Genomic DNA, 53,963 nt, shown 5'->3' with positions numbered 1-53,963 from the left:
GTATGACTGTACTCGGGAGATGTTGCTGAACACATATTAGGTTGTTGTTTGAAAGTGATGTATACCAGGAGCTGTAAATCCATACCTGAAGAGCAATTTTAGCGATAAAAAACACAAAATAAATTACTACCACAAAGTTTGACAAAGACTGGTGGTAGAATTAGTGCATGGAAAGAGTTAAAATTCTAGCATTTGAAATACCTTGGGGTGTCTAGTTTTCAAAAATATATGGTTTGATGGGGTAAATTGCATTGGCCGGCTTCAAAGATACCAGAAATGGCACATGGGGGGAAGAATTACCAGATTTGGAAAAAATGGTTTTGAAATAGCAAAATGCTACTTGTACTTAATGCTCCATAACGTGCAGAAAAAAGCAAAAAAACATAAAAACATTGGGTATTTCTAAACTCAGGACAAATAGTAGAATCTATTTAGTAGGTTTTTTCATTAGCTTTTTTGGATGAGTAAAAGATTTTTGGGGTAAAAGTCAGAAAATGTGGGTTTTTTTTACATTTTTCATCATATTTTATTATTTTTTTATGGGAAATTAGATAATATGATTAAAACAATGGTATCTGAAGAAAGCCCTTTCTTGTCCTGAAAAAAAACCAACATATAATTTGTGTGGGTTCACCAAATGAGTGAAGAGAAAATTACATCTAAACACGAACACCGCAAAAGTGTTAAAACAGCCTCGGTCCCAATGGTACAAAAGGTAAAACACAGCCTGGTCCTTAAGGGGTTAAGGGTGGATATATTCTTATCACTATTTCCAGTCTAGGGCAGACAGTAAATTTAACCCTTTTACCACCACAGCCAAGCCACATGCGCGCTTGGAGTAGGGTGCGTTTGTGACACTCTCCACCTTTTTGTGTGGTATGCAGGGGCACATTCACGTACATGGGAGTTAGCACTAGAATCACTTTGCTTCTTTCTTTTGAGCCTTGCTAGTGGTGCGAAGAGAGAATCATTTTTATAACATTAGCCTTGGGCTGGGGCCATAAACGGCACCTTATCACCTCAAGCTTGGGGCATGTATGGGATATGATTTTAGTCACATTGAAAATGCCACAGTGGAGTCGGGATCCCAAAGACTTCTTTTTTGGGGGGCTTTAAGCTTTTTGGCCACCCCTCAACCCCCTTGAAGACTTCAATGCAAAAGAAGCACACAACATTGGAGAAGGGGGGGAGTCTCGCTGATATTTTAAGGCTCAAATATCTTATGGATATTAACACAGTGTTTAAGGATTATTATTATTAAGGCTTATATACTACTCAACCAGATGACCCACAACTGGGTCTCCCAACTCCCCCAGATAACAAATCTTCCAAACTCATGTATACAGACCTGTTTGACACTCTGAGCACACCCAGCCACAGCGATGCACACTCAAACAAACATACAGCTATCAGCCAGAAATGACACGCAGAACGCTCAGCCAGACAAAATAGCACTTAAACATACATTTCAGACATTTACAGCCTCCTGAGCCTGGAAGCGTCTTGACCTCCCATCCAGTTGCCAACATTTTATTGTCAGCGCAGAATTAACTTATTTTATCCGTGGCAAGTGGGAAGGATCAGCTCGCTAGTAAGTTAAAATTATCGTTGCGTGGCTGATACAGGTTCTCGATTTTACCTTACGCTGCAAGTAGTTACTGATCTGCTTGTTTCTGCCTGTGAGCCTTTGGCGCGATACACACCAGCTGCTGCAGTACATTTTCCTATCCTGATTTAAATAATAGACTTTGTCTTTTCCTATCATGTTATCTCTGTTGGCATTTTTACTTTTTATAACTAATGAAAGTGACTGTACATGGATGTAAAGTTTTCAGAAGATCTCCCTTTTTTCATTTGGATTTGTGTTTTTGTGTGTCTGAGTGCTGATTTGTTCTTGTGTCTGTGAGTTATGCCCATATGCGATTGCTGGGAGTTGTGTTCTTGTGAAAGCATCGAGTTGTCTGAGTGCTATGAGATTCACCGAGCACCCCCCCCCCCCATTTTTCAGGAGGTGGTTGATTGTAGTTCTTTCTTGCTTTACCCAATACCCATAACAGTGGTAACAATGATTTTGTCCCCCACCAAGACTATGACCCTTAGACATGTTAAAAAGACAATGGCAGGATTGAACCCCTACCGCCACCAGTTTAAACCAAAGGCACCTAAGGAAAAGGCTAATGTGCTATTTTAGTGGAAGGGGTGGATAGATTATTTCACTGAGAAATATGTAGTCTGTTGTCTTTAATAAAAGTAAAATGCAAGGAAACCGATCAAATCATATAAAGTGAAGCTGGCTGGATTATTTTGAATTCTAACTACCTTTGCCTATATTTAAAATCCTCATAATAAACTTGGTTTTTACACATTAAAGAACATTTTATATCAACAGCAAAGTAATGACAAAGGAAACAACAATAGTCCATGCCACACACAAAGTTCATTATGCTGAATGACACATACTGACAAAATTAATTACAAGACAAAAAATTTTACATTGTCAGTATATATGTACAGTTTATACAAAAACAGCAGATCCAAGTTATATATACACACAGGTATAAACATTCAAGTGACCGATTTCCTTTACATTTAGATTTCTTCATACTTTCTCCTTTTTGGACCCGTGTTCTCCTCCTCTTTCCTGTACTGATGTCTGTAAGAAAGACACAAAAATAGAACTTGCAGCTTATTCTGAAAGTGTGAATTTGTTTGGCAATGCATTATAATGCAAGACTTCCATTACGAATGGAACAGGATGCCCTATTCCTGTGTAGTGTGTGCTGCTGATCGATCAGAGACTGATCAAGAGCCTCAGAAAAGTAAAAAAAAAAACAAAAAAAACCACATAATTAAAGTGCTGTCATGCAGGTGATCCACCCCCACCCCCTAATAAAAGCAGTAAGATAAATCACAAAACACATAAGTACAATAAGAAAATACCATAGACCCACATTTTGTTTGTTTTTTTTTTTTTTTTTTTTTACATGGACTGATGACTCTTTGTGGATTACAACTCTCATCACCCATAGCCAAGCAGGTAAGAGTGATAGGAGTTGTGGCTCATAAAAGCAGGTGCACCAGAAGCAAAAGGTTGGCATGAAAATGCATCTTTTGTTTAATCAAAATTGTGTTTGTATGGTGTATTATTTAACACTATTTTCTGTGTGTCTACGTTACCTTATACTGTGTAATGTTGCACTGTAAAATAAGTGTCACGTAGTGTGACCCGGAGATTTCAACAAAATCCTACGCACGTGGGGTATTTGTTTACTTTTCCAATTGTCATAAATAAGTATTAAAATAAACATCTATAGTTACATATATCTGAAACAATGAGCAGAAGAAATTACAATACATGCATTAATCTGTGCCCTTTCATTCCTCCCCACTTACCGAGACTGCCACCGTCTTCCATTGTTCCACACTCTGCCAAAGGAAGGAAGCCAGGCTTCATTTGTTTGAGCATTGTGGTCAAAGTTTGCCCCCACTCGGTTTGGTGGCAGTTTCTTCAACTTCATTATCTCCTCTGTAATGAAAATTGAATCAAATGATGCATTTAGAAATAACATCCCTCATCCCTGGTCATTTGAAAAATATTTTGTCGTTTCCTTTTATTACAAAAACAAGGAGGTCCAACATTTTTTACTGTACTTATTTTCAAGTATCACAAAAACAAAAAAAAAAAGCACAATCTTCATAATTGACCTGAAATAAATATATTCCAAATGGAGTAAAATGTCACAAAAAGAAAATCAAGCTAGAAGAAACATTGTGGTCATAAAGCCAATGTATTTGAAAGCATAGTAAAGGAGCTTAGTGATTCCCCCGTATGTTCCCCGATCACTTACTATGCTTGAGAAAGCCTGCATGTGATGGTCCGATTTCCTCTTGTTCCTTTTCATCAGGTAACATCCAAGGCGGGATGGCACCTAACAAGGTGAAGCAGATATAAACAAGACAAAGCAACAAGGACTCCATAACTACTATGTGTAACAGTTAAAAATACATATAATAATAATAATAATATCGAGGGCATGCAACATACCGGCACAGTTTAAGCCGCTAAACATCTCAAAAGAGCTGGCTTATGCGAGAGACCTCCCTATGGGTGTGCGCATGCAGAAAGTAATTGATTTCAATGGAAGAACTTTATTTTTACCATCACTACTTCAATATAATGTCTTCTCCTCACCTGTATGTATATTTCCCTCTAGGGACATCACCTGTAGGACACAGAGAGCCAAATCAACTTAGCACCTGTCAATGGAGACTTTTATTCTGCCAAACATATTATAACATATTCAGATGCTTCACATATCGTAGCAGCAAACCGATTACAGACCGTTACAACAAGCTTTTTACAAATTGCCAATAAGAATAAGGTATGGAGAGGGGGGAGTAGAGAGAGATAGCTTTCCACGTCTAAATACAGAACTATTAATTACCTGCTGACCAATAAATGTCACATGTGGTTGTACAATTTCAGGCGATGTTAAATGTACACCGCTGGGTCCAGGCTCTTCCGAATCCAGATCTACCATTTCCCTAATAAAAGTGATTCGTTTATTGTGGAAAGGTCAAATAGTTTGTATAGTTTTTTGCTTAGCAGAATTTGTAAACCCTGGCATTTAAGCGAGCAGAATTGGGATCGACACTAATGCAAACATACAATCTGATGTAGTTTATTCATGTTTGCTTATTTTACAATCTGTTTACTTAAAACACGCTCTATCATTTTACTTGAATACGGATTGCTTTTCTATTGCTGATGTAATGAAGGGTACGCTTGCAGCTCTGCCAGCTAAATTGTGAGGTCACCTACAGATCAAATTAATGGGAAGAATCCAACGTTATATGATAAATGTAGGCCGATTTATCATTATAAATAATAAGTAAATGGAGAAACAACCCCCTTGAATTTATCTAGGATCTTATTGCAGACTTATGACTTTACACCGCAAAATCACTCTCTGAAATGTAGGCTAGACTTGGACTTAAATATTGTTACATAGAAACGCATACAACACAAGTTATATATCTTACCGGGACAGGACTTGCTCGCTGCTTCTCCTGGTCACCATCTCTTTTTCTTCAGTAGGATGTATTACAGGCTGGATGTGATTCAGGAAGTATTAACACTGTCTAGTTTTTTCCCTTTTCAAAAAGACAAAATCCCCCCTCCCCCCCTTAACAGGACAATATTCCTGCTCTTGCTCATTACGTTTATAGAGCACCACCAGATTCCTTAGCGCTACTGCTAAATGTGAGAATGAAAATGTAAATGTTAATAGTCAGCTGGATGTACAGATGCAAGACACACCGGTACACAGGGAGAGGGCTCGGTTCTTCTAATCTTATCTATTTGGGGTTTAAGCAGGATGAGATGGAGAGGGGGGCTGCTTGGGTAGGGAGGATGGGATTATAGTCAGGGTCACGCTATTAATTGTTTTATATAGCCCCATCATATATTTTTGAAACTAAGTAAGGCAGCCAGTGAACAGACTGACGGAGGGGCGAGGTGTAAAGGGATGGGAGGAAAGTAAGTCTGACAGCAGCGTTCATGGTGGATTGTAAAATGGGTGACGGTTAAGAGCGAGACCAGCAAAGACAGGGTTACAATAATCAAGGCGGGAGATAACGTGGGCATGGAGAAGATTCTTGGTGGCATCTCGTGTTAGCAAGTGACAAATACGGACAATGTTTTTAAGATGAGACAGCAGTTTATTTGAGAGAGTATCTGGAGGTAAGGGTCAAGAGTTTAAGTTTAATTCTGGAGGGCATGGGAGTCAATGGTGGGACTGGCACAACGGGGCAGCAGAGAAAAAGAAATGGTATAAGAAATCTAATCTGTCATGATATGTCAAGGATCTTAGAAGCAGTTAGCTTATGGGATGAGATGTGGTGGGAGCTCCCTAAAGCACTCAAATAACTGATTTGAATATAATTTCTTCTCTAATTTGAAAAGAAGACACTGAGAGTAACAGCTTATTGCCATGATATGATGTTCCTTCCGTGAGGTACTCACCAAAACAAAGTATGTCTGTGAAACGTTTAACTTTGTGCATTTCAGGGCAGATTGTAACCGCACCATGCGTATCAAGAAGTTGTGTAGTAGGTCTGATAGGATTTAATAAAGCGAGACACTTCCATCTACCGAAAATCTATCTATAATTTTGTATACGTCTAGAATTAGCTTTGAGTGGATACAGCTCAGAGGAGCTCAGAAAACAAACCTCTAAAACGCTCTGAAGCATTTCAAGTCGTCTCTGTTCAGTTTCTCGGATCTTCGTTGCAACCTGATTGAGAGAATGCAGACATAAGCTCGGTCATAAAGCACCTTTCTACCACAAAAAACTGCCAATAAAATAATTATTTTTACCTCTTTAATTAGCGTATCCTCTGTTTCCTCATAGTTTTCCAGAGCTTTCACCACAGATGACTTGAACCTATGACAGAGATTGTGGGCACTTTTATGTAGAGTTCCCTGAGAATTCTCCTGCTCATCAGAGTGTAAATACTTAAAGGGACACTTCAGTCAGTTTGTGTGCATGAACGTTCGGCGCTTTCACTGATTTTAATGCATTTCCTGTGCAAATCATCAGACCACAGATGAGACGAGGAGCTGCAGCTTCTACCTTTTGTAGTTTTCTTAGTTTTATATTTTTTTTTCTTTGTTGAGGCTGCCTGGGACATTAAACTGTCCCTTCAAAGAATACGGTGTTCTTGATTCCAATATTATTTGAGAAAATCTATCTAAACAAACCTTTTAATTAAAGCACAGTAACAACTCATCATGTAATAAAGATTATATATTTTATTCCTAGAACGGGATAGTGTCATTATTTATCATCTAAGAATAGAGATCCAAAGTTATCATTTTGTACCCAGTCTTATACGTTTCAAAGATGGAGGCTTCCCCATCATCTCAGGAGTATGATTCCTTGGTCTACATAGAATTAGCCACCTCTTGTTTCTTAAACTGTGCATCTGTTTCAATAGAGGAACCGTGTTTAACTATTATATACAGCTGAGAAACAAACTTGGCACAGAAAGTACTGTGATCAATGTAAAAACCAAGGAGTAGACCCAAAACAAGCCTGAAGCTCCAGTTGAGTGTAGCCTTAATTATAAAATCTACAATACCTCATAATAGAAGCTGCCTTCAATGGTATTTCTTCATTTTACATATATTTAATTACTTTTTTGTACTGAATTGCAGATTTGAAAATAGTTTATAATGCACCCTTGTTTAAATGAAATCCACCCTGCTCCTGGTGCAAATTGCTCATAGAATATTAACTAACCCAAGAGATTCCAGGGTTGAATAATTCAATTACCCCAATTATAAATCGGCTAAACCCAGCATGACAATTGATAAACCCCAGTGAGAATCTCCTGTAGGAAAGGATGAATTATGTCCCCAGAATGTGTAAGACACTTTCTGAATGTTATCATACAGATTTAACTATACATTCTGAGACAAAACAAAAAAAAATTATTTGTGTTTCTGGACAACAGTGACAGGATGACTTAACTACAACATTAACCGTTACCTTTCATAGTCTTCCGATGTAAGAATAAATCGCAATTTTAATTTTGCTTCTGCTTGGTGGATCCACCAGAACTTGTTCACCGCTTTTGCATGTTCTGAACTGTAAAATATTAATAAGAATGGGTTTGTAAAGCTACACAAAGATACACAGGTATGAACCAACCCATTTGTCCTCAGAGTCAACTGTAAAATATTTATCTATACACCCGTCTCACGAACCATATTACGTGTTCCTTTGGGGGGGGGGGGGACAAACGTTCCAATCTTAACCAACTATGGATTTTAAAATACACTGCAACACCATCAAACGGTTCCAGAGACATCCATCAAGACACATGTTGTAATTTATATGAAATTATGTAAAATACAGCATCATATTTACACGTCTACTGACAAATCTAAAATTAATTATGTGCAACATGTTTCCTTACAAGCAAGATTAAATAAAGTAGAAGTTGAATTTTAAGTAATTAGAGAGGATCTGGCAACATAACACATGTACTCAAAAGCTATGGAGTTGCACTATAGTCATTTGAAGTAGCTTTCACCAGGAATCACTGGAGATCTCGTGTTATGAGGTCATATGGTGACACCAGAATTCAGATCTTAAGCTGTAAGCACTTAGGGCAGGAGCTGCAAGATGACAGCAGCTGGTTGCTTGTTTAAGTTGTTTTACTTTATTTGAACCGCATATTGGTGTCCGTTTTGCATTACCCTTAAAAGTAGATAATGGTATTTATAGCATACAGAAAAAATAACAACCACAAAACATCCGGCACTTGGTGCAAACCCTTTGATACCTTTGAAAGTGCTCTAAGAAGCTCCCATACAGCACAGTCACATTCCCATCACTAGTGTGTTTGCCGACTTCCTTGCCGCAGCAGTGACACCAGAATTTCTTCTCATGTTCCTGAGGATTAAACTTTACAACTGAAGCGGCTTTAATCATCTTCCGTGCAGCATCCACCTGATCAATCACCACAAAGGAAAAAGAACATGTATATTTTTTTTTTATAAGCGTTATTAAACAAACCGGAGTCCAACTGCCACCTCTGCAGGAAACATAATGGGTACGATCACATGGATTCTACTCCTAAGATTCTGAAATGTAACAAATCTTACTTAATGTAGATGCCGACCCTTAACGTAGATGCCGACCCTTAACAAGTAAAGAATAAGCATGACAGATTTAGCTGTCTAAAAGCTCTACTTGCGATCCACTACAACATTTTACCCTGAATATATATAATATTTTTATTACTGCTTCTGCGCTTTAGGGCGTCACAATGTGAACACATACATACATACATACATACATACATACATACATACATACATACATACATATGCACACACACGTCTTCTGAGAGACCGTAAACAAACACCAGATAGCACACAGAGCAGGTGATGAGCACGATGGTTTATATCATAAATGACAACAGAATATCCACCTTGCTGCCAAACTCCTTGAGAACATCTGCGAGGCGTTTCTGGTGTCCCTTCTCATAAACATGTTTCCTTCTGCCAGAGAAGACAGTCCGCCGACACAGCGAGCACTGATACACCGACATGTTCATATAGAACCTGCGCCATCCGCTCCCGGAAGTGTAACTACAGCACGAATGACGTAATCACGCATGCGGACGTTACGCAGCCTGTCTCCTGTCATCTCCATTTTCGCGTCGCCAGCGTGCGGTGAGCGAATCGCGGTGTCAAGAGACCAAAGGACCCTGTAGGACGTAGTCTATGCTGGCTGCTCCGGTCAAGACAAACCACGGACAATAATAATGAATGACTCCGGTGCATCCGCCGTTTATGTAACGTGCTGCCGTAGTTCACGTTTGGGCCACTTGCTTAACTTGGCCTTCTTTCCTAGTGCTAATGACGGGAAAGCGTCAGGGTAAACCCTTCACATTCGGGTTTAATTGTCCCTCAGGGACCGTGCGGGGAATACCTGGGTTTGTAAACAGATAAGCGTTGGGTGGTGCTTTTAACGCTGAGGCGTTCGTTTTGCCCGCAGGGGAAAGGCGGCCCGACATCTTCGTATGATCTGCATTCATATTCTCTATTAAGCTGTGTCCAGTCATTAAGCTATGGATTGGATCAAAAAGCCTCTGTGGTTGTGAAGAAGGTAGAGACCTTCTAAACAGGAGGCTGATTAGATGATCATGCTGGCCCTGCCTGTCTGAGAGTTTCGTTTCAAATCGAATATCTCCAAAATAATTACAATTCTTGGCAAACAAAAAGCATAAGATACAGGTGGTTGTAATTAACAGAGGGCTGTAGCGTTGAGGGCTACAGCTCCCCTTGAAGTACTGTTGTATAGTACAATATTGCCCATTATTACCTGATTTCCCATGGAGATATTTTACTCGTTACAAAGAATGGAGCAAGTGATACAATTTCACCTCAATTTGTTTAAGCCAAGGTATCTCACCGCTTGTCTTCTGCCTAAAACATGTTGCTGTCTTTTAATGTTGGTTCGCAGCAAAGCCAATGAGTTCCTGGGAGTCAGATGGACCATCTGTGACCCTAACCCATAGTCCATGTCCAATAGCAACCATAGTGACTGGGTTTAGCCCCACATCAACAAGATCATTTTGCCATTCCTTTGGTTCTCATCAGGTGAAATATGGTTCTGGGAACAGTAAATGCTGCTTGGAAATGACCAAAAGTCTGGGGGATAGCTGCTATTAATTTAATTAGCATACACTGTCCTCATTTGGCCAAAAAGAAGGACTCTCCATTTAGTGGGTGTAATATTAATTCAATGGTCTTTGAACCACAATATACATTACTTAATTATGTTGCCTGTCCTTGTAGAGCAACATTTTTGCCTCCAGCTCATGTGGATGTTTGTGTTCTTTGTGTATAATGTAGACTTCTGGTTGAGCATCCAGGTCGAGCATGCAACTCCACATTATTACCTATAGTCCTTGACAGGGTTCTAGGCTACGGAACCATGATCTCTACTTGGGGATTGGGACAGTGGCTGAAAATGGGGATTCTCCTGCAAAAATAGTGGATGGTGGGGAGTTAACTGGGTTTTGATCTTTGTAGGGAAAGACAGAAGCTGTCCAGTATGTGTTATAGTATATAGCAGTTTATTCACTAAAGCGGGAGCTTAACTCGCCAACTTTATTATGATAAAGGGCCAACCACTGCAGAAGAAAAACCGAGTTGCTCCTGAATCATGTCATCATTCGTGTATTAGTAATCCCAAAAATTAGGAATAGTTCTTGAAAAATCCCCTTCACTATACATATTATACAATACCTTGAAAGTGCAAATCTCCTGAAAACATTTGCTTTAATGTGTAAATGAGGAAACATACTTTTTTAGCTGATAAAATTAAATATATACAGTTTCTGTCCATACCTCAAACCCTATTCATATTTGTGTATACATATTCCTCAGCTCCAGATATAAAAATAGACATAAGACCTCATGGGTGTATATGAGGTTTATTGATAATATCCTGTGGCCTAAAATTTCATTTTAACAAAAGCATTTAAGATATTGCTCCTATTAACAAAAACAACCTTATTCACAAAACACGTGTAAGACATGGATAGCTTCACATGGATTAAAAATAGAAATGTCTCTTAGCTTGTGTAAGTTTTGTTTTTTTAATGCTTTTTCTTTAGAATATTTATATATTCCGGGTGATGTTGTTTAGGAGTAATGGGCTGTTTCTATTAAGGAAGCTGAAAATTAATGATTAATTTATTATGATGATTATTAATGATTTTCATGTTCTGAAATCTTCTTTCTCTTCACCCACACCTTACAAATACTAGTAGGAATGGATCCGGGTGGGGAATTTAATAAAGATGGGGAGGTGAAAATTTACATAAATCCAGAGAACCATAAAACTAAAAAAAGATGGATCTGCATTTTATTGGTAATTATTTTCATTCGTGTGGAAGGTAATAGTTGTGAGATGACACAAAAATGAAAAACTCCTCTAGAGGTAATAGCAAGACCCATTTATTAAACATGGATGCAATTTTGGATGGAGGGTAAAAGTAATTAAACTGCTGAACAGGAGTATAAAGGTCAACCAAGTTCAGCACCACCTGAAAAAAGGTAAAAAGGGTACGTATAATAACCGGGTGGTCTCTTTGATCAACTTTACATGAAGATCATCCCAGCCAACCTTTTGTACCTTTGGCATAGTAAGTCTGACACATGCCAAATTTCTTACCAAATACATGTGGAAACAATAACGTAAACACAATTATAGAATAAGTAGAAAAAACACAATAAAACAATGCAACAGCATATGCAATACTGAAATTAAACAGCAAATCTTAATACACATTGATTAAAAAGGAGGGGAGAGCCTTCCAAACACATTTAGTGTTTCTCAACACAATATGTGGCGGCGATGATACCTTTAAAGCTTGTTCTGTGGTATAACATGAGGACTGGTGGTTACAAAAACATTAGTATGATAAACTGAAAGGGACTGGTAAATACACATATGAAAGTGTTAACCCAGCTACATACTTTCCGTTAACATATATCACTAAAGATCAATGTTTAGGGGGTAGTTTTCATAGTAATAGAACTTGACCCCCCCATAAATCAGCCAGATAAAATGCATATAAAATATGTATGTAATGTGGCTAATACAAGCAAACACAAAAATTACCAAACACAATACAATTTACATTATAAGACAATTTGTAGTCTCGTTTTGCTTTTACTTTCTGATGCCCCCACCTAGTATAAGAGTGACAACGAGTAGCAAAAGAAGCAGGAACATTGCAATAGATAACAAGACCGTTATAACAACCATTCCGCCGCTACGGGCAAAAACCACAGGAGGGTCACCAAAACCTGTGAAAAAGAAGAAAATTACAGAATTTATCCTTGGAACATGCGATCGTACATAGACTAGCCTACAAATATTTGTGGTGGTTGGCAAAAAAAAATGTTGGCCTTGTGTTCTGTTACAAACCATCTGTCTTTTCAGAAGGGCTTCCCGGCTTTAATTTGTGTTTAGAGCCAAGGTAGATGATGGATATTATAGGTCAGCATCGATGACACATCTAAGTGTGTGTCTGCAACTCAGGTGTCATGTAAGCCGTGTAATGTATGTGCTGAAGCATGTCTGGGAGTAATGGGACACAGGGCTTGAAGAAACAGGGCCAATTTTTACTCAATCCCATGTTGGTTTAAATATTCATAAATGCATATATATATATGTGTGTGTGTGTATCTCTCTCTCTATCTCTCTTTTTAGAAACATGCTGGTGTTTCGGCACACTAGTTGTCGCTGTGTATATGAGCTTTACAGACGTGCCACCTTTGTTGAAGCCGCATCTAAACATTCCTCATAGAGTTTACCAGGCATGAGAGGTGAACAGGTAGAACGTTTTCGGAGATATCTCTGATCTACTAGCTCCCGGTGCATTTTCATCTTGTGTCTGATTTCTGGATTAAAACCAATAAAATCTTCCCTCATCTGTTTCATCTGTTTGCATGTGGAAACATGTCTTGCTATTTATTTCAACAATGGACATCTGCTCACTCATATTACATGGATTGTGTTCTTGGGCGCTTGAATCTTTACTTACCTTTCAATGTAGTGAAGGACAGTTCTGAGTATTTACTAGAGTCAATGGTATAGTAGGCCCTATAACAGAGAACCATGAGTAAATTTTCTTAGATGCACTTTAAAATGATTCCTTTTACATTATACTGGATACAACATCCTGTTGATTGCTGTTATTTACGTATTTGATGCATATGGACACACAAACAGCAATTGCATGTATGTATAGGAACTATCATACATGTGATTTGCGGTTGTTACTCTCCATGATGACTACAGAGCATGTTCTGGAATTATACTTATGTATGCTGCCTGCTTACACTTTCCAGTTAGAGCAGAAAGCCAAACAGAAGAACAAAATTCTATCCTTATAAGAAAATAACAAAGAAAAGATCTACGCTTATTAGACAATAACGATTGAATCGTCCAAGTGATTTCATATAACGGCAAATTCTGCTCCTATTTTCAATACAAATGTTAAATAATTGGATATCACATGGTAATGTGCAAATACTACAAAAGAAAAAAGCTACTTACGTGTATTCGGTGTTAGGGTTCAAACCTATGACCTGGTAACCCACATTGATGGTTGGTATATTTCCAGAGGCTGTGTTATTTAGTACAATTAAGTCACGTTTCAGGCGACACTGTGGAACCGTTAAAGGAATAACTGCAAATAAAGATGGAGACTTTTGTGTGGTAGGCCCATAACTCATAATGTGTGTAACATTTATAAACATGAAATGTACTTCTAGAGAAAGTAGAATGTAAGAAGAAAAGGGGATGATAATGAGAAAGAGAGAAAAAGATATGGAAAAAAGGGAGAGATAAGATAAAGGTGAGAAAGAATGAGAGATCGGAAGAAAGGAGAGGGAAAGAGGAGAGGTAAGGAGAAAAGAGAGAAATGGGGAGATAAAAAGAGAGAAAGGGTGTGGAGATAAAAAGAACAAATAGATATAAAAAAAGGGGAGAGACAAAAGGGGGGATAATGGGGAAAGATGGAAAGAAGAACTGAATTGAACGTTTAGAGATAGGGGAAAAGGGATAGATAAATACAAAGAGTAGGAGAGAGATAAAGAGAAAGGGAGGGTAACGAGAAAGGGGAGAGATGGGCAGAAAGGGGACAGATAATGAGAAAGGGAAAGAGAGTGTGTGTTTGCGTTTTGAAAGTGTTTGTATGTTAGGGCAAGTATGTCTAAAGGCAAGCAAGTGTGTGGCTGCAAGAGCAACTGTAAGTGAGGATGTTTATGTGTAGGAGCAAGAGTGAACATACATGTGTTTATGGGCAGGCATTTGTAGGGGTGGTGTATTTGTGTATATTGTGACAGTCTATCTATTACTGTTCCTGGTTTGGGACTAAAGGGTATAGAATGAATAAAGGGTGCACGTGACTGAGAGGAGACCTTAGACTCGAGAGGAGACCACTGTGGGTACAGTCTGGGTATTGGGTAACTCCTGTGGATGCAATCTGGGCAAGTCCCGTGTGTGCGTGTAATCTGGTTTCTGGGGCAAGTCTTATTTGTGCAATCTGGGTGCCAGGGCTTTTCTCTGGGGTGTGTGGCCTGTGATTAATGTCTGCAGTTTAGGGCTTCAATGCATTATTTATTTGATCTATACCTTCAATAAAGAGTTTGCTTGTGTTTTTTTAGTTGATCTACAGGGGGGAGTGTAACACAGTGAAGGAAAGGACAAAGGGCGCTGTCGAAGCAGGGGGGCCATGTCATGTGTATTATCTGCTCACATGACCCTGCCCCTAAAGGCGGAGCACAAGGGGTGGAGCCAAAGGGCAGCAAAACAAGGTTTTGCCTAAGGTGGGAATAATCCTTGCATCAGCCCTGGGAGATGGCATAAACTCAATAATTAGGAGGGCGTCCACCTACTTTTGACCCACCAGCGCAGAGGATGGCAGGCATTTCATGGGTGGTACATGTAAAATAACAGCACAAACACGCAGACACGTGTGCAGGAAATGTACACCTTTCCTTCTGTGGGTATACTGTCATTCCCATGAATGACGATAGAAATCGTAGCTTTATCTCAAACCATATCTCAGTATTAAAAGTGCAACTGAAATCGTACCTTTAGGATTTGAACTGTTGGTTTTGCTGGTTACAGTTAAACTTGCTGGTTTCCCCGCATCTTTACATCCTGGAAGAGCAATTACTACCGACTTGGCAAATATTTGGTAAAGCACTTCAGTTGACAGCAGTGTGCTGTTTGTGTTCTCTACAAAAAATAAGGAAAAGTCTGATTAGTGTTTGGTTTTCTAGTTTTGGACACAACTTACTGTATTATTTTTACATCATATTACAGTATTACTGTTTTTTAGCATCATAATAGAAGACCCACCTTTGTTTTAATATAACCTTCATAATCTATAACATTGATTGACTTATTTCAGGTTCTCTGCCCATAGAATCAAGAATGGTTCTCCTCCATATATAAAACGCTGCACATCGCTTTAGTGTATATGAGCATTTACTCAGCACACCTTAGGGTTAGGGTGTGCCTGGCTTCCAGAGGCCGCTGCTAAATATGTCTATAGTTTTATGAATTTGCTACATATACGTTAGATTTAAAGGGACAGTTTCCTGTTACTGACAGACCCATTAGAAAAGAATGCTCACACCGTACTTCAATATGCATGCTTCAAAAACATTGATGCTTGCCGCTGATTGGCTGCTTGAAATGAATGATCTGAACAGACCCTCGACCCCAGGGTTTGCAGAGCCAGCACTGCTGGACTGCTGATAAGTATATCACATGCAAGGACATGTGTATAGCTGAACATATCTCATGCATGGAAAATAGCTTGGGGTGGGGAAAAGGCCAAAGGAAACACGGGACCACACAGCTATCATATGCATTAAAGTGCGTACAATGGGTCGTGTGTCCCTATAAGATCTAATGCAGATCTTTAAATTGTTTTAATGTCATTACAAATTCTGAAAAACCTGGATTTTGTTGCACAATAACTACTCTTGTATGATTGCTGGCGTCATCTAAGAGGAACTACGTACTCTGAATAATGTTGAATTTTACTACATTAAGTGCAGAACTGTGCTTATCATAACTAGAAAAATCAACAGATTTATTATGTTAAAAACTGCCTCCATGTATCTAATTTTTGAACAGCTGTAACTAGTACCTAATATTTTCTTCTATAAAATTAAGGCAAGTTTTTTCTCAGAGGTGGTATATGATATACTCTAATTCAGTTCCCTTCGAGTAAAATACCCGGTTCAATTAGACTGTCAATGTATTCCTGATGCTGGAACAGACAAACCAAACTGGAGCTTATCATTTGAAATGCAGAAAATATAACATCCATAACATTCTCAAGTTTGGTTAACCCTTTAATTTAATGTTACATCCTCTCATTAGTTAAATTATATTTATGAATACACTGCTTATCAACAAAAGCAGGAACCATAGACTGGGTTCATAAAAATCCTTAGACTTACGTGCTGTGGCACTTGAGATGATGAACAGTGCGGCTACTACTCCCAGGAGCTGCATGGTGACACCAATCTGTGTGCACTTATCTCCAGCCTGTACGGAAAATGCCTGATACTCACATACACCTGTCTAACAGGTGAGTTTCACTTACCAAAGCAAACCAATCACAGAGCAGGAAGGTAGAGGAGGAATGTGGACATGCTGGATATTCTCCTTACCCACCCTACCCTGCATAACCTGCCCCCTGAATCCATTATTCCCCCTCTAAACCTCACACAACAGTCAAGCTTCCCCTCAAACACTCCTAAAACATGCATTACAAACCCCTACACTCACTAAACTATAACATGATGGGCTCAACTGCTACTGATTCTGAATCCTAACTATGGTTACAGACTTAAGGAAGTAATGGGTTGAGTTTGATGCATTGGCCTTTTGCATTTTGTCCACCTGTTCGTAATCTAGCTCAAAATTTAAATGGACCCATTCTTTAAAAAAATATTTGAGAAAACAAGAATGTGCAACACACATACAGCAAAAGTAAATGCGGTGTCTGGTATTGTTATTGGGCAGGGTATAGATACCCATGTAAAACACCAGATGAAACAGTTATGGACAAAGGGCACAACACAGATAGCATATACTTCAATAGGGCAAATACATGGTAACGGTATTATTATTATTTATTGTTTTATATAGCGCCATCAAATTCCATAGCGCTGTACAATTGGTGGACAGGACATAACACGTAGTATGTAACATAACAATTTGACTTACAAAAACAACAAGTGAGGAGGGCCCTGCTCAAAGGAGCTTACAATTAACAAACAGCTTTATATTTTATTACTACATTTTATTTATTTATATATATATATTATATATATTTTATTTATATATATGTACTGTATATTATGGAAATAATGGTGTACTAAATGCAATAAGGCATGTGATCAGTTCACATCATTCTAACTTACCACCTTTCACCTTTATCTAGAACACGTATAGAACTACATTGAAATGTATTTTGCTCTGCCTACATGACGTATTTATTAAAAGGACACAAATCTTTTTACCCAGTCATTTTCATCTTGATGTGTTCTTAGATTTTAAGATTGCGGATGGTCTGGTGCCCTCCCCCATTACCCTTTGTTGATGGGAATGTCACTAAACTGGTTCCAACAGCCACATTCCCACACTGTGTGTAACAAGGGCATCCAAATTACACAAATAACTGACATATCTCAGATCAGGAAGATTGGTGCAACAAAAAGCCAAAAACGAAAATGTAACATTTAAAAAATAAATAAATAAATAAACAAAGCAGTATGGGTTGTGTACTGTATGAATCGGATGTACTGAAACACTTTTAGTACAATGGATTAAACATGTTCAATTTATGCTAAATGTATACATTCTACTCGTATGTCTGACTAAATATACTATCTTTCAATATACAGTATATAAATGATGAATTTACACTATTTGTCATGTAATGTGCATTCTTCCCCTATCCGTGGCATAGCTGAGCATCAGCCAAATAACAAACTTGGCCAAGCTCATCAAAAGCTGGGGCTAAGAGAGCAAACGTGCCTTAGCTCATCGGTCTACAAAAGCAGTTACTACTTAATGGAGGTGAACAAGCCCATGTCAGGTACCTGGAAACCCATCCTTTTTCTGCCTACTGGATTTTGATAATCAAAGAAGCAAGTGGGCTCCTGGAAATATCCATCAGTCTGTATAATGTACATATGTGTAGGTAGAGAATTTGGCCAATGATAAACCTGTGGTTAGTTTGCACAGACCTTATAGAAAACTTTAGCTGCTGTGAGCAAAAGTACTCAATAAGGTTCACAGTTTAATGGCCAAGTCCTAAATTCTGTTCATTGCAACAAATTCAGGGGCTTTGACTTTGCTGGAAACTGCACTGAAGAGCACAATCTGTGATAGTCGACATAAGTTTATTTGTGTTACTTTCACAAACAAGCAATGTGTTTCTGGTAATGTAAACCGGTTTGATGAAGGGCTGTGAGGTGCTAAGTTTCATCTTTAGATATTCTTGGCCAACTCACTCTTTAGACTCCTTTATGTTATTTATTCTGCTGCATGGATTCCAGGAGTTTTATACAGTTATAAAACAAACCAGAAAGCCTGGTGAAAGGGAGCACTATCATTTCAGAAATTATAACACACACACAAAGTATTTTATGTTATCTTCTATATAGTCTTTATTGCAGACAGTTATCTTCTATATGGTCTTTACTATTGGGGCTCTCCTTACTAATTGAAATTAGATATATTATATATACACTATTATGGATCAATAATCACCAGGCTGTGGACTCTGGGACTGACGTTTCTCATGGGTCCAGAAGTAAGAATACTTGCAATCAAAGAAGTCAACTATCTATTATATCTACTATGTTAAACACCCCTATAACATTTGGTGAGCAGCATTTTGCTGTATGGGAATCCCCAACCTCTTTGAGGCTATACAGGAGTCATCATACATTTAAAGAGCTTGGGAAACCCCTCTTTACCCACTGATTCACAGTATAACACAAAAGTTTTTTAATGACTTAGTCTGACTTGGGACTGATCTTAGCTGGTGGCATGCCTATTATATTTCACTACCATGTCTACGTAGTATTGATTAGTAATTTTTGTTCACTTGAGTGCTGATCTTTTTGTACACATTTATGGGCCACCTAAACATTGGTAGTTGGCACCTGGTATATTAGTTATCTGTTGTGTGGAACACGCACATTTATATTTATTAGTTTTTTATTTTAGTTTTTGTGAACTACAAGTGCCATGCACTCAATCAGTAAAATGATGAGGGATATGAGAGTTGTGGAGATGTATATCTCCCCATACTGTGTTTGTATAATTGATCATTACATCAATGGGATTTGTGGTTTCCTTTAAAACTAGCCAAATTGAATGTGTCCTGAAAAAATAATCATTTCCTTAGGTAACACTTAAATAGCTTGCTTATAACATTGTCAGCTAAATAGAACAACAGAAAAACTATGAATATTGTCCTGACTTCCCAAGGGGAAATATAAGTCCAGACCTCTGGCTTTCAGAGGGTTAAAGGGCTTTGTAGAGCCCAAGTCCATCTATGAACGTAGATTAGATCTTGTATTTTTGGGACCTGTTTCGCAGGTATTTAACAAGTAACTTTACTAACAATGCCTTTCCTGGTGGGGTCGCTGGTTTTCTTTCAGTCATTCTAATGAACGTTTGTTTTTTTTATAGGGTGTCTTTCTAAACTAATGCATCACGACTCAGGCCACCAAACATATATGTCTACTAAATAATCAATTAAAATTAGACTCAAACAGGGCTCTTGTACTCTGAGTCCAAGCTAACTTGTTTCCCAGGTTCTTTCTTGCCTTTGGCAGAAGAAGATTCTGTCATTAAAAAAACGAGGAACAAGGTGCTTGTAAAAGGAGAGGAACAATTCAATTTTGGTTTCAGGTGTTCTAATGGACAAAGAAAAACTGTTAGTTTATTTGAATAAGAAATGGATTTCCAGGGTAAGTGTCACGACTGGGAGTGTCCTACAGATTCATCCTCGGGAGTATAGTTCCCAGCTTCTTCCAGCTGCGGCACATTCAGAGTCCTCAACTGATTATAAAATGAAGAACAACTTGTTTTTATGGAATTCACCAGGGTGTAAGGTAGAGGAGGGCCATGGTGAATACCCTACACGAGTAGGTGCAATTTACATGGCAGTGAAACTGCCCCAGGTGAAAGGTTTGATACTGGTTTAAAACTTGCATGTTAGTGAGCAGACCCAAAAGAGTGTGTGATCTAAGAAACCTGTCAATCTACCTGTAGCCTTACTATAACACAGATAGGTCTCCCACGAGTCTTGGTTCTATTGTTGTTTTTTAAAGGAGTGAGCCTACCGCTGAGAGAGCACCATGTCAATTGTACTTCCGTAACTTCTGGATGGCTGCCTGTAGGCTTCCAGTCCCCAGACTGGCGGTTACACTGATTCACAGATCCAAATGTGCTAGGACTGTCATGTCTGTCTGTCTGTCTATCTATCATTTCTTATTTATCCAGTCTGTCTACCTGCAAGTCAATTCATGCCTTTTGGTAAAAAAACCTCCTAGTTTTTCACTGACCCCATATACAGTATATATCGTATACCATAGTTCAGGCCTGTTTATGTCTCTCTGTCTTCTGATTTGGAGTTTTTAGTCCAACCTCCTTAATTTAACATATCTGTCTAGCTCTCTTCTCTGTAGGTTTAGGTTTGGCGTTTCCCTGACTTCGGGTCTCTAGTTCTCTCTGTGTGCCTCTCTCTCCAACGCACTGATTTTTCTCTCTCTGGCCTGCTCGGTTTTTCCAGTTCCTATCTGGGAGGGAGGAGGTGGTTGTGTCACAATAAGAGTCCTTCTGTCTGTGTAACCTCCCCGTAAGTCGCATGCTTTTCCATAGAAGACAAGTGAGGTGCATAAAAGTAATGGAGAGAAGAAGAGTTGTTTACGTGAATATATTAATACAGATTTAAAAAAATGAATGAAGCAGATGCATGATACATGTGCAATGTATTAATATATGTCAGACTAACAATGAAACGTGCCAAAATAACAGTTTAACCACAAGGTCTGTCTGGAGCCAGTATATTTTTCAGGGCCATGCATATTCCATATACTCTTTCCCTAAATGAAGACTCATGTTGGTTGGGAACTTAAATCGGTACAGTCTGGTGTTATCTAGGCCTTGGTGAAATCTAAGCCTGGCTGTGATGTAGCACAATAATGCGAGAGTGGTATGTAATCTGAACTATTGTTTGAGATACATTCCTTTTATGTTCATAGATTTCTCCTGGAACAAGGTTTAGTATATTTCAAAATCCAGTATAATAAATCGTAATATATAATATGTGATATATAAGTAGGAGACAAATGTATAAAGTATTGAGCTAAGTTAGGTACCCCAGAGTAAGGTATTTAAAACAAGTTACAAGTAGAGAACCAAAACACTGAATGTAAAAATTAATGAAAAAGACATATAATTGTGCCACAAGTTAGCCCTGTAAATGGCATTTTGCACCACCTCTGCTAAAATAGTAAAGTGATGTAATTTTCAGTTAAGAATTCTGTTGCGTATTGTAAAGATTTTTTAGATCACTTTATTGCCCTACAAATCTCACATAAGCCTCCGGTTCCAATGAAATGTTCCCACTGATTGATAATTCCACTGATTATTACGCTGACAAGGCCAGCGTTCAAAATTGAATAATGTTTTATACACAACTTAATGTATACTTTGTCTACTTTTATGGTAAAATAAACCATTTGGATTCCTGAGCACTTGCCTCCATTTTTCATAGAAGTGAACCAAGGCAGCAGGAGGCCTCATATCAGGGATTTACAATGTGTCTGAAAATGGACGCCACTGTCCATGATACATTGTTTGGAAGTCCACAGTCCACAATGTGGGGCATTACACCGTATGTACAACATAGATTACCTGACTTTCAAAATGTACACGATAATGTCCATCCATGCCCCATGCTAGCTAAATTCTGTTGTCTCATGATATGGAGACTCCGGTGGACATATGTCACAGTTCGCCTGATTTATATTGTTAAAAATCTTAATACAACCAACCAACTAATACACCATAATACAGGGCACAAAATATCAGTGATCCCTACTGCTGCTGATCACTAAGCAGAGGTCCATTGTATTCCTGATTGCAGTACCTGAAATTTCAGGAGGGTCCGTTCGGGCATTTTCTGTTGCTTCTTGTGTAACCAGCGACCACGTTGTTTGTCCCACATGGGTTTCTGGCCCTGCTCTTGTTTGCATGTATTGTGCCCCATCCCTATGTCTTTCCCCTTCACTCAGTGGAGTATATTAACAAACTTTCCCAAGAATTAGGGGCTCATAAACTCTGTGTTCCCCTTGTGCTTGTTGGATTCCTTTTCCTCCCTGCTTGGTGCTTGACCGGGAGTTAGCTGCAAATCCTTGGAACTGTGGGGCGGCTAGGATTCGTGCAGTAATGACCCCTCACAAATGGTCAGTGGAAAAAAATGTTGTCACAGCTTACCGAGGCATGTGGGCTCTGAGAGAGATTTCCTGAGAGAATATAAACAATTTCTCACAGAAGTAATCAAATATAAACACAGATAGTGAATGAATAGCATCCTCCAGTTACGGAATGAACAAATAATCCTTTAAATGACTACAGTAGAGATACAAACAGCATGTAATTAGAACTTTTTAGGTGCAAGTATAAAAGCTCCAATACTCCTGACAGGAGTGTTAAACAGTAATGATAAAGCCTGCAACCATAAGGCAGGCTGGCATGAGGTTGTGGGGGCAAATAAAGGTCAGGTTGTTAGTGCTAGGGATAGGCTGTGGGGTCAGGGAAAGGTCAGAAGTTTATATAAAAAAAAAAAAAAAATTAGAAGGTTATGTAAGTAATTGCGCGTTTGCGCATGCGTTAGCGCCTTGCCGCGCTTTTAGTGGTCGCGTGCTGCCGCGTGCTTGCCTCGCGGGCGCCTCGCGCTGCGCAATGGGCGGGAAAACCGCCTATAAATAGTGCTGCTGTGAGGGTTTTGCGCACTTACCTGGCGAACCGCTGAGCCGATACTGCACTGACCTCTGAGTCTGGTGAGCAGTGGCGAGGCTGGTGAGCTGAAGACTCCATGGAGGAATTAATGAAGATGCTGCAGGAACGTGTTGCGGGAAGAGGAGGTGAAGACTGGCTTCGCGGTTGCCTGCAAGCTTCTTCGTGTCCGGACGAGCTGGTTGCTGTTACTCCGAGCGGTGCAGAAGACGAAGTGGCGGAAGAAGAGCCGGAGGAAGTTTTTATACCGGCGAAGAGTCCACCAGATGGCGCTCGACTGCGGGGTGACGGCGGTTCATCTGGATCATGTGATCGGGTCGCGGTTACGTCTGAGAGACGTAGCAGACCCGGAAGAAGTGTTCCTGACTCCGTACAGAAGAAGAAAAGGCCCGCTTCTCGGGTGAAGGAGGTGAGGAAGCGGTCCAAGACGCTGGAGGACCCGGGAGAAGGCTGCAGCACACAACTGAGCAGCCGGAGCAGGCGTCCGTCACAGGCTGTTCCAGCTGCTGCAGAACATCTTGATGCTGAACAGAGCGTGGTGAGACCTGAGGGCAGAGCTGGTGAAGATGGTGAGTCTGTTGGTTTATCTATTAACACTTTCAATGAAGCGGTTTCAGCATTGGTGAATGTTTTGAGAGGTTTTCAAAAACAAAGTCCAGCTCAGGCTTGGGTTCAAAGTGAAAATGTTGGTATGAGAAGCAGTGTAGTTAATGAAGCTTGCATGAAGGAAGTAATGTCATGTGAAGTTTCGCCTCTTGGCTTTCATTTAAGTAAATCTATCAAGGAAAAAATTTGGAATGACGAATATTTAGACATTTTGTCGTTATTGCCTGCTTCAAAAGAATTTTTGCTAAAGAATGATAAGGATGAAGAGAGGCGTAGGCCAGTAGTGAGATCTTTTAACAACTGGTTACAAGCGTTTTGTATATTTTCAAGCGTGTATTGTGAGAAACATAAAGAGAGTAGTGCGGGTCTTTTTCAACATCTTGATGCTGTGTTAGAAGCGTACAAGAACTTTGGAGGCTTAGCATGGTTTCACTATGACGAGACATTTAGACAAAAAATGTCGGTGCATAAAACTTTGAAATGGGGTATGAAGGATGTAGGCTCGTGGGTAAGCATTATGTTACCTCAGAGGAATGCTACTAGCCTCAGGTCAATGGGAAATGTTTCGCAACCTAATAGACAGAAAGGTTTGTGTTGGTCTTTTAATGAGCATCAATGTAAGTGGCCCAACACTTGCAAGTTTAAACATGAATGTTCAGTTTGCTCCGGAAATCATCCGGCTTTCCGTTGTTTTCGCAAGAATTTGCATGCAGGAAAGGACCTTCCCAAAAGCAGTGACACCGGTGAGAGTAGCAAGTCTGCTCCCCTTTTTAGGCAGGTATCCAAACCGTCCGATGGCTAAGTTAATTTATGATGGTTTTAATGAAGGTTTTAGGATACCTATCTATGAGCAGGAGGGTATGGTGTGGGTAGACAATTTAAAGTCGGTTAATGAGAATGAAGATGTGGTAAGAGCCAAAATAAGTAAGGAATTAAGTTTGGGAAGGATTGAAGGTCCATTCGCTAGCCCCCCCTTTTCTTGTTTTCGTTTATCCCCACTGGGTTTAGTACCTAAAAAAGAACCTGGTACTTTTCGGTTAATTCATCATTTGTCATTTCCGAAGGGTGGGTCTTTGAATGATGAGATAATAAGAGAGGATTTTTCGGTGCACTACTCTTCTTTTGATGATGCACTGAAGTGGGTTAGATTAATGGGAAAAATGCTTTGTTGGCTAAAGTTGATATCGAAGCGGCGTTTAGATTGCTTCCTATGCATCCGGATTGTTTTAGATCGCTGGGTTTTCAGTTTGATAATTTGTTCTATTTTGATAAATGTTTACCCATGGGTTGTGCAGTTTCTTGTTTTTATTTTGAGGCATTTTCGACGTTTTTGGAATGGGTTTTTAAGGATGTTTCAGGTTTTGAATCAGTAGTGCATTATTTGGACGATTTTTTATTTATAGGTAGAGCGAATTCGGATGATTGTTTGTCTATGTTGAATATGTTTTTACGGTTAGCTGATAGTTTTGGTGTTCCTTTAGCAGGTGATAAAACAGTTTTCCCGTCTACAGAGTTGCAGTTTTTAGGTATAGTCATAGATACGGAGAATATGTGTTTTAAACTTCCTTCGGATAAGATTGTTAAGTTGAGACGGTTTATTCATAAGGTTTTAATTAGCAATAAGTTGAAGGTTAAGGAATTTCAGTCATTATTAGGAATGTTTAATTTTGCATCAAGGGTGATGCCTATGGGTAGGGTTTTTTCTAGACATATAGCGAGGGCCATTTCGGGTAAAAAGATGCCTCACCATAGGGTTCGGATAACGAAACAAATTAAAGAGGATCTTAAAGTATGGGATTTGTTTTTGCGAGATTTTAACGGTTCAGCCATTTGGCAGGAAGAATTTGTAGAGAGTGCGGCAATGGAATTTTTTACCGACGCTGCTGGAGCAACGGGTTTTGGAATATTTTGGAGTGGGAAGTGGGCTGCAGCGGAATGGCCGGTTACGTGGATTGAAGCGGGTTGGGTTAGGAATATGGTTCTGTTAGAATTATTTCCAGTAGTTGTTGCTTTTGAGTTATGGTCTAGCCAATGGGTTAACAAAAGGATTTTGCTTCACTGTGACAATATGGGAGTGGTTTGGGTAGTCAATACCTTGTGGGCGAAATCCATTCCTGTGATTAATCTTTTGAGACGTTTAGTATTTTTGTGTTTGAAGCATAACATATGGCTTAAGGCCAAGCATATACCGGGCAATAGGAACGTTTTGGCTGATGCGCTATCTCGCTTTAATTTCAAGCTGTTCAGGACATTGGCACCGCAAGCAGACAAGGAGCCGATTGTAATTCCGGAGTCGGTGTGGGAGTTAACTTCGCCCAGTTAAGTGATCTATTGGTGCAATCTGTCTCAAAGAATACATGGGAGGGTTATTCCAAGGCTTGGAAGGCTTGGGCTGTTTTTGTGCATCAGAAAAAATTGGACATTTTTGAGGGAAGTTTAAATGGAGCTTTACCTTTTGTTTTTAGTCTAATTGATAAGGGTATGGCGAAGTCTAGTATAGAGAGATGTTTATTTGGTTTAGCTTTCTTTTTTGAATTAGCTGGTAAGCAGCATTCATTTCGGGATTTTTTGATTAAACAGGTGCTTAAAGGTTATGGTAATAGGTCTAGGTTGCCTGATGATAGGAGACCTCTGTCTTCAGAGGTATTAGAAAAATTAATAGGTGTTTTGCCTAGGATATGTTGGGATGATTTTGAATGCAGGTTATTTAAAGCTGCTTTTGTAACAGCTTTTTTCGGAGCTTTTAGGATTAGCGAATTAGTGGCTAATAATAAATATGGTGGGTCGGGTTTACAGGATAAAGATGTCATATGTGACAGTTCGTTGAAATTGTTTGTAAGAGCTTCTAAGACGGATAGGGAAGCTAAAGGTTGTTGGGTTGTCTTGAATAGTTTGGAGGGTTCAGATATTTGTCCGGTGGGAGCGGCTGAGGCGTTTAATGTAGTCAGGCCTAGGGTTGCTGGGAATTGGTTAGTGCATCAGTCAGGTTTTCCTTTAACAAGGTTTCAATTTAGAGGGGTTTTAAATTTGGGTTTAAAAGAGTTGGGTTTAGCGGATAAAAAATATACAACGCATTCCTTTAGAATTGGCGCTGCTACTGAGGCTGCCTTGTTGGGTTTAGACGAATCTGTGATTAGGAGATTGGGTAGGTGGCAGTCTAACCGTTTCAAAATATATGTTAGGCCAAATTTGTTATAATATTGTTGTTATGTTTTAGTAGTTGTAATTTTGCATTTTTTACAGGTCGTCCAACTTTCATAGTCTGGATTGTTGGGCATTCTTTCATATTTTGGGCACAAAGAAGAGCAGCAGCAAGAAGCTATGGAGAAAATTTAGGTTTTGCTAAAAATGATATTGCCATTTATTGGTTAGGGGTAAGAGGTTTAAGGGTTAATAATTTACAGGATTGCTTAGAGGAGGGTATAGATTATTTTCCATGGCCTAATGCAATTATAATACATTGTGGTGGAAATGATATGGGCAGTATGAAATCATTAGAGTTAATAATGTTTTGTAAAAGTTTAATTTTATGTTTTAAAGAATGTTTTCATGATGTGTTGTTGGTATGGTCAGAGGTTATTCCACGTCTTCTGTGGCTTCAGAGGCCAGAACTAAAGGCGTTGGAAAGAGTGCGTCGCAAGTTCAATAGAGCAATGGAAAAATTTATGTTATTGGTAGGAGGTTTTTCTTTCAGGCATACAGATTTGGAAGGTGGATGTATGGGTTTCTATAGACAGGATGGGGTCCATCTGTCTGATATTGGTAATGACATATTGAATGTAGATTTGCAATGTATGGTTGAACAGGCCGTGGTGTGGTGGGGTAGGGCCTCAAATGGTCATTTAGAGCCCATTTGAGGCGGTTGGGGAACTGTAAGTTTAAGTTATGCCGGCTGGCTTTTATGGCGGTTGGCAAGATTATGTGATTTTACGGATGCCCTGGGCTTGTGCCAAGGGCTTGTTATGTTTATGTTACAATGGTTGAAAGGTTATTTCGTTACATTGAAGTATGTATGTTTGATAAACTAAATAAAAGCCACGGCCTGTTTCATCCAAGCATGTGTTTGTTTTTATTTATCAGTGTGTGTAGTTATTTGGTTAAGTATTTATGTATATGAATTTATGCTCATGTCCCTTACAACCTCATGATAAAGCCTGCAACCATAAGGCAGGCTGGCATGAGGTTGTGGGGGCAAATAAAGGTCAGGTTGTTAGTGCTAGGGATAGGCTGTGGGGTCAGGGAAAGGTCAGAAGTTTATATAAAAAAAAAAAAAAAATTAGAAGGTTATGTAAGTAATTGCGCGTTTGCGCATGCGTTAGCGCCTTGCCGCGCTTTTAGTGGTCGCGTGCTGCCGCGTGCTTGCCTCGCGGGCGCCTCGCGCTGCGCAATGGGCGGGAAAACCGCCTATAAATAGTGCTGCTGTGAGGGTTTTGCGCACTTACCTGGCGAACCGCTGAGCCGATACTGCACTGACCTCTGAGTCTGGTGAGCAGTGGCGAGGCTGGTGAGCTGAAGACTCCATGGAGGAATTAATGAAGATGCGCCCTCCCACCCACCCTGTATTATATTATTGTTCTTTGTCGTGGCTTTTATCGGGGTATAGTTACCCTATATCTCTAGGGGGAACTGTAAGTTTAAGTTATGCCGGCTGGCTTTTATGGCGGTTGGCAAGATTATGTGATTTTACGGATGCCCTGGGCTTGTGCCAAGGGCTTGTTATGTTTATGTTACAATGGTTGAAAGGTTATTTCGTTACATTGAAGTATGTATGTTTGATAAACTAAATAAAAGCCACGGCCTGTTTCATCCAAGCATGTGTTTGTTTTTATTTATCAGTGTGTGTAGTTATTTGGTTAAGTATTTATGTATATGAATTTATGCTCATGTCCCTTACAACCTCATGGACACCCATAGACATACTTCAACTGGGCTCAATACAGAGCCAAATTTAAATGATATGGAACTGTATTAAGGGAAGATGAAAAGGCAAGATAAAATTCAAAATGGCAGACACAGAGCAGCAAACAATATCCAAGCATGGGGCTCTGCAGGATTTGTTGTACAGAGGGGGCATCTTGCCCAACCCTTGTCCTCTCTTAGCTCAATAACTCTTTACCACTTCCCATTGCCTACCTTTGTTGTCTCAGGAGAGGAGCTCCTGGTAGGAGGTGGGATTTTAGTTACCCATTAATAGGAAACATGATATGAGAACTTTAGTTTACAATATCTGAGGTGGTAAAGATAAGCCACAACTACTCCAGTCTACAATTCCTATGGTGTTCAGCCAATAATGGCTGACTGTATATCATGTAAGCTGCAGTCAACAAGAAAACTATTAGTATGCCGTGTGAACCACACCAATCCCCAGTAGAGTTCCCATGAAGTTCAGCTAGCAATATGGCTGGCTGAATATTATTGTAAATGCAGTCCACAAAAGGTAGTGTTTGTATTGCAGATTTAGTGTAGCCCCCACCCAAAGCTAAATCTACATTTACTGGCTACTATTCCCTAATAATCAACTAGCAACATTGCTGCTTGTCATGGTAACCCCCTGAAGCTGACCACACATGGGGCTAGGTGTAAGTTTGAGAGGGGGGCCATGACTGATTCATGGGGAAGACTCCTTGTCTGCCTGCCCTGCTCCTTCTTATGTCTAAATCACATTGTGCTCAGTGGGGGCACAGGGTGACCTGAAAACCCAGTCTGATCTGCCCTAACCAGACTTCCATTGACGAGCCGGCTATGGCAGCTCTACATGGCCAGAAACACCTGACGAAGTCACCAATCCATGGAACTATATGGTGGCTAGGAACTGGGCTAGGAACTGCTGCAACGCCCACCAACATTTGGGGTTATGTTGTGCTCGTGTTGGGTCACTATCAGAGGTGGTTACTTGGGAAACCTTGTTTTATCACCGGGGTTTACCCAGCCTCGGCTCTGGTCAGCTACCGTACAGACTATTCCCGGGGAGGTTCCCAGTCGGTATCCTGGGATTGTCACCACTCCCTCAGGATCACCCCAAAACAGTAAACCTTTGTCAGGGGGCATTGCTGGCCATAAAACTGTATAGAGGCGCTGGGCTGCCTTACAGACCTAGTTGATGGGATTATACTCCTGATCTAATTATGTGTGTGTATATTTAGTCCAGAGGAGTTTTGAGGGCTTTGCTTGGAAGGCAAAAAAGCCAAGACTGAAATCCACCATATTGGCTCGAAAACCCAAATATGGAGGCCTGGGCCTTCCTATTATTAAAAGTATCTTTTTAGCAAATATGTTAGTACACATCTATAGACTACAATTGGAAGACTCTATTAATGAAGGATGGTACGATATAGAGTCAGAAGTAGGCGGTAATAAGTACCTGGCGGGTATTATATGGCATCCTTTAACTGCTGAAAACATCTTAAAGATAAGAAAACAAAACATGATAATGAGCCAAATACTTCCGACTTGGATAACAATTAAGAGATCTTTAAACCTTCAGAAAGGAATCCCAATTACTTCAAAACTTAAGTCCGCAGAATATTTTATTCCAAACATAAATTTGGATGATTGGAGAAACAAAGGTATAGTGTCATTTGATCAACTTATGACCACATCAGGACTTAAAACGTTTCCACAATTAACACAAGAATATCACTTAAATAATTCAGATATCTTTAAATATTTGAGGATTAAAAACTTTATACAGAAAGAGATAATAACAGTTAATCAGGGGCTTATGCCCAATATTCAAAGGATCTTTTCGGGTAATTATGTGGATAGAGTGTTATCTAAATGTAGAGACTTAATTAACTCTATCCAAACTTTAGCAGTAAGAAAACCATCGATTGTGGATATCTGGGAAAGAGAACTAAATATAGAAATTGACCTCGAAAATTGGCAAAAATCTTTATATGATGTCACCTTATCAATTCATTCTTTATCTTTGGCAGAAACACAATTTAAAATTCTGAATAGGTGGTATCTGGTTCCAACGAGATTACATAAGATGTATTCTAATTGCTCTGATTTATGTTGGCGCTGTAGACTAGATAAGGGCAGTTTTCTCCACATATGGTGGAGCTGTCAGGGAATAAAGAAAGTATGGACTAAGATGTTCGATTTAGTATATACTCTAACAAAAAAAACTATTAATAGATCTCCGGCATCTGCTCTGTTACATCTAGAATGGCCAAATTGTAGCTGGAAAGAAAAACAACTAATTATCCATTGTTTTATCGCTGTAAAAATAACAATAGCTCGGCAATGGAAACAAGATACTGATATATGTTGGAATGCGGCTATCACGCAATTGAAATTTCAGATCAAAATGGAAAGACAATTATATAAATCTTATTTCTATTCTATAAAGAAATCTGTTTCATGGGATCTTTGGCTAAAACATTTGGAGAAAGCTCTAGATTAACTTACTTTACTTGTCCTATATTTTTTCTCCTTTTTCCCCTGCAATGGGCAATAATGTAGAACCTGACTGGTGTTGACCGTATTATAATATCGAGAGAGAATAAAAACTGGGATATGTTTGTGAACGCTCGCCCCAATGACCCAGACAGCATTTTAAATAATGTATTGTATTATGTCTGTACCACTTAGGCATCAAGGATGAACTTATAAAGATGTAAACAGTTAACTTTATCATAAGAAATTACTGAGTAACTGTATGTAAGACGTCGAAGTAATACTGTATGCTTATCTGTGTTTTGTGTTTTGTCTCTCGTTTTCATATTTTGTATCTCTTATATCTCTTATTTGTTATAAATAAATAAAAAGAATTATAAAAAAAAAAAAAAAAAAAAAAAAAAAAAAAAAAAAATAATTATGTGTGTGTATAAATATCTGTGCTGTCCCCAATAAACCTAGATCTGTTTGCACCCTACACTAAATCTCAGGATTAATCCCTTGAGCAATTAAGCTCAGTACAGATCTCCATCACACCTTCTTTGTGGGTGCTGCGTACCACCGTCACACATAAAACACAGACCAATATCAGTATCACGCACTCCAAAATAACTGCATACTCACCGTGTCACCTTATCAATTGCATCGCATCAGCCACATTTGCAAACTTTCAGGGCTACAAGCCCATTCTCAATACGCCCCCCGAAAGATGTGCCCTCACCCTACCCCTTAAATACCCCCACAGTCTTACACACGCCAAACATTTTTAAGCTTCAGTGTGACCAAATCCATAATGTGTGTAGGCCTTCTACTTTGTTTTATGCGTACTTGTCTGATTAAAGCAACACTTCATATTAAGCACCTGTAAATCCAAGGCATTTTAGGGAATTGCATGTGTGATTTTGTATTCTAAGAAGCAAGAAATTAAATAACACCAAGATATTTCTTTATGTTCATCACAGACTCGTAGCAAATAATGCAATACTTAATAAATCAAGGTTGATGATGTACAAAAATGCCAACAGTATCATTTTAGCTCTGTATGTTAAGCTGACAAAAAAAAAACTACATGCTAATCCATGAAAAGGTATTAACCACTAACAGCGATACTCTTTTTCATGTTAAAAAAAGGATTAAAGTGTGTTAAGGATTAAGCGTATCCAGCAGTATGTGGCGATGTGCCACTAGGACATTTGCCACACAATTGCGGTTGAGTCTGACCTCTGAAACATGGGTTTACTGTGTTCAACTACCTTCAGTTTCCAAGCACATTATTGTAGAAGGACATGGGGTAGATTGTGAATATCGTCTGTATCTGCCATGACCGAGAAAACGAAAAATATGCCCAATGGGCTACTAGTTATAAGAGCCACTGTGACACCGAGTTATCAAAGGACTGCACAACCAGGTTTATAAAAGATGCTGCTCAGGGAATATGGGAGGATTCCTTTTTATTACTGCACTTTGATTGACATAGGTCAGAACGCAGGAAACACTATATGTGCCATTTGATCAATTTTTGAATATTGGTAGTACTTTTTCTTTACACCAGTCTTTTAAGCACCATGGCAGAAGACGGATAATCCTTGAATATCAGTGGCTCTATAGGGCACTGGGCTGGTAGAGGATGCTGTCATGAGATTGTTTCCAATTGTAGCAAGCAAATACATGCAAGAGGTTTCCAATACGCGACACCTGTGTTGGGGATGTGGCTAGAAGTGGGGAAGGACGTGACCTAACATGGAGGGACACAGTCAGGGGAATACCACCAGCCCACCATACGTGAAGAGCCACCTCACAGTATTCAGCTGCATAGACCAATGATTAAGCATCTGCAGACATGAAACATGTAAGGTGTTTTCTGGTCTTCACCCCTTTGGTGATGTCTTGAAATTAAAAAGGTACAAATTATGGCTGCAGCATCCATTTATTTCTACTGCCATTGGGCTTTTCGGTTAGCCAAATGAGACTCACGTTTGTGCTCCAGATTTCTTTTCTTGCACATGCGCTGGCAAGCACACTTGGAGTCCCGCCATCTACTCCAGTTTGAGTGCAATAGTGACTGTTATTGGTTTTATACTGGTGAGTACTCCAGTGCCCAACACTACGTTAATACGCTTGGAGTCAATGTTCTATAAAATAAATAACCACACACAGTGCGTATGAGTGCGTATGAATTTGTTTAATTTATTAACCTATAAGGTACAGCTCACAATAAGATGTATACACATTTTGCCTTTGTTACTGCTTAGTACATTTAGAGGATATTAGATGTGAGCATAAAAGAGAGATGGCAGAAGAAACTCCATGGAGTATAATTACCTCCTGTGGCGAATATGGCTAACCAAAAAGCTTGCATTAATGCTGATTTGCTTTAGTGCTGCCACTTAAATAGAAATGACCCAAAAAGACATCAGGCTTAATTACCTTTAAAATAGTTTAGAACAGTCTTGTTAATTTAGCAATAATATACTGTATAATGGCCGCATCTAATCATCAGATTTTGTGAATCAATCTTTCCTCACGGTATAGAACAAATCATACTTCCCAAGTGTCCCTCTTTGTGAGAAATAGTCCCTCTGTAGGGCCCAAATCCCTTCAAATCTTTAACCACTGATGTCCCTCATTTCTAGAAGCTCAGAATGTTTGGTCTGATCTTAATAATGTATATAGAATCAATATAAAACATGTTTGTAAATGAAATTGTGTAAATGCAATGCAGATTTGCTTCTTCTTCAGTCCTTGATACAAAGCTATCAGTAGGTCACAAAGTCAGATTTACAGCCTTGTTAAAGCTCTGACACCAGCTAAGTCTGTAACCACACACCCTGTTAAACATGTGTCCCTCTTTGACTACCAAAAAATTTGGAAAGTATGCAAAGACTGTTTAGTAAAATAAGTACCGTATTTGTTCAAATATAAGAGAAAGTTTTTCAAATGCTCTGAAAAATACCCCTTGTATTACATCTGTGGTCGTCTTTTAATCGGACCTCAAATAGAGGTCTGACTACAAGACTCGGATCCAGACCCCCCGCAGCGCTGCAGGTGACCTGGATCCTCCTCTCTGGCAGCCGGTGAACATCTGTGCGATGCACGCAGACAACCTCCGCTGCTGTCGGCACTTCTGCCAGGGCTTCTATGACCTTCCGGTGCTCAGTCATAGAAGGTGTATAAGGCATACCAGGGAGGCAGAGTGGCAAATAAAAGGAAATAAAAACAAGAAATGCATTTTTCTCAATCATAGTTTTTATTAAATATGAAAAAATAGTTAACATGTGAATTCATATTTACTAGTAAAACTTTTTTCCTATAAGGTAGGCTTAATATTCATATTTTGGGGGGGTCGTCTCATAATCGAGCAAATACGGTAGTTTCTTCTCTTTTCAGCGAGTAAAATAAAATACACTTGTGCCAATATGGGTATTTTTAAGGCATCTGAACAATGGTCTCAATTCATTTGGACTGACTAAACCTAGTGGTAGTCAGTACACAGTGTGTAAGCGACAATTCAGTGACCCTGACTAAAAGCAAATGAACAATTCTCAGCCCAAATGCACATAAATATAAATCAGTGTATCACCTAACAGTGTAAGAATTTCCAAACCACTTAACCATCAATTACAAGGAACAATACAAAACCACGTTGGAGCTTCAAGCAGACAATCAGTGGGAAGAAATGTCAAACCATGCATGGGGAGGGCAGCTGCTGCAGCAGGTCTGCAACTTTTACGTCAGGTAAGCGTTTAATTTTGTTTTGGACAAATGTACACTCAAAATACTCATATAGAGTAATTTAATATGGAGTACTATTGGTGAAAGCGCTTGTAAGGAAAAGAAAGTGATTCTACTATAGTGCAATACAATACAAAATAGGCAAGTAGATGCAATATAAGGCGATTTAATAAATATACAAGACAATGTTAAAATATAATATTTAAAAACAAGTACACGAAATGGGTGGAGCCCTAGTGTGGCACATGAGCCCTGATGCGTTTCGCCGTCAGGCTTCCTCAGAGAGTCCCAGCTTGCAGAGTACAGGCTACCGTTCATGTGTGAAGGCTGGGAATGGGAAAGAGAGAGCATATGTGCCGAAAAAAGAAACTTTTTGCACAATGTGCTGAATTTTGCCGTGGCAAATGTGTCAAACTTGGGGAGAGAAGTGTAGACAGCTTTATTGAACAGAGCTTGTTCAGGACACCCTGGGCTATAAAAAAGCGGTAATACCTTAATGCCAATACTCAGTTGTACTGTGGCTCCCTTGTAGATGATCCTGCTGCTCAGCATTCGCTTGAACCTTTGGTTATTGTATATTCCCGCACTTTATCTGTGTATCCTGGTATCCTTACCCTGGCTATGTTATGTGACTATGCGTGACCTCTGGAATCCTGACCATGGCTATGACATACATTATCCATGACCTCTGGAATCCTGACCCTAGCTGTGACATACATTAACCATGACCTCTGGTATCCTGACCCTGGCTGTGCTAAACATCTGTCTGTGACCTTCTGCTGTGCTGTTTTCTCAGAAGCTTTGCGCCTGTTTACCTGTACCTATAGATACTCACTAAAGTTATCCAATTCCAGGTCTTTCATGGTGTGTTCCGTGTCAGCATGCGTACTCATTCCGGCATTTTGGTTCCTCCTCCTGAAACACAGCATCTCTGTAAGAGTGTACTGCATCTCCAGAGCTGCAGCAGAGTGCCTCCTGCATGGTCTGTAGTTTCTCTCCACTGATTCACTGCTTGAAACAAAGAATAAGTAGCATGAAGGAGATTTCTGTGCATGTCCATGCCTGGTCTTGTTAGGACCCCACATACTGGGCAGGTGCTGGAGCTGACCGCCAGTAAAAATGCCACGTGGCAGTAGATGTGTTTTACAAAAAAGCTGGGGGGACAGCTAAAGGAACAACTGCTTAGGAGGAATCTGCAGAATCTCCCCATATATTTGCAGTCGGGACTACATGGAAATTTAACTGCTTTGCGACCTTAGGGCATATTATTAGGTACTATAAAGCAGGCCCTAGATGACCAAGGACGTAATTGTATATCCTATGGTTTTCACACTGGTACACGAGAGATCAGGTGTGACTTTGGAGATCCCGGAGACTCCACTGTCAGCAGGAGCTAGCATTTCTAGCTGACCAATCCTGTGGACGGCGCTTGTTGCAAGTGCTGGTTACACCAGAACAACTGGGAATTACACAGTTACTGTGAACAGCAATGAGGGGCAATGGAGCTCTACTTACTGATAACTCTGTGATCACCAGCAGTAGGGATTAAAGTGAAAAGAGGGAGAAACTTTGTTTCTCTTTCTTCATAAAATTAAAAATGAAATCAAATTAACAATAACTATCATAAGGGGTACCATCCTGTCCAAGACAGATCCACGAGGACATTAAAAGGGATCTACAGTTAAAAAAAGTGAAAAAAAAATTCTCATTCAGAAAAAAGAATAAAAATAGGTGCCCAAACACCTCTCACTAGAGATATATATTAAAAATAACACACCTTCCTTGCCCCAATCCAAAGTTCAAAAAGTGCCGCCAACAGTGGCACAACCAGTTATTAGATTTAAGAGGGCAATTACTTTTTCACATGGGTGATATAGGTTTTGATGAACTCTTTACCTCCATTAAAAGTAATGATCATTTAAAAGCTGCCTTTTGGGTTTACTCATGTTGTCTTTGTCTTATATTAAAATCAGTTGGATGACTGAAACATTCAAATGTGCAAAAATAGAAGAAATCAGAAAGGGGTAAATATTTTTTCACAGCACTGTATTCTTCATTAGGCAAAAACAGTCAGGTAGCGAGGCTTTCAGCGACTCCGAACACCCGGAGAGAGATTTTGCCACTCACAGCCTTGGTCACAAAGGGTACAAAAAGTAAAAAAACAGCCTGGTCCTTAAGGGGTTAAGTTACAACCTTCTGACTGTGCTGACCATTTTGGAAGCGACCATACCACAATATCTACAAAAAACATGCCAAAGATTGCTGCTTGGTCCTAAATATTATAATTTTTTGAAGTTTTAAAATATATATTTTTTTAAATTATAAAACATACGGACTCTTAAAAAATGTAAATATTAATTCAAAATGACCCCCAATTCAGTATCAACAAAAAAATATTTCATGTGCAGTGGAGACTTGCAACGAATCATTTAGCAAATGATATTTGACAAATACCATTAGGTTTTGTTATTCAATTATACAACAGCAGGTGTCCCTGCTGCATTGGTGGAAGCATGCATCGCATAACGCAAACATGTCAGCATGTAGAACTCTTGTTTTATCCCCTTTTTGAGAGATTTAACCATTTATAGCCAAGGTACACTTACTTAACTAAAGGTCACAAAGGATGCAACTGCAACAAGAAAAGGACTTCAGTAATATACTCTTAAGGTTAACATTGTGAACCTCTGGTGTCAATATCCAAACATAATAAACTCAAGGATCAAAACCAAAAAAATGGTTCATCCTGACTCCAAAAAACCTACCGCATGGTCAAAACGACAAATAGTTTGCTAGAGCATAACCTATATAAAATACCTCTGAACTTTATTATTAGCACCATAGGCTTTGGTAAACTCGTAAAACATCACCAAATGCATTGGTGATAATGTGACTTCTGAGCAGCAAAAGGCTTGTTTCATAATTTAACAAATAATTTGACAATAACCCTCAGTGCTTGAGTGGTTGTGAAACAATTTCTTTGTTTTTAAAATTGTCAGTCGGTCATACTATTACTTAACGAGAAAGAACATAGTACTTTTCAGACCAATATTGATAGGCTATAATACAATATAATACAATATAATTCACTTTAGGCATACTGTTCAAATTAAAATTTGGAGTTTCTGACTTTTACTTGAAAAATCTTTTACGTATCTTCAAAAGCTAATGAAAAACCTGCTTAATAGATTCTAACATTTGTCCTGAGTTTAGAAATACCCAGTGTTTCTATGTTTTGATTTTGTTTCAAGTAGCATATTGCTATTTAAAAAACATTTTTTCTTCAAATCTGGTCATGCTGCCCCCATGTCCTATTTGGGACTTATTTGAAGCCGGTCAGTTTAATTTACCCTTATCAGTACCAATCATAGACAGCCCAAGGTATTTCAAATGCTAGTATTTTAACTAACTTAAGTTTCCTTGCACTAATTCAACTACCAGCCCATGTCAAACTTTGCGGTAGTAATTTATTTTGTATTTTTTTCACACAAATTGTACTTCGGGTATAAATTTATAGCTCCAGGTATACGTCACTATCAAACAATGTGTGTTCAGCAACATCTCCCGAGTACAGTGATATCACACATGCATGGGGTTTTCTGGTGTTTGGGGATAAAAGGCCACTTTTTGGAAGTGCGCTTTTTCCCCCCATTTTGGTCAGTCTGTGCCTATGCCCTATCTTTGAGCCCTGCCACCAGTGTTCCCTCTAAGCCAGGGGCGTCCAACCTGCGGCCCTCCAGCTGCTGCAGGACTACATCTCCCATAATGCTCTTTCAGCTAAGGGGCTGGCTGAGGAGCATGGGAGATGTAGTCCTTCAGCAGCTGGAGGGCCGCAGGTTGGACGCCCCTGCTCTAAGCAGTGCGCTTGTGCGCGCGCACATAGCTTTTTAAGAGAGCGCACACGTCCAAAAATTGTGCGCACAACAGTTTTTCCACAAAAAAGAAAAAAATAATAATTTTTTTGAAACTTTATGCGGCGCGGATATTGTGCGCACAAAATTTTGAACATTGCCTGTCACTCCAATTTAACCCATCAAACCATTCTTTTTTTTTTTTGTTTTTAAATAAGACACCCCTTCGGTATTTGAAATGCTTTTACTTTAACTCTTTCCATGTCAAGATTTTTGGGAAGATACAGTGCTAATTTTAGCACTTGCTCATAATAATAAACGTTATTATTTATTTTATTCTTTTTGGACTTTTTTTTTTACATTTTGCTGGAACTGGATCGTTCCTCTGATGCATAATTATTTTTAAATGTTACCACTTTTTTTTAAGCTTTTTTTTCCAATTGTATTTTTCTTATTTTTTAAATATTTTACTAATCACATTGTGATAAGAAAGCTGGGCTTTATTGACTTGCATGGTTGAATGCAGTACCTGTATTCAACCTGCAAGTAGAGCCAGAGTTCTCCAGAGGGTCTGGAGACCCTCTGACGAACTTTTCCAACTTTGTTATTTTTTTTTAACCCCTTAAGGACCAGGCTGTGTTTTACCTTTTGTACCATTGGGACCGAGGCTGTTTTAACACTTTTGCGGTGTTCGTGTTTAGATGTAATTTTCTCTTCACTCATTTAGTGAACCCACACAAATTATATGTTGTTTTTTTCAGCACAAGAAGGGCTTTCTTCAGATACCATTGTTTTAATCATATTATCTAATTTCCCATAAAAAAATAATAAAATATGATGAAAAATGTAAAAAAAAAACACATTTTCTGACTTTTACCCCAAAAATCTTTTACTCATCCAAAAAAGCTAATGAAAAAACCTACTAAATATATTCTACTATTTGTCCTGAGTTTAGAAATACCCAATGTTTTTATGTTTTTTTGCTTTTTTCTGCACGTTATGGAGCATTAAGTACAAGTAGCATTTTGCTATTTCAAAACCATTTTTTCCAAATCTGGTAATTCTTCCCCCCCATGTGCCATTTCGGGTATCTTTGAAGCCGGCCAATGCATTTTACCCCATCAAGTCATATATTTTTGAAAACTAGACACCCCAAGGTATTCCAAATGCTACAATTTTAACTCTTTCCATGCACTAATTCTACCATCAGCCTTTGTCAAACTTTGTGGTAGTAATTTATTTTGTGTTTTTTTATCGCTAAAATTGCTCTTCAGGTATGGATATACAGCTCCTGGTATACATCACTTTCAAACAACAACCCAATATGTGTTCAGCAACATCTCCCGAGTACAGTCATACCCCTCATGCATGGGTTTGTTGGGTTGTTTGGGAGGTAAAACGCCACATTTAGGAACTTTTACATCTGGTCATTCTGCCCCCATGTCCTAATAGGACCATCTTTGAAGCCGGCTAATTCAATTTACCCCATCAAACCATATATTTTTGAAAACTAGACACCCCGAGGTATTTCAAATGCTAGTATTTTAACCCTTTCCATGCATGAGATTCTACCACCAGCCTTTGCCACACTTTGTGTTAGTATTTTTTTGGTATTTTTTTTTACACAAATTGTACTTTGGGTATACATTTATAGCTCCAGGTATACGTCACTATCAAACAACACCCTAATATGTGTTCAACAACATCTCTCGAGTACAGTGATACCACCCATGCATGGGTTTGACTGCTGTTTGGGGTTAAAAGGCCACATTTGGGAAGTGCGCTTTTTTTCCCCTATTTTGGTCAGTCTGTGCCTATGCCCTATCTTTGAGCCTGGCCACTACAATTTACCTCATAAAACCATATATTTTTGAAAACTAGACACCCCAAGGTACTTAAAATGGTAGTATTTAACCCTTTCCATGCATCAGATTCTACCACCAGCCTTTGCCACACTTTGTGGTAGTATTTTGTTTTGTATTTTTTTCACACAAATTATACTTTGGGTATAAATTTATAGCTCCAGGTATACGTCACTATCAAACAACACCCTAATATGTGTTCAGGAACATCTCCCGAGTTCACTCATACCCCACATGTATGGGTTTGTCTGGTGTTTGGGGTTAAAATGCCACATTTTGTAAGTGCGCTTTTTTTTGCCCTATGCCCTATCTTTGAGCCCAGCCACTCCAATTTACCCCATCAAACCATTCATTTTTTTAAATTAGACACCCCTTGGGTATTTGAAATGCTTTTATTTAAATTTTTCCATGTCAGTGCTAATTTTAGCACTTGCTCATAATAATAAACTTTATTTTTTTATTTTTTTTATTTTACTCTTTTTGGACTTTTTTTTTACATTTTGCTGGAACTGGATAGTTCCTCTAAAGCATAATAATTTTTAAATGTTACCATGTTTTTTTTAAGCTTTTTCTTTTTTTCCTTTTTTTTTTTTAATTTTTTTTTTTTTTTTTTAATATTTTCCTAATCACATAGTGATTAGAAAGCTGGGCTCCATTGACTTGTATGGTTGAATGCAGTACCTGTATTCAACCTGCAAGTGGAGCCAGAGTTCACTAGAGGGTCTGGAGACCGTCTAGCCAACTTTTAAAACTTTATAATTCTTTTTCCCGGGCCGCCGCCATCTTGCGGATGGCGAAGACAACGTGCAGCTGCGGCTGTGACCGCTCTCCGGAGCGGTCACAGCCCACCCAGAGGTAAGTGTTTGGTGTCGCTGGATGCCTCCTGAACGAGGCATTCCAGCGACACCATTGACGTTTAGGAGGTGATCGTTGATCGCCTCCTAAACGCTTTTAAAACGGGCGTCCGCCGCCATACAATGTATGGCGGCTGTTGACGCCCCGGGGAGGGGCCAGACATGGCCCATCATGCCGATCTCGGTGTTGCTGAATGCCTCGACATCGAGGCATTACAGCAACACCGTTTAAGCTTAGAAAGTGATCGTTGATCACTTTCTAAGCTTGTTTAAGTCTCATGACGTGTCAGGTACGTCATAGGTCGTTAAGTGACCGTTTTGCATGACGTGCCTGACCCGGCAATGGACGTTAAGGGGTTAAAGGACATGCCGCCATCTTTGGAGTGGCAAAATCACTCGTAGTGGCGATTGTGACTGCTCTCCAGCACGTCCTGGGGTGAGTGTTCAGTGTTGCTGAATGCCTTTGAAGTTTGATTGCCCCCTAAACTCTTTTAAAACGTGCGTCCACCCCCATACAGGCCCCGGGGAGGGACCAGACATCTTCGAGGCATTACAGCAACACCGTTTAAGAGAAGAAAGTGCTTAGAAACAAGCTTAGAAAGATCACTTTCTAAGCTTGTTTAATGAAATGACATGTAATGTTAAGGGTTAAAAGAGTTTAGTGGTATACTAGCAGAACTGTTAACTAATTTAGTTAATAAATCATTGTTAATGGGAGTAGTTCTAGGAAATTAGCGAACGTTGTGCCCATTCACAAAAAAGGCAGTAAGGAGGAGTCGGGAAACTACAGGCCTGTGAGTCTAACATCTGTAGTGGGGAAATTAATGGAAACAATGTTAAAGGAAAGGATTGTTGAACATCTGAAGTCACATGGGTTTCAAGATCAAAAACAACATGGGTTTACCTCAGGAAGTCCGTGCCAAACAAATCTTATTGATTTTTTTTGTTTGGGTGACTAAAGTAATTGATCGAGTTGGTGCAGTAGACGTTGGGTATCTGGATTTCAGTAAGGCCTTTGACACTGTCCCACATAGAAGACTTATCAATAAACTGCAATCTCTGAGTTTAGATCCCAATATTGTTGAATGGATCAGGCAGCGGCTGAGTGACAGACAGAGGATTATAGTGAATGGAGTATATTGGGAGCGATGTTTTGTTACCAGTGGGGGAACACAGGAGTGATAGGAGTGACAAATGGCCACTGGAACACAGGAGTGATGGGAGTGATAAATGGCCATTGGAACACAGGAGTGATGGGAGTGATAAATGGCCATTGGAACACAGGAGTGATGCGAGTGATAAAGTTACTCTGTACTCCTAGGAAAAGATTCAATTGAAATTCAGCCGTTTCCAGCTAAAATAATCATTTACAGAATTAACCTCGTCCGCGCTGGATTTCTGATCCATTTCATAGTTTATTGGACAAAATTTGCCTTTCCTTCAAAAACAAGGACGTTTCTAAGAGACCCCAAGCTTTTGAATAGTATATATATTTATATATATATATAATATGTATCTATATATTAAGCGATCGTTCCAATGCCATTGAACTTTAATGGTTGTATCAAAGAGCTGATAAGAAACACTTGCACCATCGATCTGCCCCTATGGTGGTGTACAGTATGAACCATAACTGCAGCAGGTCCACGGAGAAAGGACACCGATTAACCAGAAGAAACATAGCGAATATTACATGAGAGGTGAAAGAGTTAAAAGCAAAGTACTGGAGACGATATGGTGTGCGGTGATACGATGCGGGAAGCGATATACAGATATATATACAATATACAAAATCATATACAGAGAAATCCACTCTCTGTGCAAAGAGACACCAGCACACATAAGGTTAATCCGCGATCTAGCGCTATGCACTATAATAACGCATGTTTGCAGATACTCACTACTCCCGTGCAGCGGGAATACTTCCAACTGACCCGATACTTCTGCCGCAGGGTCGCCTGGCCCTGTAACTACACGGCTTTATCAGTGAGGTGAACCCCATGAACCGCGCCGCACGGCCCGATTGCCCCCACGGCGCTCTCCCCTCTCCCCCAAGGTGTGCGGCAGTGCGGGGAGTCTGAGGACTTTGTACAGGAGGGAGAGGGAGAGAGAGGGAGGGAGAGCAGGAAGCACTTAAAGGAGAGAGGCTCTTATTTTGACAGCGGGCAGCCTGAGCGGCTGGAGGATCCTGTGTCTTCCCTGATCCGACAGAATAAACCCCGGAACAGGGGAAATACCCGACGAACCCGGCGGGGGTACCGACCATAAACCCGGCTGGGGAGCCCAGCAGCCCCGGACTCTTTCATCCCGGGTGCATGTGCGGAGAGTGAGTACAGGAAGCGCGGGGCGGGCTCGTTACATGCCAGCCGTGCCCGGCGTCCCGGAGGAGGGGGCACGATGAGCGGGGGTGCCCGGCTGGCCTCAGCTGCGGCTCTCTCCCCCCCTCTGCTCCCGCGCTGCGGGTGCTAAGAGGGGGGACCCAAGAATCCGACACAGGAGGCCGGAGGGAGAACCATGGGAGGCCGCGGGGGAGAAGCCTGAGGAAGGTAAGGGAGACACGGCAGGGTGACACGGCCAGTCCCCTCGCCACACTCCAGGCGCTTCAGCCGTACACTGGGTATACTAACCGGGGCGCTGCATCCGCATTACCCGTACTACGCGTCTGTGTTTCCACGTCCCTGCTATTTCACCAGCGCCGCACATCCTGATGTGTCACGGAAATGATGGTGGATCGGCGGGGTAATAGGGGCCGAATTCCCGGGGCATCATTTATTGTTTATTCACGTTTCGGGGGCTTTGCTGATACAAAAGGCTCGTTAATCACATGGCATTGACGGTCTGCTACAGGCAGGGTAAGCGAGCCAGTCAGGGGCCATCCAAGGTAAAGCCTGTGATTGTTTTCCTTTCTGCTGTGAAACAAAAATGAATAAATAATATAATAATAATAAACACAGCAACTCCCTGAGGGCCATAAAGGGCCAGAGCAGCCTTGGCATTAATTGGTTAAAGTGTCAGAACTCTTTGTGACACTTTCCGTTAAAGTCGCAGGCCTGCTGTATCGCGTGCCGGTTTACCCCGTATAACGTGTTATAACATTGCGTAATATACACGGTACGTTTACGTCATTTCTATGTATTTCACATTTTTTGTGCAAAGTATTAGTGTAAATGTCTGCACGGTTGTGACGTTTTACTCGTCATGCCGGCCCCAGGAGTACGCCCGGCATGTGTGGTCACGGATGTGTCGCGTGGCGCCCTCAACACACATATGTTGCTGTATATGTTCTGTGCGCTGCGTCAGATACGTACACGTCAGGCGCGTTGGTTACATTGGGGGTCACACAGGAGACGTGGCCCCATCAGTAGGGGGCCCACGCTGTCCTACGTTTCACGCTATGGTGTGTAGCAGCGACGGAGTGTCTGCGCTGATTGTCCGTTAGCATGGAGTGTCGGCCTGTATTTTTGGAGAACTGATGCTGTGTTTCTGGCACGTGTGTGCCGGTGTGACAGTGTCACGTGGGTGATCTATTGATGATATAGTCGCGGTTGCACCCGTTTTCATGAACGTGTCAGTCATGGTGCCTGTCAGGTACATCTCCGTGACGGAGACGTCACCAGCTTATCTGCGGTGGCCGGAGTTTGTGTGAGTTGCAGATTATGGCTGGTTTATCGGTCAGACGTAGAAAGTCAGCGATACTATACAGCGAGTATATCTGGGGCGCGTTCCATGGGTTAATTGGAAAAGTCACTTGGTGGATCAGTCAAACTTTATTCACTAAAGGCTTATAAAAGCACGGCATGTGTGATATCATAGACACCCAAACCTAATGTGCTAAATCTGGAGCCGTTACCAGGAATATTCTTATAACCTATGTATATATAAGTGCGGCCCAAACACACTCGATATCCGCGGATGCCTTTCTGCCTGTTGCTCCAGGTGAGAGAGGAGCGGCACTGAGCCAGCCGTGTGAAAGCCACGGCCATACACTTCATACGTGACTGCGGTACATACACCACGGATTTATCTCTGTATGTTTACAAATGCAGGACAGAGACATAAAGTGTAACTCTAGCATGTTGTGCACCTCCACTGTTTGATTGTGGTGCAAGTGCTCTTGTCGCCATGGCAACCAATGTGATTGCCCCTCTGGCCGCCCCAGAAAACCTTTTTGTTCCTAGCCCATGGTGGGGAAGTGATGGCGTATTTTCGGGTAATTAATGGATGTGTTTATTGGTTATATTAAAAGGGAATCACATTGAATGTTAGTGCAGAACGTTGCTGAGTCCATAATCCACACGCCTGGTGAATACACGGGTGCCTTTCACGTGTAGGATTCAGTTAGGTGGAAGTTAACCCCACAGCTCCAGTTGAATCAGTTATGCTGCTTCCAGAGTCTATTGCCAACATATATTATATACGGCCTTATTGTAGCTATATCAGCGATGTTACGTCTAAAGTACAGCGACAATATGCACAACATATAACATAAAGTTCTATGTGCCTCTGTGGGCCAACACGGCCAAAATCATAACGCATGATAAAACATGGTAGAGGTCCAACGTTTGAAAGGTGGTTTGATCACCACAGTAACCCATTGAGCGGTCCATTGAGCAAGGACTAGTTTATTGTTGGTTTTGTGCCCTACAACCATTCTTTTAAGATTTTATACACAGAGGTCTAAGAACCTACATCTGCTGGGATATCTGGTCTACTACGCCGCTTCACAGAGGTATCCGTGATACTTGCACACGCATGAAGTGACAGCATGGTTGTTGAGATGCACTTCCTCACTGAAAACATTGAGAGATGTCCACGTTTGGCCTTAAAAAATACATCTTTCTGACTCCAAAATGACATTTGAGGGGTTTGGAAGTCAAACTGTAGCGGATGATTGTTATATGCAGTTTACATGTAGTGTGTATCAGTGGCTTATATTAATAATTCCTAATTTGTGGACGTAGGTCCTGCTGCTACCATAGATCCATTTTGTAAAATGACAAAATATCTAAAACGTGTTTATTCTGACAGGTTACACATTGAAATGAAACCCAACGTGGAAATAGCTCCTCCCCGTAAACATTACTATGGACTACTGAATGCGTTTTAATGTAAAGGAGGCATTGCAGGCGTATGTGGGCATTAGTGATTTGTCTAGTCGGCGAAATTACAAGTTTATAAGCATTCCCCTCCTTCTGCAGCTAATTAGGATGTATTAAGTCCACCCTTCGGGGAAATTCTCACATTATTATAAGTCGATGCAAATTGAATGGGGCATAGTCAGAAATTCAGTTTGACACAGTCCTTATGATGTGAATCTAGACCACGTTCGATGCAATATGTGTGAATTTTGGTCATTATTACTAATTCCCTGCTGCGATAACACAATAACGGACAACATAATCTTTAACACAGCTGAGAAGTGGCCAGTAATATAGTAGATTTTATGCGTTGGGCATTTTCAGCTGGTTGCCTTTTAGGACAGTCGGCGCATGCATTAAACAGTGGCAGAAGTGTGTGTGCAGTAAGCCCTGTAGAATCTGCTGGTGCCCCAGAAATAAAATGTAATCTAATGGGTTCCCTACGTAGAAGATATCCGAGCTCCCCATTTATAGTATGGCAGACTGTGTGCGGGCAGAGTCCATGGTAATGACATTGCATATACCTGTATACAACACCCGTATACACAGTCCCCCCACATATAAACACACAATGCTCACAATGATTAAAACTACACATTTCATATACACATGGCATCTACTCGGGGACCGTAGTGTCCTGGATCCGGAGTCATTCCCAGGGTCTCCTGCTAATGTCCATGCCTCAATGGACAGTTTTGGCGGCAAAATGGGGGACCTACCCAATATTAGGCAGGTGGTCATAATGCTATGGCTGATCTGTATGTGTATATTAATATATATGTGTACTGTCCAAAAGATTTTGCCGGGTTTGAAAAATGCTGTAAAGTAAGAATGCTTTCATATATAGACAGGTTACAATAGTTTATATTTTATCATTTAACTAAATGCAAAGGGAGTGAACAGATGAAAAACTTTAAATTAAATCAATATTTGTTGTGACCCGCTTTGCCATCAAAATAGCCTGTTTTTTTTCTAGGTACACTTACACAGTGTTGTTTAAGGATCTCGGCATGTAGTTTGTTCCAAACACCTTGGAGAATTTAGCGCAGTTCTGTGGATTTAGACTCAGTTACTTCTCTCTCTTCATGTAATCCCAGACAGACGCCACAATGATGTTGATATCAGGGCTCTGTGGGGGCCATACCATCACTTCCACAACTCCTTGCTCTTCTTTACACTGAAAGTTTTAAATGACTTTGGCTGTGTGTTTGGGGTCGTTGTCAAGCTGCAGAATGAATTTTGGATGCCTCCCTGATGGTATCGCACGATGGATAAGTATCTGCCTGTACTCCTCTATTGAGGAGACCATTACTTCTGACCAAATCACCAACTCCATTTGCAGAAATTTGCAACCTGCTTCACCGTTGCCTGCAAACACTTATTCTTGTACCACTCTCCAGCCCCTAGGTGAACAAACCGACTTATGCTAAAGCCAAACATTTCAAATTTTGACTCAACAGTCCAGAACACCTGCTTCCATTTTCTTGCACCCCAGTTCCTGCCTTTCCGTGAATAGCTCTTGGACCGCAAGTCTTCCATGACAATTGCTCCTGACCAGACTTCTCCGGACAGTAGATGGGTGTATCCGGGTCCCACCGTTTTCTGCCATTGCTGAGCTGATGGCACTGCTGGACATCGTCCGGTTGTGATGTAAGCATTATGTGTCTTTCACCTGCTGCACCTGTTTCCTTGGCCGACCACTGTGTGTACGGTACTCAACATTGATCGATTGTTTGTGCTTCTACAAAAGAGCTTGGTCAGAACATCTGCCTTGATATTTCTGGGAGAGACCTTGATGATGACGTATAACCTTGTTGCTGTACGCCGTCTTGCCATGGTATGGCTTTTGACATTAAGCTTCAGCCACATCGCCTTGCTTGTGAGATTGGATGCTCCTCGCCCGGTTTTATTCCTCCTGCACAGCTGTTTGTTTCAGTTAATGATTGTGTTTTATCCTGCATATTAAACTGATGATCATTAGCATCTGTTTGGTATAATTGTTTAATCATACACCTAACTATATGCCTACAAAATCCCTAAATGTGTAAACGTGCCTAGAAGAATTAATGCTGTTCACGCCAAATATTGATATAGATTTTTCTTCTGTTCACTCACTTTGCATTTTGCTAAATGATAAAAATAAACTATTTACATGTCTGTTTTTGAAAGTATTATGACTTTACCATTGTTTTACAACTGCCTTCTTTGCACAGTACTTTGTGTGAGTGCACCCATATATGCATATTTTAGAAATGCAGAATCAATTAATTTTGAGTTGGGGTTTATTGTTGGTCAATATCACAAATAATTGAATAATGTTTTATTTTTAGGAGGGTCGAATGTCATCCGTTTTTACTTCTTATGGAAGTACATATACACAGTATGTACATTTTGTCAGCTGTAACTATCATTTATTTATATACTTAACCCTTTTTCTAGTGTTGTATAAAAAGGCATACAAAGTTAATGGTAGATTTCAATGCCACCTGGTTTTTTACCTTTTGGTAAATTAATTTATTAAAACTATACATAACTTCCATTATATTTAGTGGAAAATATTGTAAAATGTATAAATTTGGGAAGTTATAGGTCCACTTTGAACATAAATATAAACAAGGAAGAAAGCATATTTTATATGTGGCTATTTATTTCTCCTAAATTGGAAAAATCCCTGAAATTGAAGTGTATGTTGACATAGACTAGGTTACGCCCGCCTAGGAAACAAATCTACTTGTTCTTTTTGTGTAACAAAAAGCCCATTGTCTGCTTGTTCTATTTATTATTATTAAAAATGAATAATTTACTGTTTTTAAGCAACTAGCATATTCCTCAATGGAGCCATGGAGCAATGCATCGTGTGCGTTCGTGTGTATGTTTACAGGCAACATGTAAACGTGAAGCCTGTTAGACACTTTTTTTTTTTCTCACGCGCGTACATCTGTTCCTTCTTTCCCTCCATCTGTTTTCAATATATGCTACGCTTAAAGGATATATTAATTTACTGTTTAAAGGCTAAAATGACATATAATGAAGATTTGCGTTGTTGCTGATGGATCTTACAGCAGGTTACATAGCGTCGTTATCGCTTGTACAGTTAATGTAAGCTTTGCTTACGGTAATCAGTATCTCTGTATCCCGGTTGGAGTAGTTCCTGTCTGCTTTGTGTGGCTTGCATGCTTTCTGTAATGTTTCCAAACACTACGGTTGCCAGTCAGGGTCTGTCTTAGGCTACGCTGCAGACTTGTTTACAGGTGATGCCGTCTCTGTTTATCATTCATTCTGTATCCCGAGGGTGTGATTGACTCCTAAATCAGGAAGGAAACTGTTTCTGATGTGGCATCGTTTCTGTACCTCCCTTGCCACTGCACCATGTATAAAGTACAATCGCTGTCTCTGAGGGAAAAAATCGTAAATGCCTTATACTTGTGAGTTGGAAAACAATGCAAGACAAAAGTCCAACTCACATATTTACCAAGGTTAACTCACATTAGTTCTTGAAGGAAAGAAAAACAAATTGTACACACTTGGCTACATGAGCGTGCATGCAACATTCATCTCACAAATTCACTAATGTGCAAGCGGTCTGTGACTTTGCGAGGAACCAATTCCGAGTCCCTGATGCCTGGCATCTGACTCTTCAGATGTTATCACGTATTATCACATAACACTGATGCTATTAAGAGATGTGTTACAAGCACAACTGACTCCATCCCCTGTCCCTGTGTTTGTGTATTTCTGTTCATTCTTGTTCATGACTGTGGTGGCGTTATTGAAACGTCTCCGCACCTAAAAACAGCACAAAAAGCATTTAGATGGATGTTTTGATGGAGAATTGTCTACTAATTGTCCAATTGTCCAATAATGTTCTTGGATATAGTTGTGGCTGCACTGGATTTCAGGATTGAGCCAGTGTTAATCTTTTTAATCATCTCCAGTAATGACACTCAGTCTTGCCTTATAGGACAAATCGCTATAATGGCTATACAATGAACATGTTGTGTAAAAACTTTAACAAAATGTGTCTTTTTTAAAATATGCTTTGTTGAGCTGAACTCCACCACTTGTTAAGATCACGCACCGTGTCCTCCTTATTCTGCTGTATATACCAGGGGGAGTCCAAGATTATATTCCAAACAACCCGACCTGGGACTGTACAGCTGACAGGAGCTATATATAGGGACCTTAAGAAATTGAGAGGGAGAGAAGACGGGAATAGATAAGAAGAGCAGGTTGGAAATAGTGGGGAATGCAGCGAGCAAACGATAAAAAGAAAAGGCTGTGGAGAGAACTGGATTAGACTGAGGATACACAGCATAGTTATCAATAAAGTAAGGATAATAAAGCAGTATAACTGATTTATTATTAATTAATTAAGAGTTAACAGGAACACGGGGTTGAAATCACTGTGAGGGCATTCTGGGAATATCGTATGCCCAGGAAATAAGAGAAGGAGGCAGATTCCGACATGGATAATAGAAGACCGCGGGAAAGACCGAAGTAGAAAACCAACTAAGCCCCCCAGTCTTTTTATTATCACTCTAATTCTTTCCCCCATTCCCTGACTTCCTAGCCATATATATTGTTTTTCGTATGACTTCCTGGAGATATATTTTTTGGTATGACTGGCCAATTCTGGACAATTTTGTAGCAAAACGATGCATTATGCAATTCTACTTTTTTGAGCCTTCGCTCCAATATCCCAGGAACAATTACACATTTGGAAATCAAAAATAGCAATATGCTGATAGTTTCATTGAGTATCTATACCTATTTTACCTAATTCATAATATCTGAATAAATACTGGATGACTGCACTTTCTGTACCCCCTCTGTTATACTGTAAGATGTAAAGCACCAAGCACATTTATTAGGGCTAAGCAAATAAAAATATACATACATTTGAGCTTTGCAGCTTCTGTCTGTCGGGCAACTTGTTCATCTTGATACCCCCTAGTAAGAAATGGTACAGATGACATTTGTTCTAAGACTTTGCTAGTACTTGTGAATTGGGCGTTTGTGGAGTGTATATCTCAACCTTGTCACTATGTTTTAAACATTGTTTCAATAAAAACTCTTTGAAGTATAGAAAAAAATATATACATACATACATACTGTAAAATGTTGTGTGACCTGGTATTGTGTTACTATTTAGTTATTGTCTTACACATCTCTGCAACTGAAACAAATGTGACCGAAACTGCATTAAGATACTTTTAAACTAAATATAGTAACCGTCAGTAAAGCATTTGAATTGGATACTTTAATGTTGTTACACCACTGGTTAACAACTAAAGTTAAAACAATAAAAATAGATAATAAAGGTAAAGTGTATTAAAAAAACAAACATTTTTTTCTTTTACTGCTTGAGGAAGGTAATTGTATCTTTCTCGTGTTCCAGTCACACCATAGATTCTGCTGATTGGTCTGATTTTGCTGAAATATATTTTGTTAGGTTCTCTGAGACCTCCGCTGGCAACCACAGCACATTTTCAGCAATCAAATGCACCCAGAAGGCAAGCTGGCCAATCATGGGAAGACGTCCAGCAATGGTGGCCAATCACAACCACCAAATGTGAGCCAAGGACCCAAAGGGACAGGGCTCCTGGGCCCTAAAGCCAATCATATGTCTCCAAGTGGTGTGGGTTTGAAGAGTGGACAGAATCAAGGTTCCAATCATGGTAAAGGTCAAAGAGACACTGCAGAGGATGTGGGAGACCAAAGGGAGCCAGGGACGCCATTGCTTAATACTGATAACAAAGGTGAGAAAACTTGGTTATCACATATACCCAATTGACGTGAGTCCCTCTCACACTGCAGCCCTACATGAAGTGGTGTTAGTCTTAAACATCTTCACTCGCCAACACTGGCGGGCTGTAACACAACTCTCCCTTTAGAGAATAGACCCCAAATCTTTATATATTCGAGGTTTGCAATTATGATCTGAAGGTGATATGTTGTTATGAATTGTCATTGGGGCTGTGCACATGTACTAGGAATGCTCATGTACCTACTGGCTGTTTCCCTTTGGTTGGGTTTTGGAGTAGTATCAGTAGATTACAACGGCTTAGACTGTCTTAAATGGGTAGTACCAGCACTGACAAAAATTGATTGATTTTTTTTCTCTCAAATAAACTTGCTTTGTGTGCTGACCTGGAGGCTGCCATTGTTTTCAGTCAAGTGATATTTTGGGTGACTTTTCTTCCTCAAACGTCATACCCAGCTAAACTTAAATGGTGTCTCTGAGATACCTTGACATGAGCAATGGAAGATACTTTGCCTCTCCCAAAATGGAAAAAACTGGTCATGGACAGTCAAGGCTCATTGATGCACATAGGGGGGCGACGGATGGCCCGTGTGGTCAAATCCAACAGATCAGCTACTGTAGCTCAAGTTGCTGAAAAAGTTAATGCTGGTTCTGATAGGTTTTAGAATACAGTCACCAGTCAGGGTGCCGACCCCTGTCCACTGCCAAAGGCGCCTACAATGGGCACATGAGCATAACTGGACCACGGAGCAATGGAAGAGGGTGGCCCTTTTACATAACATGGATGGCCGGATGCGTTGCTTACCTGGAGAACACATGGCACCAGGATGCATCCATGGAGGCCCCACCTTGCAACTTACTAGATCTGCTGATAACATCTTGGTGCCAGGTGCCACAGCACACATTCAGAGGTCTGGTGGAGTCCATGCCTCGACAGGTCATAGCTGTTTTGGAGGCAAAAGGGGGGCCCACACAATATTTGTGTGGTTACAGTAGATGAGAGAAAAGAAGATTACAGCTAAACATGAGCACCGCAGAAATGTTAAAACGGCCATGAAGGGTAAAAGCAGCTCTGTCTTTAAGTGGTTAATTAGCCATAGTGTCCAGCTGGGTGATAATGGCCACTATATTGTTTATCACTGGTGGTATGATAAGAAGTCAGGTCTAGGAGACTGGGCTATGATAACAAAGCTAGAACATATACAAATGGCGAATATGCAGCTCTATTTTTATCGGACACCAGTAAGAAAAATGGTGAGAGATCCCATTTAAGTATTTTACTAAACAAAGACTCATGCATTGCTGTATCTTTAGCCATTACCCTTATTTAAATCACTGCCACTATACACAGCTTTTACAATGCTGTATGTTCAGATTTCTACACACACACACAAAGTTATTCTTCTTTGCCGTGTCACCATTCCGTCAGCTGGTAATTGCTGTAATGTTGCTCTGTACTTTTATCCCATATGAATTAACAAACATGTACACAGGTTGTTGAGACTGATATGACCCGCACTGACCCCAGTTACAAGTGCCTCTCATGCTATGTAACATGCTTCTTTTTTGTTTCCTTAATTTAGCAGA

At 40.0% G+C, this 53,963-nt stretch overlaps 3 protein-coding genes across 5 annotated transcripts in view; 1 reads left to right on the top strand and 2 right to left on the bottom strand.

Annotated features, from left to right (window-relative positions):
• Positions 1-2,355: 2,355 nt before the first annotated feature.
• On the bottom strand, positions 2,356-9,147 carry CENATAC (centrosomal AT-AC splicing factor). Its single transcript, XM_053451845.1, has 11 exons — positions 9,004-9,147; positions 8,353-8,519; positions 7,554-7,652; positions 6,380-6,446; positions 6,234-6,296; positions 5,044-5,111; positions 4,446-4,545; positions 4,193-4,223; positions 3,849-3,929; positions 3,394-3,526; positions 2,356-2,653 (listed from the first exon to the last, which is right to left on the bottom strand). Exons 1-11 carry the CDS (start codon positions 9,127-9,129, stop codon positions 2,590-2,592), a joined length of 999 nt encoding a protein of 332 aa, XP_053307820.1. The 5' UTR covers positions 9,130-9,147; the 3' UTR covers positions 2,356-2,589.
• A 1,853-nt stretch (positions 9,148-11,000) lies between these two features.
• Positions 11,001-16,672, bottom strand: UPK2 (uroplakin 2). The gene is made up of 5 exons (XM_053452164.1): positions 16,580-16,672; positions 15,195-15,341; positions 13,653-13,785; positions 13,138-13,196; positions 11,001-12,397 (listed from the first exon to the last, which is right to left on the bottom strand). The coding sequence occupies exons 1-5, from the start codon at positions 16,632-16,634 to the stop codon at positions 12,261-12,263; spliced, it is 531 nt and encodes a 176-aa protein (XP_053308139.1). The 5' UTR covers positions 16,635-16,672; the 3' UTR covers positions 11,001-12,260.
• Positions 16,673-43,885: 27,213 nt separating this feature from the next.
• Positions 43,886-53,963, top strand: part of BCL9L (BCL9 like) — a 26,085-nt gene continuing 16,007 nt past the window's right edge. For 2 of the 3 annotated variants that reach the window (XM_053451748.1, XM_053451747.1), the window contains exons 1-3: positions 43,886-44,020; positions 52,065-52,371; positions 53,960-53,963. The exon at positions 53,960-53,963 is cut by the window's right edge and continues 119 nt beyond it. In XM_053451748.1, the coding sequence (XP_053307723.1) occupies positions 52,113-52,371; positions 53,960-53,963 (263 nt within the window). In that variant the 5' untranslated portion in view covers positions 43,886-44,020; positions 52,065-52,112. The remainder of the gene's footprint in view (positions 44,021-52,064; positions 52,372-53,959) is intronic. The other variant, XM_053451749.1, reaches the window with a different exon arrangement.

This window comes from Spea bombifrons, chromosome 12 (genome assembly GCF_027358695.1).
Source record: "Spea bombifrons isolate aSpeBom1 chromosome 12, aSpeBom1.2.pri, whole genome shotgun sequence".
In the NCBI taxonomy this organism is placed as follows: Eukaryota; Metazoa; Chordata; class Amphibia; order Anura; family Pelobatidae; genus Spea; species Spea bombifrons.
Note: the sequence above shows the minus strand (reverse complement) of the source record. Positions and strands in the feature narration are given on the sequence as shown.

Bases quoted from the DNA above. Each gene is read 5' to 3' on its own strand.
- CENATAC (XM_053451845.1), bottom strand. From the start codon at position 9,129: ATGAACATGTCGGTGTATCAGTGCTCGCTGTGTCGGCGGACTGTCTTC. The intron at 4,224-4,445 runs GTAATTAATAGT...TGTGTCCTACAG, and splicing joins TGACATTTATTGGTCAGCAG to GTGATGTCCCTAGAGGGAAA. The intron at 3,930-4,192 runs GTGAGGAGAAGA...TCACCTTGTTAG, and splicing joins AGAGGGAAATATACATACAG to GTGCCATCCCGCCTTGGATG.
- UPK2 (XM_053452164.1), bottom strand. From the start codon at position 16,634: ATGCAGCTCCTGGGAGTAGTAGCCGCACTGTTCATCATCTCAAGTGCC. The intron at 15,342-16,579 runs GTAAGTCTAAGG...TATTTTTTGTAG, and splicing joins CATCTCAAGTGCCACAGCAC to AGAACACAAACAGCACACTG. The intron at 13,786-15,194 runs GTACGATTTCAG...CTTTATTTGCAG, and splicing joins CAACAGTTCAAATCCTAAAG to TTATTCCTTTAACGGTTCCA.